Source organism: Amphiura filiformis, chromosome 16 (assembly GCF_039555335.1).
Source record: "Amphiura filiformis chromosome 16, Afil_fr2py, whole genome shotgun sequence".
Lineage (NCBI taxonomy): Eukaryota > Metazoa > Echinodermata > Ophiuroidea > Amphilepidida > Amphiuridae > Amphiura > Amphiura filiformis.
Genome location: NC_092643.1, coordinates 33,025,236 through 33,089,021, shown reverse-complemented (window position 1 = coordinate 33,089,021; position 63,786 = coordinate 33,025,236). Strand labels below are relative to the sequence as shown.

The window sequence follows — 63,786 nt, the reverse complement described above, 5'->3', positions numbered from 1 at the left end:
CAACCTTTTCTTACCAGAACTTTGAACCGCCACAGTTAACGGATTAACAATATAAGAAGGTGCAAATGACTCGCTAATCAAATTCTTTGATAAAAGATCTAAAATAGCTTCAGCGACAAAGTCTGAATTCTTCAAAGCAGACTGATTATCCTTAAAAAATGCTGTAGGCGGAGTATCCACACAAGGTAGCTTATAACCAAATTTACTAACACTTAACACTTCAGGATATGCATGAATGGTGTCTTCCCAAAAGTTACTAGACGCTTTAAGCCGACCTCTTCCAATTGGTTCCGCTGATCATTGCTCATATTCATAAAAGTTCTGATAGTAAAATTCAGTATCGCACCCTGTCTCTTCTTGTCCCAAACAACTTCTGAATCTGTGAATGCACCTTGACCATCTGCTCCTGCATCAAGGAAAACAATTATGGGAGCATTGCCAATAACACCATGCCATGATATAATAAGGCCGGAAAAAACTAATTCAATATACCAATTTGTCAATGTCAATAAACAAGAACACCTTCCTGACAGAATAATAACTCTGAGCATTGTTCGCAAAACGTGCAAACTACACATCATTACAAACATGTCATGTGATGTATACAAAAATACTGCACTGTGAAAGTGATGTCGTGTAAAGAACTTCGCTGAAGAACCACCTCAGTCGATGAACGCTGAATCAACAAAACCCGCTTTCTACTCAAAATAATATCTGACAGCTCCAGATCATATAATCAAAACAATATTTGCACAACATTTTTATAATATCATACAATTCATCGATTTACCTTTACCACTGCTGGTGCTGGGAAACGCCATGTGCGCCGCCATCTTTGACACTGGACGCTTGTTTGTACCTCCACACTCTCTCCTCCAGTGCCCCACTCCTCCGCACCTAAAACACATGTCAGAGGGCTTCGGACCTGAGCTGGCATATCCTCCTGCTCTAGCATAACCAGATCTAACTGCCGGTCTATAGCTTGAATTGTAGTAGCCACGAAAAGAAGACTGATTACCAAAACCACTAGCATTTGAATCAGAATACGGCTTAGAATATGGCTTAGACCTGGGCAAGCTTGATTTCTTCTTCTTATTCTTAGCCGCTGCCCTAGATTGAGCCATCCTGATGCGTTTCTCATCATCACTGTTTTCAGCTAGATCGTCCTGCAGATATTCATCCACCACGGACCAACCTACCAATAAACAACCAATTATAATCAAATACCAAAATTCTTATAATTGTGCGCTTGAAAACCCTTATATACCTACCCGTAGGCCTCCTCCTCGATGAGTCTCAATAAAGCTGTAAACCTTCAGTTGTATCGCACCCAAGTTCCTTTTTTAAACTAAAATTTAATTGATTTCTTATCTTCATCCTATCTAGGGCCTACTGACCATAGATAAATCGATCTCATGATCCAAGCGGACAGGCTACAATAATGTAATACTAATCATGCTATGTTAAATCATTCGTAACACCTATTAAAATCAATTCTGAAACTAAAACGAACCATTCTATATGCTATCTTTGCATTATATCTATGACCTAAATATAAAAAACTCACCTCCTTCCGACTTATCCGCTATATACGGACCAACTTATTCCTCTTGGTAAGTTCGTTGAACACCGAATTTACACTTTCACTAGCTGTTGTTAGCGAACCTTCCACAATATTCTCTTGGGCTTCTCCGACTAACTTTAAAAGAGATTCGTTAAACTGAATTGCGCTTTATTGCCCTTGAATCTAAATTGTAATCCTGCTGATTTCTTTAATGATTCAACCTGCAATAAAGCCTTCTCACTCTCCTTCTTCTGGGCGCTTATAGCCTTGTCAAAATTCACCTGAAAAGAACCCAACGCTTCAGAAACCCCAGCTTTTACAATCTCCGCCACTTGTTTGGCTGATAAAGCAGGATTAGGCCTATTAATTGAAGATGCTCCTGCAACACCTTGGTCTTGATCCTCTACACTCATCGCTGTAAATTTCCAATCTCCTCAAACGAACTCCCGACAACAAAATTTACTGTCCGCACTGGCCGGCTGGCAACGATCACTGACCAGACCAACGCCCAGCTAGACCAATTTGAGCTTCAAGCGCCAAATTGCTAAAAGATCGATATAAATCGATACCATCATCCGGCTCCAAAAGGAAATGTAATTATGATCAGCAGGGGATGTCAGACATTTTGAGAGTTTCAATTTTGATTATTTCCATTTCAATTTTCAGATCATTGACTTTTTTATGAAAATAATGAAAGTTTTTGTCAAATTGAAAAAGTGATGCGGGCGGTCAATAGGAAACTAACAATCGAGTTCCATTAGGCTAATGAAAGTTGACCCCCAGTTTCCCGTTACATAGTTTTTCATGACTGGGTAGGTGACTGTTTCATTATTCATTATTCATTATTTTCAAACTTTCATTATAGGTGCAAAGTTAATTACGGAATGCTATGTTTTGAGGCCCAAATAAAATAATAAAGTATAGTAATGACCATGCTTCACTCAAATATTTTACCAACTTAGTCTTCAAAACAAGTTTTAATTAAGCACATCTTCTTTGGAATCTTCAAATTAACCTATAGGTTGTGCAACATATGAAAGCACCAGAAGTCCATGATAGTCTTTGGAGAACCACTTTTCCATATAAATACACTGTGTCTGTGTGTTCTATTGCACACTACTTTTTACAAACCAAACTTACTCTCCACTAGCACATCTTTGGAAGCAATATTTATACGGAAATTAGTTTGTCTACTTGCACAAACTGTTTTTGATCATTTAGGTTGCACAATAAAATATTGTAGCTGTTCTGTCAAAACTTTAATACTTGACACAGGTCCTAAAGCAGATCTTTGAAAGTAAACTTTTATACATGGAAATTGTATTGTTTTCCAATTTAGGTTGCACAACAAATGAAAGTTCGAACGTTCACATGGAGGTTGCTGGTAAAAATCATCACAGGGTACATGTGTTAATAATAAAACAACCATGCAAGAAATTGACAAATAAATCATTTTATTTATAAGTTTATTTTATTAAATACATTATTTGTAAGAAAAGCAGAATAAATTTGACTTCAAACTTTATTTATTTTATTTATTTTGATGTTGTCTATATATAGCGCTACATAGTGCACGTAGAAATGCTTTCATATTTGTTCATACGCTGGTTCCTCATAAAACTTGGCTGCCTCTCTTTGTGTTCGGTCTATCCATTTAGTGGTAGGAGAAACTTAGATGCAGGGAATTTTTAGTCTCCAGTAAATGCGCCTCTACGATATTGCCATTTTACCACGTAGTTTAACCCAGCGCCACAAAGACTATTCGGGCCGGTCAGGGTCGGCGTAAAAGTGCTTAAAATACGTGTCGGACGTGAAAGATGACATTAAAACTATCCTTTTTTTCTTAAAACTTGAAAATGTGAAATAATGAAATAATGGAAAATAATGAAATATTTGATCGGCATTTTTTTCTGACCGGAGTCGGGTAACGGAAACTGGGAGTCAACTTTCATTAGCCTTAGCCTTAACCCCAATACATTATTCATTAAATAACTTTGGGTTCAAAAACTCATACTCTGCAACTTAGGTCAAATTTTGCACTATGATTGTTTAATTGAGGTTATTGGACTATATGTAAGCCCCGGCAAAAAACGCAATCTCGGTTTTCTCGCCGCAATTCTCGCTATTGAGTAATTATCTCGCTTTTACAAACAATAAAACAAGGTGTTTAATGCCGTAAAAACTTCCGAAAATCATTGAGTTCCATGCCGTATTGACAATTCATGTCATCAAGTAAGCTTAAAATGCACTCACCAGTGTGTAGTTTCAGTGCTTAATTGGTCTCTAAAATGTCATGTCAAGGTAATTGAATACCAAATTATAGTAGTTTATAGTTAAATTTATTAAACTGAGAAAGGATTTATTATGTACCCGGTAAACAACATATTGAGGTGGAAAAACTTGAACTTCTGTTTACATTTTTCATCCTTCGATCGGTGAATCGGCACATGTTTACATACATTGGACTGATTGGAATTCCAGAGGGCAGTATTTTGTTTTTCATATTCAGGGATTTTTCTGTTTTTGGCGGCGATTTTCCGGTTTATAAATCTCGGTTTTTAAAGCATATTTGGGGTAAATCTCGCTTTTTATTTTTTTATTATTTTATATCTTGTTTTTTGCCTTTAAAAATTGTGTTTTTTGCCGGGGCCTAACTATATGCCATTGAGATTAGGGCTAGTGTTGGTCACCGTCTATCAGGTTGTAAGAGGCGGTAAACTGGTTTTTAAACCAGTTTAAAAGCCTTACAAAGGTACAAAGGTCACGGTTTATTTGGTGTTTTTATAAGTCCATTAATTCTGTATTTTAAACAAAGAATATACGCACAACATTTTATCCCGTGCATATCAGAAAACAATAATAAAATAAAATCCAAGCAAATTGTGGTTTTATTTCTGAGCTGGGCATAATTTTAGCAAAACAATTGCGAAGTAAATCTAGCAGTAGCAAGAGTGAAATTAGAAGCTTTTCACAAAGTCATGCCTATATGGTGCACCCTCTGTAGGGGGGCCTTGAAAATTTGGAGGTCTGAAAAATTTTCACGATGATTTTTTTTTGCATCAGGCCACCCAAGTGTTTGTGAACGGCCCTAACTATCGTGTATAAATTCGAAGGTAGGCCTACCCTAAGATAGTAGAGATCTCGAGTTAAAATGCCAAAATCATGAAAATGGACGTGATGAAGTAAGCTTAAAACTTGTTGCATGCTTTGGAACATCAACAAGCCTTAGCAAAGTGTTAATCTGAAAGGGTTTACTTCAAATAATACTTTACCAGGTCGCTTGGTTCACTAGTTGTCCATTCTAAGCCTCTAACTGTCTATTTAAATCAGTTGTACCGAAGGTAAAACAATATTACTAGCTGGGGGCTCATTCACCATGCTTCTTTACCCAGAGTGACCTACTGACAGCTACTGACCTTATATCCAGCTCGTATGCAACTTGATCAATTAAGGGATAAGGGCGCACAACACTATAAACTTACAAACTCATGCCCCGGGAATGCCACACCCTAGACTATGCCATAGTCGAATTTTGATAAATGAAAAATATGTTATTGTTAATCATGATTAACGCATTCCGTTGAACTCAAAATTGATGTTTATCAAAATTAAAGTGTTCAATAGTAAAATGGTCATTAGGCTTATATTTAGTAACAGTAAAAGTAAAGTATACATATGCCTATGTTATTGAATGGAACATTACCCCCGGGACATTACCTTGCATAATTATATTGGCTCACATCAATACTGAACGATTCTGGTTTTGGAATCTACAAAAAAAAATTCCAAAAAAAAAAAATTCCAAAAAAAAAAAAATAAAAAAAAAATAAAAAAAAAAAAAATAAAACAAAAAAAAAAAACAAAACAAAATCGAATTAAAAAAGAAATAATGTCAAAAAAAATGTAATGAGATACACAAACTTTATAGGTCAAATTAAAAAAAAAAAAAAAAAATTCAAGAAAAACAATAAATTCTCAAAAAAAATAAAAAAAATATAAAAAATAAAATTTTCAAAAAAAAAAATAACAAATTCTACGGAAGCATAGTCGTGCCAGTTTCGATCCAAATGTCGCCAAATTCATACGGGAGATCAAGGAATATACCGAGATGGTAATGCACTTTATTTGGTTGCAAACGGTCAAGAATTTACGGAGCCTCATGGGTGACATGTAACAAATATTTTTTTTTTAATTATCCTGAGATAATCAGGTTATCTCGGATAATTATCCTGAGATAATCAGGTTATCCCGGATAATCAGGTTATCCTGGAACATTAATATAGCTATCTTTTATAGATAGTGAATGAATATAACAATCTTCAGTAGATAGCAGATCAATATAGCTGTCGTCAGTAAATAGCAGATCAATATAACTATCGTCAGTAGATAGCAGATTAATATAGTTATCTTCAGTAGATAGCAGGTTAATATATAGCTATCTGCAGTAGATAGCAGATCAATATAATTATCGTCAGTAGATAGCAGATTAATATAGTTATCTTCAGTAGATAGCAGGTTAATAATATAGCTATCTTCAGTAGATAGCAGATCAATGTAGCTATCGCCAGTAGATTGCAGGTGAATATAAATATCTTCAGTAGATAGCAGATCAATATAGCTATTTTCAGTAGATAGCAGATCGATAAAGTAATCTTCTGAAGATAACTATATTAATCTGCTATCTACTGAAGACTACTATATCGATCTGCTATCTACCGACAATGGTTATATTGATCTATCTACTGCCAACAGCTATATTGACCTGCTATCTACTGAAGATAGCAATATTGATCTACTGAAGATTGCTATATATTAACCTGCTTTCTAATGAAGATAGCGATATTAATCGGCTATCTACTGAAAATAGCTATATATTGATCTGCAATCTACTGGCAATTTCTTGAACTTTGAAGGCCTCTGAGGAATAATCTTAGCGCGACTTGCATCTAAAACGCATTAAATATATTCACTAACATGTAAACCATCTATTTAAATCGAAAAACTGCAATTTAATCAACAGCCATTTCAATTTGGGCTGAATCTCTGAAAAGCACGGTTTTACTCCTAGGCCCTTCGAAGGGCGCACACCACTAAATAATCGTCCCATTGAAATACGTGTAAAAACACCAGTTTTATTTATTCGTTTTGAGGCCTTTTCGGCGCTTTCTGAGAATTTTAATGATAACCAGTCGATTACAAATCGATGAAAGTTTAACATATGTTTCAATGTATGGGTAGTCTTCCACCTCGTTTTCCCGGTAGGAGCCGCTAAACAGCGCCCTCACTGTTTTTGACATGCTCTCAAGACTGAAAACCTGTTTCTGCCCATTTTCTCGATAATTGTAAAAATGCGACTTTTTGGTGATTCAAATTCATGCGCAGGCTTTACACTTTCATTTAAGCTACAATTCGCTACTCTTTCTGATCATTAGTCCAAAGAGCAGCCCATAATACCTCAAAACTTTCTGAATTTTACCGGAACTCAGTAGGGTTGCACAAATGGCGCATTGATTTAGTGGTGTGCTCCCTTTACAGGCAAACTTTGAAATGCCTACCAACAGCCCGTCGCCTCTTTGGATGGTTGGATGGCTCCTAAATGTAATGTTGGTTCCCGGTATTTTATATAGCGAAAAGTTTTATCGTATCGTCCTCGAAAAGTTTGATGGTGTAATCGTCCCATCGATGCCAAAAAAAAAAAAAATCAACCCAAAAAAAAAAAAAAAAAATTCCAAAAAAAAAAAATTATTTTCCCCCAAAAAAAAAAAATTCCAAATACCAAAAAAAAATTCCAAAATAAAAAAAAAATTCCAAACTAATAAAAAATTAATAAATTAAAAAAAATAAAATTTTTTCCTTTAGGCCTAATATTTTTTTTTTAAATTTTTTTTTTTTTAATGGTTCTTGTTGTTAAATTTTTTTTTTTTTTTTTTTTTTATTTTTGTTTTTTTAATTTTTTTTTTTTTTTTTTAATGTTTTTTTTTTTTTTTTTTTTTTTTTTTTTTTTTTTTTTTTTTTTTTTTTTTTTTTTTTTTATTTTTTTTTTTTTTTTGTTAATTTTTTTTTTTTTTAATTTTTTTTTTTTTAATTTTTTTTTTTTAATTTTTTTTTTTGAAATTTTTTTTTTTTTTTTTTTTTTTTTGAAATTTTTTTTTTTTTTTGGTAAATTTTTTTTTTTTTTTGTAAATTTTTTTTTTTTTTGGATTTTTTTTTTTTGGCATCGATGGGACACCGTACTAAGCATGGTAGTACGCTAAATGTATGTCAAAAATGAGGATTAAAACTTTTTGATCCAATAGATAAAAATTAGCTAATTTGAATTAGATTACCATTTTTTAATCTAATAGATTGAAATTCAAATCCATTGTATTGAATTTTTAATCTTAATTTGGATTACTATTTAAATCCAAGATTAAAAAGTCAATCTTATGGATTTGAATTTAATTGAAGATAAAAAAATGGTAATCTAAATTATTGTGTGACCCTTAAGGGTATCCGTAGGGAGAACACTTTGTTTTACGGCCAGGTCTGGCCAGGTGCATGTTTGTTCGCAGTCTACAGGTGTAACTAGGTTGTTGTATATTCTATAATTTTCCTGGTGTGTTAACTGTGATTACATCTAGACACCAGTTTATTTTTTATTTGAACGGGACCCTAATTTAATGAGAACAAGAAATGTCTTTAAAAAAGACAATGCCTCTAAGATACCAGTGGGCACCTTTTGTTATTAGTTAAGGAGACACTTATAATGCTAGCTTTAAGGTAACGCTATTGGATATAGATTTTTGTCTGATTGAAATATGTGAGTCCATTCTCTCCTGATTACAAGACTGAAAATTTTATTTTAATCGGATATTCGGTTACCAAAATATATGGCCTGTCAAAATGGCGCGAAACCAAGAAGTTGGCAACAAATTTCTTTTATTTTTGATATGCAATGATGTCAGGTAGGCCTTATTTTCTAATTATATATGCAAGAATTGTACAAAGTAGAATGTTCAGATCGGCTACAAAATAAGATATAAAACCCATGAATGCCTTTTTTTTTTTTTTTTTCCATTTGCATAATTAATTAGGGCCCTAATCAACTTTTCTAATAAGTGGCCCAAATTAATTATGCAAATTGAAATTTGCCAAAACGCAACCGTAATTTTGTAGTAGGTCTACAGTGTGTGTTCTACCCATGTACCATGCCTCAGTAGGCCTACTATAGCTCTTTTAATTGTATCTGAAATCTTTACTTTGCATAATTCATACATGTAATTAGAAAATCATCTGGCAACTGGACTTGTCAAAAATATAGAAAATAAAAAGAAAGTTGTTGCCAATTTTTTGTTTTGGGTTCGCACCATTTTGACAGGCCATATCTCAAGAACCGAATGTAATCTACAGGGCATAAGCTTTAACATATTATTTAAATAGAAAGAAAATCTAAATTTGTGCATTAGCCAATAGGGCCGGCCACGGTCACCTAAAGCCATCTTGCAATCTTGCAGATAATTCTGATGTATGAAATAAGACCTTCAAACTTTCAGATATGAAGAGTTCCAGATGCAGGCAGCCGTTTCTGTTTTTTAAATGCATAATATGCCTATAGTTGTATCAAGAGTCATTTCTCGTGGATTTTTTGACTGAAAATTACGATTGTAACGTTTCAGATTTTTTTAATGCTTGTTTATTATATTTTGTATTCAGGACTAAAATAATATTAATATTATTATATTTAGGGGGTCTTTTTATAGGTCATTACTCTTTTGTATGTGTAATTGAATAAAAATCAAAAACATTATTGTTTTGTTTTGTTTCCTTCATTTGTGCTTTGTCTTGCATCGAAAGGGCCAATATCAACACCTTGTTTGTAAGAAGTATTGTGTGGGGAAAGATGATTCTTGCATTTTATTTTTATTTTTATCTTAACAAACAAAAAGCAAATTTCTCAGTCAAAGTCTTGAAACGGTCATGGGTATGCATGCAAAATATTGCAACAGTACTCAGTAGAACATAAAACACAACCACGCATGGGAATTGGGGAAGCAAATACTTTAAAACGAATTATTCCGAATTATATCAACGCAATAAAATTGCAATACTTTAGTAGGCTACATGTATTTGAACAGCAATGCCCGGGCAGCAATGAAGCCGGCCATAGGCGCGGCTAGGCGTATCATACCATACATTGCAGTTCAAATGCATCGGATCATGATTGTGGCCTAGTCGAGCCTAGCATGCATGCCAGTCGGTCTGCTGACTCGCCGTGGCACAAAAATACCTCCAATTTTGCACAAAACAATCCATGATGTCAAATTATTACATCCAAAGTGTCGCCATGAACGTCAGCTTCAACTTCTCCAGCCAAAGTTTTTGCATTAATAATCAGGTTTCATGTAATCATGAAATTAAACCTTGTTTGAGGTGTATTCCCATTGCCACAGCATAAAGGTTTTCCAACTTGTCTTCAACGATAAAGCTGCTGATCACACCGAAGGCATTGAGGTGGTGTGGCTGCTGATGAGCGCTGAGGCTACAACCTATAATTAAAGACCGAATTAAAAAAAGACTAGTTTGCGTCTGACGTCATGACAAAGGCACGCCGTGATTGGTTGCTGACCTGCGCAGTATGGCATTTTTGGTCTGGTTTACAGGACGGCATACGCAAGCTAGTCTTTTTTAATTCGGTCTTCAATTATACAACATATGAGTTTGAAAATATTCTAATGCATAATTCATTAACTTGATAGACCCACGCCATTGGTGCCACGTGCTAGGCGTTTCTAGAATCCCTATAGAATAAGATTAATTTTAATGCTAATTTATTGCACATGCTGAGGAAGCGTGATTACCTTTTTGAACATTCGGAAATGGCGATAGGCGAATTTATGTATGGCGCAAAGAGGTGGGGGATATATATTGGGCTCTCGGGCGGAAATTAGAGTACTTGTCAGAATATAAATTTGTACAATCGGCCTACATGCCGCGCAATGTGCGGCATTTTAGGTGTACATTTCAAAGCATACTACCTCCTGCGGAGGCAGAAAAACGCCGAAAAAGAGAGGCCCGGCAAAAGCCGATTTGCAGACAATTTTGTAGCTACAGACAGCTCGTATTCCATATAACAACTACGGAAACCAATCAGTGCCAGAAGTGTTGATTTATATTTCATCCACTTAGGTTTGGCTAACTTTAAGGCTGATCATTTTAATTATAAATGTAGTGTGTGTGTAAAAGTATATTTCTCAAAATGGAGGAGAGCGCCTATGACTATTGTCCGTTCTGTCTACATGGTCTATGATAATTATTTTCTTACCGAAATATATTCACTTAACACAGACCACGGTTGCCAAACAAATGAGGGCAAACCGCGGGTCAAATCATTGAAAAGTCGCCCAATATTTTTTTTATCACCCGTTGGTTTCTATGAGATAAAAAACTACCAGAAGTCGCGTAAGCCAATGTTGAGAAGTCATGCAATATTTTTCTTAACCATCAATTGGTGTCTATAGGACAGGAAATTGTCGCGAGGAAAATCTTCAAAACTCATCCTATTGACCTAGGCCTATTACATCGCGGGTTTGGCAACCCTACAATATATACAGTTATATAACATCGCACCGCATTGTGAGGTGAACGAACTGAATGTTGACATTGTATTCAGGATTTAAAACAAGAACTGTCTTTAACCAGACAATGCGGTTGGTATATATAAAACATAGCGTGTGATATCATGATATCAACTTCAAAATCTAAAAACAAAAGTAAAGAAATAATTTAGGGCGAAATAAATAAACAGCGTACAGCAGGTGCTATCTTGTCAATAATGATAAGAGGAACATGAAAAAAAACCAGCAGAGAGCATGCACCCCAGTAAAGAGTTAAATAAAGCAAGGAAAAATCATAATGTGCAGAAGGCCTACTTTTCGGATGATATTCACAGAAACAAAAATAAAGAACTAAAGATCTAAAAACAAAAGTAAAGAAAATGAGGGCGAAATAAATAAACAGCGTACAGCATGTGATGATAATTATACACTTCGACCAAAAATTAAAAAAATACTTAACACGCGACATAAATAAACAGCCATCTATCAAGAATGACAAGAGGAACATGAAAAAAAACCACCTAATATATGAGAGCATGCACCCCAATAAAGAATTGCTTTAAAATAAAACAATGAAAAATCATGACATGTGAAATGTATGTTGATACACTTATAAATAATACTAAAGGGTGAAATAAAAAACACCTTATCTACCGATATTTCCACAGTTAAACATACTCAGTGATCACTTGTACTAAAACAAAAATAAAGAAATACTTCACAAATGATACGAGGAACACATAAAAAATAAATAAGCGAGCATGTCCCAAAAAAAATTAGTAAAAGATAAAATAATGATAAAACGTACAAGAAGGGGCAAAATATTTGTCGCAAAAACTTATTAAATGCTCATTTGCTCTAAGATATTTAATGTTTGCAATTTACTCCTAGTTTATCATTTATTTATTATTTATCTAGGCTTATATATCTTTTATTTATTTATCTATTAATTTATCTATTTATCAATTTATTTCAATATCATTATTATTAAGTGCCTATTTATAATGACATTTAAATCTATCAACATTATGCTTACGTCATCCAGGAGTTATTATCCCACTTGAAATCGCCATATAAATACAAATTAATAAAGAAATACCCAATGGGTGAAATAAAAAGCATGATCTATCTTTTCAAGAATGAAAAGAGGATATAAAAATATAACAGAGCATGTCCTATAAACATGATAAAGAATTATTTAAAATCGTACAAATGTGAAACATGTAATATGACATATACTTAAGGGATCTGGAATGAGCGTATTGAGCGTTTCGACAGTATTTTTTGTGGGAAATGAGAGCACATCAGACATATCGAATTGCATTCTGAATACGAAGAATGTCTTTCTCATATCAAATAATTTTCATTTTTTGAAATTCACGATATAATGCAAATTTTATGACAAATTATTAAAATTTGATATTTTTCAAATTTTTGATATATAACAGTCCTCGAAGTAAATTTTATAAATCTAATGACATATTCTTAAAGTGTATGTAGCTGGGAGGAAAAGCCGACGATCAATTGAAAATATTGACCTTTCATATTGAAGATATGGATTTTATTTCCCAAAAAGACCTATTTTTTTGGGGGGGGGAAATCCATATCTTCAATACGAAAGGTCAAAATTTTCAATTGATCGTCGGCCTTTCCTCCCAGCTACATATACTTAAAGAATGTATCATTAAATTTATAAAATTTACTTCGAGGACTGTTATATATCAAAATATCAATTTTAATGATTTGTCATAAAATGTGTATTACATTGCGAATTTCAAAAAATCAAAATTATTTGATATCAGGACATTCTTAGTATTCAGAATGCAATTCGATATGTCTGATGTGCTCTAATGTCCCACAATAAATACTGTCCAAACGTTCATACCCCAGCCCTTCACATAAAACAAAATAAAACGGTCATGATAATATGACATTAAGGGCGAACACCACTAATGAAGCGTCTTGGTTGAAATGCACGTGAAAATTAATGTCTTTCTTTGCTCAATTTGAGGCCTTTTTGGCTCTCATAGTTGCCTGATGTACCCTGTTACATTTTATTAAGAAACAAGGTAGTATAGTTTCTCTCCATTGATTTTGCAATAGCGTCTCCAGGAGGGGGGCTCAGAGGAGCTTTCAGATTTATGCGGTGGGGGGGGGCTTAATGGCTAAAATCGCCAAAACCGCCTGATTTTACATATCCTCTAGCGTTGGTTGTCAGTAGATTGCAGTCACTCCTCATCAAGTGTTGACAAAGACAACAGTGGTTGTTGAAACGTACACAGTAAGTGCATTTTCTTGGATCAGATACTACGAACTCTGGTTTACTAGTTTACTCTACCGATCCTGATGAATTTGTTCAATCAATAACGATATCTGGGGACCAATCACAAGCCAGATTCATTTAAAGATGCATTACATCATGACCAATTTTAGTTAGGCCAGAAATTGGCCTAACTCTCCATAGAATCCCGTGTTAAAAAGTTATCCGCAATCCAAAGTCAGTAGTCCACTTGGGAAGCTAACAAACAGAGGGCGTACGGTGACTGAAAAGATTAGATGTGAAAATCTATCAATTGTGCACAAATAATAATCAGAGTTTTAAGCTTAAATGCAATAGCCAGAAGCACAATTGGCAAGTGGAGTACGGAGAAGTCTAGCTACACCCTGGAAGGAAAAAAACAGTATTTGAAACGAGGAAATGTGCAATATGACTTAATGTAATACATTAGAAAAGGCTTAAAAGGCAACTATTAGGCCCTGATTCATATTTAATCATCATTTAGGCCTGTAAATTAGATTGTCTGTGTAAATTTAGCAGGATCCGACTTTTTATGACAACTTTCAAAATGTGTTACATTTCAGAAACACCAAGCTGTTTGTGAGGTGGCGTTAGCTGTATGGGTTATAGGTTGAACTTTTTACAATATTTCTGGAAAAAAAATCCTGAAATCCATATATTAATTTTTACAATGGATGTCGTCATCTGACCTTCTGCTTGCAGAAAGGGGAAGTTTTGAAGAACTGAGTTGTTTTCCCGGCCCCTGTCTGTACAGAAAGTCAGTGGGGGTTATTTACTGGTGTGCACCCTAAAAGGCCCTTGTCATAACCAATGGTGGCGGCATGATTTTTCCCGTGCATGAGGGTTTAGGGAAAATTAAATTATATGTCTAAACTTGAGGTTGCATGTGTAAAACATGGTCTTTTTTAACGCATGTTTGGGGTATTGAAATGATATTTTTTTTTCTTGCACAATCATGGTAAAGATCCATGTCATACATAAGAGATTATAGGACATACAATACTTGGTAGGCCTAATGATAATGCGTAAACTTTGTACCTGTTAGGGAACTGAAATCAGACTGAAAACACAAACGTCATTCGAGGCTCTGTCTCACCAGTTGCATTTACAAGGCCCTTGTTATAACCAGTGGTGGCGGATGATTTTTTTCTGGGGGAAGGGTCACACAAGGTTCTGAACAGAAACGTCACATACGGACCAACCCACACTACCGAGAACCGCGAATGCCGAGAACCGCGAAAGCCGAGAACCGCTCTAGTTTAGATAAGTTCAAGTTTAATCTATCAGATTAAGAATTTTTAATCTAAGCTTGGATTTGTCCCTCATTACAATAGAATCTTAGGAATTTAGAGAGTAGGTAACTGAAGGTCCGTAACCAGAATTTGTTTTTTTGGGGGGGCTGATTTTGAAAAAGTGGACGGGGGAGGGGGAGATTTTGAAAAAGTGGACCGTGGGGCGGATTTTGAAAATGTGAACTTTTATTCAAAATATGGACCTTTTGATCACAAAGGCTACGCTCACAAATGGGACTTTTTGGGTACAAAAAAGGTGACTTTTTTTGGCCTCTGGCAGTGGGGGATGGGGTGGAACAGGCTGGCATGGGTAACTGACTTCAAATTAAATGGGTGGATTGTTTGAATTCTCAATAGGGGACTGATGCAGAAATTACAAAATGACAATTCTGGAAGGTTATAGAAATTGACAAGAAAATCACAATAGGTTTAATTATCCTCAACTTGAATTTTATTCAAAAAATATGTAAGTACTAACAGATATGCAGTGTTTCTGGGTTTTAAATTGTGAACCACAAGTTCCACACTCCCCACCATCAAATAATATAAATTCTAATTAAATTGAACAAACCCAATTAATGTTGAAATGTTTTACCAACTGAATTGTCAAGCTCATTATGCATGGCCACGGTGTCCCAGAATGGGTGGTGTCAGTTGAAATCCATACATTCCCTATGGAATACATGACCTTAATCTTCCACACAAGGAATCTAAATTTCAAATGGGGTTATCTGAATGGGTGACTGGGTTGGGTGACTCCATTTGAAATCTACACCCCCTGTGTGAAAGATTAAGGTCATCTGTCCCATTGCTGGTGTTTGTTTTTCCCCGGAGGGGCCACTGCCATTACAAGGTGGACACCATGCTCGTGTACAAAAACGCGTAAAAAGGGTAGTTTTTCACGGACGGGCGATGTACACGCGTACAGTGCAAAGGGTGTCAAACTTGCCAAAATCGGGGGAAAAGGGTATACTTTTACAACAGCTTAGTTGCATGTAAAGGGTATATAAAGCATTTATTGATGTGTACAGTTAGATATCTTAACCATTACAGTGAAATAAAATGCATGATAGTGATAGATAGCAAATGTGTTGTTAAAGGACAGCAGGGCCTATATAATTGCTAAGAACATCTTATGCAAAACATTAATGAAGGCTTACTTGAAAAGGGTATAATTTCAGACTTGATTTGAAAATACTTATATTTATCTGAACTCCTTTTACATTATGTTCCCACCCGTACGCTTCGATCTGGAAACATGCAACTTCTTCAAGAAAGAAAATCCAACCGCACATGGGGTGACAGATCATTTGCAATCGCAGCTCCACGTCTATGGAATGAACTGCCTATTTATATCAGAACTGTTAAAAATGTAACTGTGTTTACAAAGTTGTTAAAAACTCATCTTATGTCAGAGACATTCTGTAATTCTTAAGTTATGTTTCTTAATTTAGTTCCAGTTTTCTTTGTCTTGTTAGTTTTTGTTTGTTTGTTTGTTTTGTTTTAGTGCCTTGAGCGCTCTTAATTGAGTGGATATGTGCCTTGTCGCTATTATTATTATTACTTGTTTAGGGTGTGGAAAACATGACAAAATACTTGTTTAGGGTATTCTGAGATCGAAGGATAATTACTTGTTTAGGGTCCATTTTGAAAGTCCATACATGAGCATGGTGTCAACCTTGTAATGGCAGTGGCCCCCCGGGTGTTTTAGCTTGTTTTTCCAATTGTAATAAGACTAATGATTAGTACCATTCATGTGACCAGTTTCAATCACACCAGCAACAATGACTAAGATAACAAAGACAACAGTATCTTTTCCATAACATACAGTTCCCCAACATCCATCTTTATTACAAATTTCAGACTGCAAAATTTCACATTTTCGGTAAATCCCATAAGCCTTTGTAGACCCGAGATGTCATCATTTGACGTCACACCAATGTGCACATCGTTTTGCAAATACTGTTACTACGCATTTCAAAGCTGTGAAGTGCGCAGTAACAATGTTTGCAGCAGCGTGATGACATCACCTGTCTATACCCACAGAGGCTTATGGGATTTACCGAAAAGGTCTCAAAATTTCTCAAAAGAGGGGGAAATTTAGGGACGTGTGGTTGGCATTTTGAAAACATACCCAAAACATATACCATCCAATTTTAAGGAGACACAAAAATATATGTATTTTCTATTATTTCTGTAGAACACAGATCATTTGCCCAATTTTAGAAAATTTCTGCAAATTTTGTTAAAAAGCAATGCAAAATCTGCACATTTTTCATATTTTTGGAGACAATTTTGAAAAATACCCCATCTATGTAAACAAGTTTTTTGAAAATTGTGACCCAAATCTGTACCCACTTTTCTGCTATGAACACAAAAAAAACATGGGTTGCCTTTCACAAAGGTTACGATTGATCATAAGGCCAAAAAAAGTCAAAGTCACTCAATGGAAAATGGATACAAATCCAATGTATTTTGAAATTCCTAACAGACATGAATACAAATTATAACTTTGCCAAATTATAATTTTGCATAATGAAGATACAAAATGTTTTTGTTTGTTTTGTTTTTTACAGTTAACTATGTATGACCCTAGCATTTAGCTCCAGGTGCAGGGATACTCCAAATCTAGAAAAAAAACCATTATTAAAAACAAATATTTTAATCTCTTTTTATTTTTTTTTTAAATTTTCAAAATGTTTGATAAAAAACTATTGGTGCGGTCTAGATCTGACGAGCGGGCGGTCGAGGACAAACAAACAATTTTTTGGCCTAGGTTTAATTTATCAACCGTAAAACCTCTTGATCAAGCGTAACTTACGATTTTTTGAAATATTAAAATCAAACAAAGCGTAAGTGTGATTTTGTGAAACAGAACTTTAAGCTTAATCTTAGCTTACGATCAATAATTGTAGAACTAGAATTTCACAGTTCTCGACCTGCGCCTCCACCTTGATGCCCATTATTTTAACCAGTGCAATTTCACTTGGCCCCAAAATGACCTTCACATTACTTGCCTCACTATTCCCACCAAATTTCATGAACCTGCAGCAGTCTGGCGATTTGACCCCAGATGACCCCAAAATGACCTTGACATTTTTGCTTTGTTTCAGTGGTCGTCCCCACAAAATTTCATGAACCTGCGACAATCTATGGCAATTTGACCCCAGATGACCCTGAATGACCCCAAAATGACCTTGACATTTTTTGTCTCGCTAGGGTGGTCGTTCCACCAAATTTCATGAACCTGCAACAATGGCGATTTGACCTCAGATGACCCCAAAATGACCTTGACATTTTTGTCTTCCTACAGTGGTCGTTCCCACCAAATATCATGAACCTGCAACAATATATGGCGATTTGACCCCGGATGACCCCAAATGACCTTGCCATCATGCATATTTTGCACTGAAAATCAAATCAGGTCAAGAACCTCTGGCTGTGCTACTTCCGCCAAGTTTCATCACTGTAATTCGAACAGATCTCCAGATAATCTGTGCACAAGGTTATTTTGCTTGATATGCATAAATTATGCAAATTAGGTACTTATTTACCATATTTTGTGACAAAAACCTGCTATAATTTGTAGACTGCCACTTGCCACCCCTACACCAAATTGCATCACTATACGCCTTACCAGTTCCGAGAAATTGCACTCGCAAGCTCAGACGGACAGATGGACGGACAACCAGGAAACATAATACCTCCGGTGGAGGCATAAAAATCAAGCGTAAGATTGAACTTATGATCAACCATTAAGTAAGTCTTTGTGAAACAGTCCCCTGGGCAATAAACTGCATTGGGTCATAAGTACACTATTCAACTGTTTGCTACTTGGGTCACACAAATTTATCATGGCGATTACAGAAATGTTAGAAGACCGGTCCTTGTCTTAATCTAACTCGGCGTGACAGCAGCGTGGCCCCATGGTTAAGGAGGACCCCAGTTCAATCTCCGACGGTTCATCTACATCTACAAAATTATCCGTTCTCTTCATTACCGCATTTGAATTGTGGAGCAGATGCAGTGGATAACAATGACCTCATAGCCAGTTCCGATCAGGGTAACGCCTCACTGTTTGTACACCCTATCATTGCTCCTGGGCATCACTGGAAAGCAGTGTTTCAACACTGAATGACCTACCTAGATTAAAAAATGTTAATAAAGTAATCTAGTCAAGGATGCTTGCTCAGCTCTAGAACAGTTTGTCTATATGATCTTTTCTTTATAATTTCCTATACTTTGTTCCCATTTTGAAGTAGTGTTAGGAATTCAAACCAGCCTGAATAGTCTAAAGTGTTTTGGCGCATCAGGAAATTTCACGACGCGCCATATGGCCAGTCTGCTACTACAGATACTGTTTGCACATCGCTCTCAGAAACTGTCGATTTCTTTTTTGTATAGCAACTTGGAGGATTTCATCTGGATTACTGGTGTTGAGTTCTGGTGTGTTCATTGCTTGGATCTGAAAGAAAAACCACCACATAGGAACGATATTAAAGTTGAACTGTATTGTATACTAAATGATATGCACACAACTTGACGTAGTCAAGGTTCTATTTGATCAATTTTGGACAGTTTAGTGGGTTTTTTAATCAAATTTCTAAATATATTCACATTAGGTATTATGTGTAATTATTATTTTTGCAGGGTTAAAAATTCATGACTGCCTGCTCGACCGCAAAGATGAGGTTTTGCTTGTTTGATGGGACCGACCAAATACCACTTTCTGCTACCTCTAGTTTATGAAGAGGAAGATACAATGATGTAACTGAAGTATTTCATGTATGGGATGACAGTGATGTATGAGGGATCATCAATTGTCAAGGGAGGCAAAGGTAAAAAGTTTACCAGAGTGCATAATTTTGGCCTGATATGATTGGTGGTGCATATTTGTATAGTACCGGGCCGGGTTAATAACTGCGCAGCGGTTATTTGGAGGGCATTGTGAAAAATCTAAACATTTTGCCTTTGGAGCCAAGGAATATTCCGAGGTCCAAAGCAAAATGTTTAGATTTTTCACAATGCCTGACATATTACCGATGCGAAGTTATTACCATCATTTTCATCTCTTCACTTCACAAAATAACACACAATTTTCCTCAAAAATAAACAAGTTTTACGTTTTGCCCTTCCAAATATCGATCAGGCTAAAACAGGACGACCAATAACAGAAGTGCGAATCACAATCTGTGCAAATATGGTAGTTTACACTGACGGCGCAGAGGTCCACTGTTGAATATTAGCAACCGCGTTCAGCGTTTGCGTTTTGGCAAATAAACAAAATGATTGGATCGCATGTATCTCGTATATTAAAGGAGTATTTCGTGATCCTAGCATCTTCTTTTTATGACATTTTTCAGTAGATATCCACGAAAAAATCTTATTTCCAAAATTTCAGTTGATTCCGATTTTGCGTTTGCGAGTTATGCATGATTATGTGTATTGCACTGCTCCATAGGCAATGTGTTGTAATTTCGTTCTGGTATACCAGAACGAAATTCAAATTTCACAATATCTTTGCTAAACGAATTAATCTGCAAGAAATATTTTGAACATAAACATTATGCAGCCAGAGATTTCCAGTGATAGAAAAGTGGGGGGATGATGCTGTGGATCACGAAATGCCCTTTTAATGAGATTATATGAATGAAAGTTAATTTTAGTTAATTTTCTGTCCAGTTGATGAAGCTAACCTGCCCGATAAGGGTTGTCTATACCATGGGTAGATACCATCTCCAATTCTCCATAGACATATCAATGTGAATGGTAAAAACTCAAGTATGACAAAAGTGCAGTTATGCCCTTTTGTTTTGCATAGACAGGATTATACTTACTGCTTTCTGCTTCTTGTCAAGCTCATTAAGTTTATTGTGGTTGACTGTAAAATTGACAAGTTAAGGAAGTGATCTGTATCTAGCTGAATATCATCAAATACTGTAGAATATGTAAACCAACAAAAGTTTTTATTTTCTGATTCAATTTAATTAAATGCCTTTGGGGAACGCCTTCAAAACCCAAGCAACGGTTGATCCAACCATTGGGTCCGGTTGCTATTCTTCGGAACAATAGAACGCAGGCTAAACCATCGGTTCTGCTATGGCAACAGCGGGCGACTGGTGTTTGAGTTTCTGATGACATCCCTTACTATGCTTACCATCAGGGTTTTCTTTAAGCATTTTGCTGAAAGGGTATTTTCAAATTTTTTTGACCCTTTCAATTGTGAATTTTTCCTCTGAAGGAGTCAAAAACATTGCCCAATAAGGGGTATTTTTATAATACTATTTTTGAAGACATTTTTAACAATATGTGTGTTTTTGGAGCCATAGATGTATATTTTTTGCCAGGGGGATGGTCCATACAACCATCCCCCCAATGTTGACGCCTGTATGTGGGTTTCTGACCAAATTAACCTCATATTTGGTCATTTTAGTCCCAAAAGTGCAAATTGTTGCGCGCTTAGTGCGAATTTATTCCACTTTTGAACCATATTTCAACAGTTTAGCTTCAAAGTGGTAAAATTTGTTGTACCATAAACTTATTCTTTCGCCAAAAGGTGCTGGATTCACTATACTTCAAGACATTTTTTCATCCCCCCAAGTCAATAAGAAATATACGCCACTTTTTGGAGCAGTGGCGGATCTAGAGCAGTCAGAAGGGGGTGGGGGCAATTTTAAAAGAAAATAAGAACATTAAAAATAATAATAAAAGAAGTAAAAAACTTGTGCAAAATGAAGACCTAATTGAAGCAATTTGGTGGATCATTTTGGCACTATTAATTTTTTAGTTTAAAAAGCCGAACATTTGTGAAATGAGCAGTCCATGGAGCCTTTCGTGGACGGCAACTTTTCCCTATTATGGTAGGCCTACAAATTGTGTTAAACATAAATTGGCAAATGTCGAAAGCAGAAGTGAAAGTGGCTGTTTGTTTATCAACTACGCAAGTTGATGTTCCCCCCTCAGAACTTGAAAAATTTGCAAAATGAAGACCTAATTGAAGTGATTTGGTGGACCATTTTGGCACTATTACTGTGTAAAAGTTAAGTTGAAAGCCGAAAATTGTGAAATGACGGTCCATAAAGCCTTCGTTGTCACGTTTTCCCTTATTAGGCCTATAAATTGTGTTAAACATAGGGCCTAAATTGTCAAATGTCGAAAGCCGATGCGAAAATGGTCACTTGTTTATCCACTAGGCATGGGATTTAAAGTCCAATTGAAGGCATTTGGTGCATCAGTTAAACAGAAAAAAGGACCCGAACCCAATTTGCAAGATTTCAAACTGACCCTCTACAATTTTACTAATCACTAAAACATGCATGGATTGATGCTGACAAAATGTGATGGGCCCTACATATCGGGAGTAGGTCCTAAATGCCAAAAGCCGAGAATAAATGCACAATATCGGGTGTTTCTCTATTCAAATCTTGCAATATCTGAACGCGTACGTTTTCAAGATTTTGTAAGCATTGGACATTGGGACTTGGATTTGAAGGAGTCAGCAAAGTGCCTGAACGCGTAAATACACGTTTTGTGCGTTAAAGAAAACCCTGCTTACCATGTACCATTTTGGAAACCATTGTTGCCTTTTTCACATTTTGATGTGATGTGTCTGCTATTGGGCTACTCCAGTTGAAATGGAGCCACCCATTCAGGTAAGGCCTAAAAAAAATTGTTTGATTAGCGTAACATAAAAAAAATTAGGGTAGGTCGGTCGGCAATTTTTTTTTACACACATTCTCAGCTGTAAATAGCGTAAATTGGAACTTTTAAAAAAAAAATTTTAAATTTCAATTTTGGCAAAAATATAAGAAAAAAAGTCTAGGGTCAAGCCTATTTTTAGGGTCGGTCGGGTTACACAAATCAAACAAAAATTTTTTTTATGGGGGCAAAGTTTGCCCCAAAAATTTGAAAGCCACAGTCCTTGTGTATGGGTTTCAACTGGAATAGCCCATTAGCTATTGACAGTTGCTCATCCTGATGCAAGATAGTTTTCCAATGATGAACTTGGATTCAGTGGCAGCGCCACAGGGTGGAATGGGGGGGGGGGCAAATGTCCCCCAGTCAGAACTCTTTCCCCCATAATGCCCCGAAAAAAATTCCTGGCGCCGCCACTGCTTGGATTGTCTTGATCCAGGTTGCAGTAATTTAAAGTACATTGGCACTAATGCCTTTCTTACAGAGCTCCTGATTGGCTGATTATGTAATATATTCATCTGAGTGACCAATTAAAATTCAGCTTCTGAATAGTTCAGCTCAATACTCTTCAGCTCTACCACCATTCTTACCATGCTGCTGATTGGCTCAATAAGTCATAATAGTCTTCTGGTAACCAATCAGCAGGTAGTACTCATGGGATTAAAGCCTCTTTAGCCCTACCACTAATCTTACCATGTTACATATTCGCTCAATAAATCATAATAGTCTTCTTGTCACCAATCAGCAGGTAGTACTCAATATTACTCATGGGTTAAGCCTCTTCTGCCCTACCAACAATCTTACCATCTTGCTGATTGGCTCAATAAGTCATAATAATCTTCTTGTAGCCAATCAGCAGCTGGCACTCATGGGGTTCATATAAAACGTAAAGGATACAGACTAAGAATTCCAAGATAGCAACGTCCCAAATGCAGTCATACAGTGCATCCATGGCATCATAGCTGTAAAGAGAAGAACAAGAGAAAATTTGATATTAATTTATATCAATCAGGAAATGAGTGTTTCCTAGTAACATAGAGGCATGAAATGTTGGTTAAGAGTATTTTGAATTCTGCATGCTAATTACCTAATCCCACAGAAGGTACAACAGGGGTATGCCTGTACACAGGTGGCGCAACGGCAGTTAAAAGCAGTTACGCCACTACCAAACTCCAGCAAAATAGGCTATTCTAGTTAAAGTCCATACACCCCCTATGGAAGACATGCCATAGGGGTGTACGGATTTCAATTGGAATAGCCCAAAGCCCTCATCAAGAAAAAGTGCACTGGCACTACATTGTACGTATGCTATTTTAAAACAAATTATGCCTGGCTATATCATTAACTGCACAGATGGGATAGCAGAATGTTCATTAAAAGAACATTTAGCTGAGATTATCTGAAAAGGCTCAAACAGCCACAATTCCTGTGATATTTTAATGTATTGAGATGTGTATTATGTGAAAGTATTATAACATTAAAATGAATAAATGACCTATATAATATTGCCTTGTAATGGCTGTAGGATACAAGTGGATGCATGACCGTCCTAGGGGAGTTATCTAATATGAGAGTTAAGGATCAAATAAACAAGAATAATGTGTTAACCCTTCTTGTGATATTCACAGGATATTCACATCTATAAAAACAAAAGCCGTTAGAAAATTGCCCGATTCAAGAGAATGTCCCTGGTACTTATTTTGACACAAGAACACATCATTCCAACTATATAAATTTCATGTTTTACCTGGCCTTTACATGATCAAGATAAACAACATCTGTTTCATAAATAAGCAACAAGGTATGAACGGGTGCGATATCGGATTGAAAAGGTATTTGAGCTTTCATCATGTGTGACTCTGACTTCTTCAGCTCGACGATCCCTTCCATAATTTCAGATACCTTCACAAGATCATTATTTGGTATACATTTTCATTGCACAAAATGTATACTTCACATTCATCAAAGATATACTGGCATATACCAGTACTAAAAATCATTTTGGATCACCCTGTATCTCAGATAGTCCCACAAATAGAGAATACAATACTCACCAAGTCTTCTCCTGTAATGACTTGAAAGCTGTAGCATAGTCAACTGGCTCCAGAAATTGACAGAGAATAGCCACCTGAGTATAACACTTGAGATTGGTGCAGCATTTGATCATTCTTTTATACACTTGTTCATTCCAGATCTCTTTCGGGACTGGAACCTCGAAGAATTTGGTGACCACCAGGGCTGCTTGAAGGTAGTACTGTAAGGCTGCTGCATACTGGTTGTTGGCTGAAGAGAACAAGGCAATTAGTTGTATAATAATTAGTGAGACGAAAAAAGATTTAAATGTCGGGTTATATAAAAGATATAAAACATTTTAATAACATTCACAAACAATTTTGAAAGCTTGCTGCAAAACATTCTAACTTCTAACATTCTAAGTTTTGACAAAATATGTTTGCAAAACATATTTTACAATAACATGTTGTCAACATTGTTAAAGTATTATTATTGCATTTTATCATATAAAATGCTTTTATGACCTTTATATACCTGATATTTAAATGTTTTTAAAACATTTTGACCAAAAACAAAGTGGGTTTATGCAGTGCTGTACGGTGCAAAACCTGATTGAGGAGCCAATGGCTCCTAACTTTATAAATTTAGGTGCCCAAATTTTGCTCCCAGGTAAAAAATATGTGGTGCCAACTGAACAGCCATGTGCGGTGAATGTTCATAGCTGCTGTACTCAATCTACATATTCCCATTGAACTCTACATACTTCTTACACAGCATGTACAGTGTAGGCCTATATGTTTTCCAGGAAGTCCCCATTGAGACATGATAAATGCATATATTCATAGCATACATTCATACTCTTGAATGCTACATTACATACATGTTTTGCATTTGCTGGCGATTAAAAGCTTCAATAGTTGGTCGCCATTGGCGCCAGGGATTGAATATTTAGTCGCCATCAGAAAAAATGTAGTCGCCAATGCGCCTAAAATGGTCGCACCGTACAGTACTGGGTTCATGATGGCTATTCTGAAGGTTTAAATGAGTTAAATATCAGAGCAGAATAAAATTCAGAACAAAATCATGTACCAGCATTGCAACATACACATATATAAGCAGATATGGATTTAGATAGATTGTTAATATTGGAAGCTGAGGTCAAAGGCCTCCTTGAAACATGTAGCGCAACAATGGGGAAGAGTGTAAGAGGGGGTTCTTAACCAGGCATGAAGCATGGAAAATTTGGAATTTCATATTTGTATGTCAGATCATGAATGCCAATGGACACCATCAAGTAGTAAAACTGTACAACTTTTAAAAGTTTCGATAACACGCTTTATCAAATTCTACATTGTGTGAAGGGGGGGGGCTAACGGGCACTTCAACAACAGAAAATTAGCATCTGAATTATTTCATGACCATAATTAAGTTAAAAGGAGCAATTAAATCTTCTTACCATAATGACTGTCTGCCTGTGTTTTTAACCAAGATGGCTGACACGGATCCACTGATAGCACATGACGAAGCATGTGACTTGTTGTCATGGTTACAGCATCGATGCTAACAGAGCTCACGCTACAAAAATGAAAAGATCAAAAAGCTTAATTACTTATTATCAGTGACCCCAGCAAAAAGAGTTCATAGGCAGATATTAAAGCCAGAGAAAAACTCCGGACATACCTGACTGTGCTGTGACCGTCGGATAAGCTACACAGACTGTCCCTGCAGGGTTGCCAAAAAAATGTCAGCTTGAATAATGGCGCATCAAATAATCGAAAAGTCGCCCAGTTCTTCTCTTTACCATTGGTTTCTATGGGGCACGAAACTAGCGGAAGTCGCGGGAGCCAATGTTGAAAAGTTGCCCAATTTTTTTCTTAACCATTGGTTTCTATGGGACAGGAAATTTTCAAAAGTCGCGGGGAAAATCTTTAAAAGTCGCCCAAAATTGGGCTACCAAATCGCCGGTTTGGCAGAAATCCTGGCTTTAGCATAATCAGTACAAACAAAAACATTAGCAAAAACATACAATATAAGGTTGGTTTGACATATCTCAAGTGTTAAAAATCAATAACTTACTTAGTGATCGTTGATGGCCATAATACAACATAGTCATGTGATAGCTCCACAGCGGCATCATCTTTGAGTAGGTTATGAAGCCGTACGATGCAGGAGAGTAAGATTGATAGACACAAAGGTTCCTGGATCTGATCGACCAGTCTCAGAAATACAGATCTGAGAAAACAACAGAACATAAAATGTAGCACTGTGGCATCATCTATGAATAGGTTATGAAGCAAGGTAGTTAAATATTCAAAAATTGTATTTAGCCTCTTATGTACATTGTCAAATTACTGCGTAAAGACACAAATTGGTCCAACACTTTAGTATAGCTGCACTTTTTCTGTCTAAAATAGCAGTATTAATGGGGTGCACTTTTTTACAAGCTTATGGCACAATCAAGCTGGATGATAACACATCTAAATTTGATATTTGAAATGCTGACAATGTGACAATGTAATTCTCATCAATATGCCTGGCTTCACCACTCTCCATACCCCCAGGTAGGCATGCTCGTGTGTGAACTTTGAAAACAACCAGTTTTGCATCTTATATTACTTGCAAAATTACCCCTTGTTTTGAACGCTTTTTTGAAAATTTTGGCTCCTCAACACCACCCTTATTTGCTACGACATGAATGATATTTCAAAGATATGCATAAACATTTTATGCATCATATTATTGTGGTGATGATTTCTGCAGTGATGAACTGTGATGAACATATACATACATATTGAGCATTTATAAAGCGCTGCTACATGAAGAGCGTAGCGCTACAAACAATATTGAAGGTGGCCAAAGGCCAAAATATATACACAAGCAAAATATATACAGAGCAAAATTATAGTTAATTATACAATGTGTCTTAAGAGACTTCTTAAAAACAGAAAGTGATGCAGATTCACGGATATTAACAGGTAAACAATTCCACATTCTGGGAGCATTATAGTAGAAGGCCCTGCGCTCAGCAGACTTCAGCAGGTTAGATGTATTGTGCTCTGTCAGTCGTGTGGTGTCAGATGCTGAGCGCAGTCCAGCTCTACCAGGTTGATTGAGAGTGATACAAGAGGAGATGTAATTGGGAGCCATATGATTCAGGCATTTGTAGACAAATAAAAGTACTTTAAACACAATTCTTTTTTCACAGGCAACCAATGCAGTTCTTCCAAACATGGAGTTGCATGATCTTGTTTACGGACTTGACATATCATCTTCGCAGCCCAGTTCTGGATGCGTTGAATACGCTGGATGTCAGTTTTGTTTGACCCTAGGAGCAGACCATTGCCATAGTCGATTTTAGACAACATGAGGGCACGGATGACAAGATGGCGAGCATCACGATCAAGATACCTACGAATCCTAGAAAGGTTTCGAAGATGATATGTCAAGCTACAGCAAAGGTTTGTAATATGAGCAGACAATGACATGGAAGAATCAAATATAATACCTAAATTGCGGATGTTATCAGATGGATTGATTAACATATCACCAACACACAATGACACAGGACCCACAAAATGTAGGCATACATTTGATTTGTAAAACAATTCTTTTTCAATTTCCCAAGCATGTGTTTTGAATTGCCCCTTTTTGTGTTCTGCAAATCAATTTGCTTCATCTAAAAACACCCCTTATTTTACAAAATTTCACATGAGTATACCTAGAAAGGGATACACAGAGTGACGGGCCAGGTCATTGTGTATTATTCAGTCTGTACAGGAACAATATCTTCTTCCCTTGATTGGAACACATATTCAGTGTATGCTACAATAACTTAAAATTCACCCTACCTTGGAGACAAGCCTTTTGCTGAATCTCTATGTATATTAGCCACTGGCCTTCCACTGATATTCCTCTTTACTTGAGCAGCACCAGCACTAAATATCTGTGTCAATGTATCCCATAATTCCCTTGCTGGTCGTCTGCTTTCATTGAGGTCTGGTAGGTCTTTGCATGCTTTGGCTATCAACTGGCATAACTGTGAACATTAAAAGTTAGGATTAGTGGCTATAGAATGTAATGTAACGTAGTGGAGCATCCAACTTAAAAACAATATATAAACTTTGGTTCACCTCAAATTCGGTAGTGACATAGGTGGGGATTTCCTTGGTTGCAGTATCAAATCATGTGTGTCAAGTTAAAATTATGCAGAGCGGATCAGAGCAGATGTACACAAAGTATGCATACAAGGGCAGTTTATTGGCACACTTGGGGCGCAACTGCGAAAAATCATTATCGTCCCTACTGAGCTTACAGTGAACCAAAGTATGGTTATGAAATTAACATCTAATACATGCAAACTTTCTTGTTTACCAAATACATGGATTATTTTTGTACAACTACCATGGTATTAAAAATTACATTCTTTATCTGGTCTCAATCCAAGAAATGAAGATCTTAAAAAAAAACAAAGGTGAGTGACTTGGCGCCATTAGCAAACACCTCGAACTGAGCACATCTGTTTTGACTACAAATTTGAAGTTCATCAAAACATTGTGTTTTGTTGAGGTTTAAATACTAAATTATGATATCTCTGCCAACATATGCGATCTTTCCATTCCAAATTTTAAAACAAATTTTCCATAACATATGTTGGATTTACAGCCACACCATCTTGCCAACAAGATCCGCCGCCACAATGTACCATATCGTTTGTAACACACACTCCAGGGGCATGTAATTTTTGAAAGTGAAAGCTTAAAAATCAGCGAAATACCACACACATCTACATCTACATCTACAACAATACTTAGTAAAGTTGCCATAAAGGCAATATCTGACTAAGAACATGATTGCCGACACCGGTCGTCAAAAGACACGGATCAGAAAAGGTAATTAAACAACAAGTTTAAATGTAATATTATAGAGTCCTTCTTTGAAGAGGCTCAACTTTGTGCAATCAAGTAATGAAGAGGGCAGATCATTCCATTCCGGTATTGTGCGAGGGAAAAAGCTGAATTTGTAGGTGTTAGAGGATGGACCCATGACACGAAATTTAGCAGGATGAAACTGACGAGTGTGAGTGGCAGATTGTCTTTGTATGTAGTCTGGGATTGGAACAGATATTTCTTGGTGCTGAATCTTGTGCATTGTGATGAGTCGTGACGTTTTTCTTCTGTGCTGTAGTGTTGGCCAGTTCAATTTGTTGAGAATATCTGTGACAGTGCCGGGGTGTTCCTGTAGTTGTTGGTGCAAAACCGCGCTGCTCTTCTTTGTATCATTTCCAGTTTCTGTATATCTGTTGCGGTATGGGGATCCCACACTACGCTACTATAGTCTAGGATAGGTCTGACAAGTGCGAAATACATTTGTTGCTTGATTGATGAAGGGCATCGCCAGAGGTTACGTCTAACAAACCAGATAGCTTTGTTGGCCTTAGTTGCAATATTATTAATGTGTTCAGCCCATTTGAGATTATGAGTCAGTTCGATTCCAAGATATGGGTGGTGTTTTACGGTTTCAAGGTAATCTGTAGCCATCGAATATGTATGAATTACCGGGTTTCTTTTGGTGGTGATGCGAAGTGTTTTGCATTTATTAGTGTTAAATGACATTTGCCAGTTTGATGCCCAGTCCACAAGGGATGAAAGATCTTTTTGCAGAGTGTCTTCACTAGCCTTGGAGAAAAAATAAGAACGAGCCTACCTCAACCTTCTGTTGTTTTCGTGCTTTACGTGGTTCTAGTTGTCACAGCAACGGTAGTATACAATGTATGCTTCTTGGTGCCGGTATGCACGCCGTGCAGACCACGCAGTAAATCCCCCGCCACCGCCCTATTACGTTCAGGGTCAGTGTGGTTGAAAATATCCAGTCAGGTTTTTTTCTCAAAATACAGCCAACTTTGCCAGTAATAGTGTTATTACGGCATACTATTCTCGCATAAAAGATATGTAGTTGTGATTTTTCCAGTAAATGATGCTTGATAATGTCATAAATAATGAAAATTATCCATAAAAGTCCATTCAAAATCGGAACACCGATCTGATGCTTGTTGTCAGACGGGTGTCAGCAATCTTTAATTTCATATTTGGGAAATGGGACTGGGCGAATTTATATATCCAGTTCACTTCCTGGATCCAGCAATGGTCAAGGTTCGATGCAAACAAAATTTGCGGTGATATTAACAGTACTAATACCAATAATAATCACTACAAATTACAGAAGTGTATTTTCTTGCAAAAATATTTACTCAAATGATCATATGTGACACGTTCAAGGGGAATGCGTCGGATGTCGCTAATATTGATTTTGAGATATTGGCAAAGAAAGTGTTAAAATTCTTTTGTTTTATATTGTTTTCAGCGATTGATAAGTTGACCTAACATGGGGTTTTCAGTTTCTGAAAGCTCTAAATGTCCTCTTTAGAAACAAATGTAAAACTCATTTTCGACCAGGGTCGACATGTGACTCATTCCCCTTGATCATGTCACATATCATTAAGATTTGGCAATGAACTTGATGAACGTTAAAGTTTACAATAAGTTGAGACCATTCAATTTTGTGATTTCGGACATTCAGCCAATGCCAGTTTTAAGCTTTCTCACATGATATGCCACGACAATTTCTGCATTTCTCACTTTTCATGAAAAAAATAATGATCTAATAGAGGGGGACTAGGCAATAGGATATTCAGTTTCTTACCTGGACATATGATTCTTTGCTGTCCACATTTAACACAGCCATCCAGTCCTTGGAATTCAGCAGATGAAGTATACACTTTTCTACTATCTGGGCTCTTGGTGGAATATCTCGATCTAAGGATACAAATCAATGCAATCACAATATCTAGATGCTTTTTAAAATCTTCTGACACATGTGATACAATCAAAAGAAATGATTCTAATGTTGAAAATAATAAATTTCAAGTTTTTTACACTATTTATTTACTAGCCCTTCAAAAATGTTACGTTTTGATGTAAATTCCATGAAAACTGAACTTCTGGTAACCAAGTTACTGACAATTTATGCTGAAAACATTTAGAAACAAAAGGACAATTTTTGGCCAGTAACTCATACATCAATATTAGTGACACACGACTGGTTCTCCTTGATTTCTTCAAACAGAATTTTCGCAAAAAGGCTAAGATACCCACCACTTTTGGCACTTGACAGACACGCATGTATCCTCTGTGTGACATTGGCTATTGCTACATGACTCCCCGATATCCGCTGCCTGTCTGATGCCCTTAGTAGTTCTATGTAGAGAATCTCATGCTGTAGAGCTTTGGATAACTTGAAGGAAAAATCCTTGGTCGTGTTGTGAGCTGTTTCTAGGAGAGATTTGGCTGACTCATAATTCTGCGGATCAAATCAACATTGAAGATTGATCAATATAAGGTTAGTTTAGTTATTGTTGTGACACTTGACAAACATGGGCGTGGTTTTACTGCATTACCGTATTTCCTCGAATAGTCGCCCCCTTAAAAATAAACGCCTCCTACCACTTTTTTCAACCAAGATGTTTCAAAATGCCGATATTTCCATGCTATTTTGTGTAGTAAGCTTACCAAGTTGCTCACATGGTCGATGCAATAATTGGCGAAAATCTGCATCGGAAACCCGGAAGTGAGCCAAAAGTCAGTGTTTCTAGTTCATAAGTTCGTCATTTTAGCGTGACTTTTAAGCTTACCTAATGATTTTAACGGGAATTGTCGTGCTAAAAATGACTTCTAATAAATTCCCCCCGTTTGGAAAATGCAAGGAATACGGTATGTTATAGACCATGAAATATTCTGCCTAATAAGGAACTATAAATCAATAACCAAGACACCATGTTACAAGATATGGTCACATACTTCTCTATCTAGGAGAAAGTGTAAATATTATTTGCTGTTTTTATTTCCTCCCATACACTAGGAACCAATATAGTTAAGAAAAAGTTAAGAAACGGAAGTTTTGTTGATAAAAATGAACTAATATGGATTTTCTCTTGAGTTTTCCTAAATATACCTCTGTGATTTGAAAGGTTACTATAATTAGTTCAGATCCATTCCACAAAAGTTAAGATTCTTGGTCCCAATGGTATGTTTTCAACTGTAAATTGACCCAGAAAGTGGTTCACCTCAAAAGATGTTGGCAAACTTTGGTATGCTGTATGTGGGTGAAAAGGTCAAGCTGGGTTGAACTGTGCACTGCTGTGCAGTACTTTATGGTTTACACAAGTTTGTCTTTATAGATTTAGTAATAGTGATAAACAGCAATATAGGCCTACTATTAGGCAAAAAAAAAAAGTTTGTCTCAAAGCTCACGTCTTGCATTTGTAAATCGTTGAAAAAAAAAAAAAAAAAGTGCAGAATTTTTTTTTTATTTCATTTTTTTTATTTCATTTTTTTTTCAAAAATTCTGCGAAAAGCAAAAGTTGTGAATGAAAAAAAAATTGCATTTCGCATTTGTTTTCAAACCACTCATGAGACAAACCTTTTTGGCCTAACATGTGCATTGTGCAAACATCCATTCATTGCAACCGATGGATAAGTTAAATATTAATTCAGGTTAACTTTTTAATACAGATAGAACATACAAAGTAGATCATTTAAATTAGTATGATAATTATGGTGTTAACCAAAATGTTCTTTCAGTATTCTCACCTTTTTTCATAATTATTTTCTATTAAAGTTTCATTCCTATAATTTAGTAAACAGTTTTTTTTAAAGTTGTATATTTATTTTTACAAGTGAAGTCAAGTTGCATTTGCTGCATGTCAATCATTGTAAATGAAATAAAGTTAAACTAGCAAAGCTAACTAAATCAAATGTAAATTTTGGTGACATAATGAAAGTGATTTTCAGCCAGTTACGTTACAGGAACTTGTATAGTACTGTACTGACGCGAGTATAGTCCCACCTTTGAGTAAAGTCCCACCCCAAATTTTCAAAAATTTCCAAAATTGGAAAAAAATTCAAATTCAATGCATTTTGAAATCATTAATAGAGTATGACATGAAAACAAATTAACAATTTTCATATTAAAAATACATAACATCTTGAATTTTTTTTTTTTTAGGTCAACCATGAATGATCCTAGCATTTAGGTCTAGGTCCTGGGACACTCCAAAGCCGAAAAAATAAATAACTTTTTTGTTGAAATTCAAGTATAGTCCCACCCCCCAATTTTGAAAAATGTTCACCAAAAAACGGAGTGGGACTATACTCACGTCAGTACGGTATATGCATATTCTACTTTCACTTTCTGATGAGAATGTGCCCTTTACTTTTTTGACTTTGTACTTTTTTAAAAATATGCATTTTACTTTTCAAGCAGCATTAAATAAACAGGTAAACAAACAGACAAACAAGCAAATAAAAATACTCACAATTAAACAAACATAAATCTATAGTAAATATACAAGTACTTCATCCTACAAAGATCTGTATTATAAAAGTAAATATTGTGATATTTAATGTAAAATCTGATATGCCTGTGTAGTATGTGACCCAGTCATTGGGTCTACTGGGAGACATTTGGGGTATCATTGCTGGGTCATTACCAGTGCACTGTCACATTTTGTGGTTTTTCTAACCAGCCCTGTCAAGTACACTAATATGTCTTTGACAGGTTAATGTATTTACAACCATAATAATTTGTCAATGAATATTTCATAAAAGTTAAGAAATATGTTTGAGTTGACCCCTAGCAATTCCCATAGCAAGACTAGTGGTGATTAAGATTAGTTCATTTTTATCAAGATTTATCAAGATAAGTTCCGTTTCTTAACTTTTTCTGAACTATTTTGGTTCCTAGTGATATACAATCAGTGTGTTTCTACTGAGCAAATGGTTGCGGGTGAATTCGGGGTGATGCAAGGAATTTGCGGAAACGGCCCCAGCAGAAACAGATCGGGGGTAGGTGAATGCACAGTGATGCGATGAATCCATCAATGAGGTGGTTAATAGTGGTGAATATGTGCTAACGTTCACAGTAGAAACAGTTCAAGTAACGATTTTGCGGGTGACACCGGAAGTTTGCCTACTACAATACAGTGCGAGCATTCAAATTCTGACCTTGAAGATTCTAACCTTGATGGTCACAAAAACTATTTTCTGGACTTCCACCTTCCCCACTAAATATGCGGGAAGTGAATTGTTACCCTGCATTTACAGGGCAGTAGAAATGACCCGATGAAGGTGAGAGGATTAAAATGCGGGTGAAGGTGAAACCGCGGCAATGCAAGGTGCTCAATATAAACACACTGTTTGAGAGTATGTGTGCTTTACGCTCACCTTTATCTGTGCACAATGTTGAGCCTTCACAAGCAGCATGAATACAAAGTCTTTTGTTTTCTTGTTACCGACTCCATCCAGGATGAAAGCATAACTCTTGTCAATCTGCCACTGTGAATGAACAAAAAAACAGTCAATTTAATAATAAGCCTTCCACTTGACATTCTCTGAGCCTTTGTTTAGCATTCTGTTAGTCTGCCATTTAGTATTCTTCACCTTCCACTTAGCATTATCATATAGCCTTCCATTTAGCATTCTTCTTAGTCTTCCACTTAGCATTCTTAGCCTTCCACATCACATTCTCATAGCCTTCCATTTATTCTTAGCCTTCTACTTAGCATTCTCCTTAGTCTTCCACTTTGCATTAACATTCTACTTCACATTCTCATAGCCTTCCATTTCACATTCTCTTAGTCTTCCATTTAGTATTCTTAGCCTTCCACTTAGTATTCTGTAGGCTTCCATTTAGCATACTTAGCTTTCCCTTTAGTATTCTAGCCTTCTGCATAGTATATTCTTTTAGCATTCCACTTGGCATTCTCTTAGCCTTCCATATAGTATTCTGAGCCTTCCACTTAGTGCTCTTAGCCTTCCACTTAACCTTCACTTAGGTCTTCCACTTAGCATTCTCTTATCATTGTATTCAACATTCTCTTAGCCTCCACTTAGCATTCTCATAGACTTTACTTGACATTTTCATTGTCTTTGCTGAGCATTAACTTCTCACAACCTTCACATTCCATTCTCTGACTATGCTTATCATTTACTTATGATTCTCTTAGCATGTATTCATTTAGCAATCTCAAAGCCACCCCTTGGCATTCTCTTACCCTATTTACATTTTTAAATATTTCTATTGCAAATTTAGTCTTCACACAACATTTTAACCTTCAATGAGTATTCCTGTAGCCTGAGCATATCATTCTCTTAGCCTTCACTTAGCATTCTCTAATCCTTTGTTTAGCATTCTTTTAGCCTTTACTCGGCATTCTCTTAGTCTTTGCTTGGCTTTGCTTGACATTCTCTTAGCCTTTGCTTGCAATTCTCTTAGCCTTTATTTGGCATTCTCTTAGTCTTTGCTTGGCATTCTCTTGGCCTTTATTCAGCATTCTCTTAGCCTTTGCTTGGCATTCTCTTAGCCTTTATTCCTCATTCTCTTAGCCTTTGCTTGGCATTCTCTTAGCCTTTATTCAGCATTCTCTTAGCCTTTGCTTGGTATTCTCTTAGCCTTTATTCCGCATTCTCTTAGCCTTTGCTTGGCATTCTCTTAGCCTTTATTTGACATTCTCTTAGCCTTTGCTTGGCATTCTCTTAGCCTTTATTCCGCATTCTCTTAGCCTTTGCTTGGCATTCTCTTAGCCTTTATTCCGCATTCTCTTAGCCTTTGCTTGGCATTCTCTTAGCCTTTACTCGGCATTCTCTTAGTCTTTGCTTGGCATTCTCTTAGCCTTTGCTTGACATTCTCTTAGCCTTTGCTTGCAATTCTCTTAGCCTTTATTCGGCATTCTCTTAGCCTTTGCTTGGCATTCTCTTGGCCTTTATTCAGCATTCTCTTAGCCTTTGCTTGGCATTCTCTTAGCCTTTATTCGACATTCTCTTAGCCTTTGCTTGGCATTCTCTTAGCCTTTATTCCGCATTCTCTTAGCCCTTGCCATTCTCTTAGCCTTTGCTGGGCATTCTCTTAGCCTTCACTTAGGATTTCCTTAGGCTTTTCTTAGCATTCACTTAGCAATCTCATAGCATCACGTTTGATTTATTTTAGAATTTGCTTTGCATTCTCTTAGCCCTTTGCTTAGTATGCCATTTGCTTAGTATTCCTTTAGAAGTTAAAATGAATAGTCCACCCTATGTTAAATATAACAGATGTATACCACATGTTTATTATGTAGCATGACTTATTCATTCCAAGGACAACTATGCCTACCTTTTTACATATACTGTTACAGTTCCAAGCCGGTGCTATTTTACGTAATGTGGTTAGTAACTGGTCTATTTCATCTGCACAATTACTCTGTATCAGTCTCTGCTCTATCTGCCCCAGCTGAAGTGCAACATTACCTAAAAGCAAACCAAGTCAATTAAGTTTCATAAAATATGCAAATACAAGCATTTTATTCATAATTTGACACAAACCCAATGTGTTTCCCCAATTGAACTACTTGAATTATCTAATTATATTAATATCTACCGTATTTCGTCAAATAAACGCCCCCGGGGGCATTACATTTTCCCAAGGGGGGGGCGTTTATTCAAGGTCAATTTTAGAACGATAATTCCCATTAAAATCATTAGGTAAACTAAAAACACACGCTAAAATGACGAACTATGAACTAGAAACACTGACTTCTGGCTCACTTCCGGGTTTCTGATCCAGATTTTCGCCAATTATTGACGCTATTATGGACCATGTGAGCAACTTGGTAAGCTTAATACACAAGTTAGCATGGAAATATCAGCATTTTTGAAACATCTTGGTTGAAAAAAGTGGTGGGGGCGTTTATTTGAGGGGGGGGCGACTATTTGACTAAATACGGTAATTATATTAATAAGATGAATTCTTCACTTTTGAAACAGAAATCAGCCATTCTTTATTCTGTCTGTATTTTTGACCATGCAACTATTTGTCCTATTCAATACATATTTTAATGTGCAACGGTGTGTGTATATGTTCATGAAAGTTCATCCAGTAGTACAGCATCGGAGGTCTCAAACCACATTCACATTGAATCTCCGGGACATTTTGTGGACTTGGATAAAATCCACATACTTAACAGAGACAGCAGGTGGTTCTAACATGGAGTCAAAGAAGCAGTTCACATCAAGGCCAACCAACCATCTCTCAACAAAGACAGGGGGGCGGTTCAAATGTTCAGGAGTCTTACGAGTCTGTTATAAGGTCAAAAAGATCGCCATTTGATACAGTCACTCTGTATGGAGTACCATCTGAAAATTCTGAGGTAGGAATTATTTCTTTGTGTTTGGATCAAAAGTTTAAATCAAAATCAGTGTACATGTATCTATATATTGTAATTTCTGTCCGATATGTTCTGTACTGTTTTGTAGTTATAATGTAAGTGAGCTCTTCAAATTAGTTATATGAGTTTTCCTTCTGCACTTCAATTTTATGTAATAAATAAAATTAAAATTGATTGGTGATTTGAGAGTACTTTACCTACCCTGATGTGACACTGTTGACTCAGTTGATACACTGACTGTGGCTTGTAATGATGGTTTACCTACCCTGATGTGACACTGTTGACTCAGTTGATACACTGACTGTGGCTTGTAATGATGGTTTACCTACCCTGATGTGACACTGTTGACTCAGTTGATACACTGACTGTGGCTTGTAATGATGGTTTACCTACCCTGATGTGACACTGTTGACTCAGATGATACACTGACTGTGGCTTGTAATGATGGTTTACCTACCCTGATGTGACACTGTTGACTCAGTTGATACACTGACTGTGGCTTGTAATGATGGTTTACCTATCCTGATGTGACACTGTTGACTCAGATGATACACTGACTGTGGCTTGTAATGATGGTTTACCTACCCTGATGTGACACTGTTGACTCAGATGACACACTGACTGTGGCTTGTAATGATGGTTTACTTACCCTGATGTGACACTGTTGGCTCAGTTGATACACTGACTGTGGCTTGTAATGATGGTTTACCTACCCTGATGTGACACTGTTGACTCAGATGATACACTGACTGTGGCTTGTAATGATGGTTTACCTACCCTGATGTGACACTGTTGACTCAGATGATACACTGACTGTGGCTTGTAATGATGGTTTACCTACCCTGATGTGACACTGTTGACTCAGTTGATACACTGACTGTGGCTTGTAATGATGGTTTACCTACCCTGATGTGACACTGTTGACTCAGATGATACACTGACTGTGGCTTGTAATGATGGTTTACCTACCCTGATGTGACACTGTTGACTCGGATGATACACTGACTGTGGCTTGTAATGATGGTTTACCTACCCTGATGTGACACTGTTGACTCAGATGATACACTGACTGTGGCTTGTAATGATGGTTTACCTACCCTGATGTGACACTGTTGACTCGGATGATACACTGTCTGTGGCTTGTAATGATGGTTTACCTACCCTGATGTGACACTGTTGACTCAATTGATACACTGACTGTGGCTTGTAATGATGGTTTACCTACCCTGATGTGACACTGTTGACTCAGTTGATACACTGACTGTGGCTTGTAATGATGGTTTACTTACCCTGATGTGACACTGTTGACTCAGTTGATACACTGACTGTGGCTTGTAATGATGGTTTACTTACCCTGATGTGACACTGTTGGCTCAGTTGATACACTGACTGTGGCTTGTAATGATGGTTTACCTACCCTGATGTGACACTGTTGACTCAGTTGATACACTGACTGTGGCTTGTAATGATGGTTTACCTACCCTGATGTGACTCTGTTGACTCAGATGATACACTGACTGTGGCTTGTAATGATGGTTTACCTACCCTGATGTGACACTGTTGACTCAGTTCATACACTGACTGTGGCTTGTAATGATGGTTTACCTACCCTGATGTGACACTGTTGACTCAGATGATACACTGACTGTGGCTTGTAATGATGGTTTACCTACCCTGATGTGACTCTGTTGACTCAGATGATACACTGACTGTGGCTTGTAATGATGGTTTACTTACCCTGATGTGACTCTGTTGACTCAGATGATACACTGACTGTGGCTTGTAATGATGGTTTACCTACCCTGATGTGACACTGTTGACTCAGTTGATACACTGACTGTGGCTTGTAATGATGGTTTACCTACCCTGATGTGACACTGTTGACTCAGATGATACACTGACTGTGGCTTGTAATGATGGTTTACCTACCCTGATGTGACTCTGTTGACTCAGATGATACACTGACTGTGGCTTGTAATGATGGTTTACTTACCCTGATGTGACTCTGTTGACTCAGATGATACACTGACTGTGGCTTGTAATGATGGTTTACCTACCCTGATGTGACACTGTTGACTCAGTTGATACACTGACTGTGGCTTGTAATGATGGTTTACCTACCCTGATGTGACACTGTTGGCTCAGTTGATACACTGACTGTGGCTTGTAATGATGGTTTACCTACCCTGATGTGACACTGTTGACTCAGTTGATACACTGACTGTGGCTTGTAATGATGGTTTACTTACCCTGATGTGACACTGTTGAATCAGATGATACACTGACTGTGGCTTGTAATGATGGTTTACCTACCCTGATGTGACACTGTTGGCTCAGTTGATACACTGACTGTGGCTTGTAATGATGGTTTACCTACCCTGATGTGACACTGTTGACTCAGATGATACACTGACTGTGGCTTGTAATGATGGTTTACCTACCCTGATGTGACACTGTTGACTCAGTTGATACACTGACTGTGGCTTGTAATGATGGTTTACATTCTAGTACTTTGAGTTCTTCATCTGTAAATAGTTTCCTCACAGCACCTTGCAAAATAGTAGAACATGTCTTCTTGTCATCACACAGAAACCTGGTAATTAATTATTAAAAATATATATTTAAAAGGCAAATATTAATTGAGAACATCTTCCTTGTATAATCTATTAAGTAAAGGCTATATCAAAATGATAGGTACCCAACAGTTTCCACTGATTATTACCAAGACTGCTGTATCAAAATACAACATAAGATTCATCTACTTTGTAGGTAAATGTTATAAATGGTTATAAAACTATACATTGTAGCCATTTTAAGAGGATCCAATAACACTTGGGAGAAGTATGATTTTCAATTAACATTAAAACTGATGTGGAACCAATCATTTTGATAAGCCTGTGTAAGTACAATTTGATGACGTTGATAATGAATAAGGCCTGTTATCGACTGTCGGAAGTTTCGATAGTCGGAAAATTCACAGACTTCTGACATGTCGGTACACTCAATGGTAGTATCGATACACAAACGACATGCACGATGTACTGTCTCCCAACATCAAAAGCCACTAGCAGCTGATAGCTTAAACACTTGAAATATAAATAGCACAAGACCAAAACAAACTAGGAGTAGGAAACTACCATTCATGCAAGAAGGCAAATTTTTTGTACGGAAAATTACTAGGCCACACCCCCGGCATAGAGAGTTTAGCCACTTGTGCACTCATCCAGGGGCCAACTTGTGACACCCGACATGATTTAGTTTGTTGTTCTTAAGTTCACACGTTCAACAAAAATTATACACCAAGACATAGAATTGAATTCACAAATTACATAACATGCACAAGATATGTCATCACTGTGATGTGAATTTACCGTAATAAATGGACAAACACATTTATGTAAATATCATGTCAGTGACATGGGCACCTTCCAACCAATTACAGCTTTGGAATATCATGACATAATGGTCACTATTGTGCAGATCACGTGGGGGTAGAGCAGTAATGCCACACACACGATCTTTGTAGAGCATTTGTTTTGATGAATATTAGGTAAGCTTAATTGGAGGTTGGTGCAATGGGCAAGTTAAGATATTTCCCACGCTGTCAGGTTGTTGACTGTCGATACATGTCGATTGTCGGAAGTATTTTCTTCCGACATGGCGATACACAAAATCTCTATCGATAACACCCTTAATTATGATGGCGTAATGATGATGTTGATGGTGATGACAATGACAATAATTATGATGATGTTGAAGATGGGGATGATGATAATGACAATAATGATAATTATTATGAAGAATAAGAAAATGATGATAATAATAATAATAATGACGATGATGATGATGATGATGATGATGATGATGATGATGATGATGATGATGACAATGATGTTCATGGTGACAATGATGATGATGACAATAATGATGAAGTTGAGGATGATGAAGAAGAGGAAGATGGTGATGATGATGGCAATAATGATGATGATGACATGTTCATGATTAAGATAATGATGATGACAATAATGATGATATTATTGATGATGAAGATGATGGTGGTTATGATCATAATAATATTGATGGCAATGATGATGATGACATGTTCATGATGAAGATGACAATAACGATGATATTTATGATGATGAAGAAGATGGTGATGATGGTTATGATGATGATAGCGACAGTGGTGGTGATGATCATCATGATGCCAATTATTAAAAGTCAACATGAGACTTACCTTACAAGCAACTTCAGTTTATTTTTATTAGATGCTGAACATCTTAGTGCTGTCTGTGCAATTATCTGCAAATTTTAAGAAAAAACCATAACAGATTTTACTTTACTTACTGTAAGCAAATATGCAATTACTTGAGAGTCTGGAGAGAGAAATAAACAAGTCAATACATGTACCCTGAGATGTTGTTGTGTCTAAATGCGAAACTTATACAATAGCCCAGAGGAGGATTTTTAAATCAAATTTTTTAATCAAATTTTGGCAGCGTAATGGGAAGCACTTAAAAATACTTCCCATAGTGTTGCCAAAATTTGTTAGACACACGCAATCGAACGATTAGTCCTCATGACTGTGAGAATTCTCAGCATACAAAGCACAGGGACTTTACCTGTTGGTTAATGGTCTGTATATTTTTTGTATATGGTTTAAATCATCCTATGACATTAGTCCTATTCTCCTCTTAGTCCTATTCCCCTCTTAAAGAGGAAGTCCTGCCACAGCAGTTCTTCTGGGGTGAACCAAACCTGCCTGGTTATCAAATTAATCAGTGACATGGTTATCTCTGAATTTGACAGGTGCTAATTGATGCAATAATATTGAAAAATCAATTAGCACCTGTCAAATTCAGAGATAACCTTGTCACTGATTAATTTGATAACCAGGCAGGTTTGGATCACCCCTGAAGAACTGCTCTGGCAGGGCTTCCTCTTTAAGCCCCATACCCAGTAACCTCATCATGCCTACCTCTGCCAGCAACTTAACATCTTCAACAGATCCACCCTTCAGCAATCCCAACTGTTCGCAGTTGCCCGATGTATTCGTCAAATGTCTCCTGACCAGGTTGCACATCGCCACCTGTCGTCCCACTGCCCCGTGTTCACTGCCTTTTAACACATGCTGCAATGCTTCTCTGTAGAGAGCGGGCAGAGTCTGGATGGCGTTGTCTTCTACTAGAAGATCAACAATACCCTGGGTACAAATAGAATAAATTGGAAAGAAAAATAATTATTTAGTGATGAGCCAATCCCATTGGTATTTATTTATTTTATTTAAACTTTCTTTGCCCAGGGTAGCTCCTTCAAACACTGATTTCCAAGGAGGCCCTGCATTGAAGATTCTGAATTTGGCATTATTGATTCTAAATCAAAATCTTCATTCCAAAAGGACATACTTAAGCACCAAACACAGTATTCAAATACATGTGTACTGAGAGCAAGATTTGCTCATGATGCTCGTAAAACGCATTGGTGTAATATATAAAACCGGGGACTTGACAATAACAAGTGATATCATATTCATGAACATGGATACAATAAATAAATAGCACTGCACCAAAATTAAACCCTAAACAAGTAGGACAGGTATCATTTCTATACCTTAAACATGTATTGGCATTGTTTTCCTTCCTAATTAAATAAATTGCCAATTGAAACTCATTATACCAGAGATTTGAGACACGAAGATTAAGAACACTTTAAACAGGTCTGAATGCTTTCCTGATTTCAAATAACTTCTGTCTCTCTCTCAATGCACCCTTAATATGTATGATTTATTGAGCAAGGAATATACTTTTTTACAAATATGCTTGTTTTAGACACTCTTTTCTCGTTAGGTACATGTACATATAGTGCTTGAAAATGACTCTTTTTGTGTGAATCTTTGTTCACAGATTCCACATGGAATCAGTCACCTGTGTAAGATCACTTATATGATCCACTACACCAGTGTCCGAAATAATAAAAAAAATGAGGGCAACTAAGTATAAATTTTGCTTGTCCTCAAAACATTTCAGTTGTCCTCAAAATGTGTCATATTTTTGGAGGTAAAATATAGTGGTTGTCCGAGGGACAAGTACATAGCTCAATATGGTTATCCCCATTTTTGGACAAGAGGACACAAGGATAATTGCTGATTTCGAACACTGCACTACACTATGTATATAGAATGCCTTCCACAATCAAATCAGCAATACCTGATATCCTTGTGATGCACACTGCTCCACCTGTTGCACCATAGCGAGTCCAGATGGTTTGGTGATAGATGGTCTTCCACATGCAGCAAGGTAACCATCCAAGGCACTGGTATCTATGTCTTTGTAGATCAAGTCTCCTGAAAGCTGTCATAATAAACAACATACATTTGGATGTTGTGCATTTCACTTGGTACTGATTGTGATATTTTTCTCGATTACAGTCCCACTCTTTTATCCGGCCATTGATGGGAGCAAGCATTGGCTGGATAAGTGAAAAATTAGGATAAGTGAATTATGTGTAATTCTACATTGAATGTCGGAAGTGTTAAAATGAGACAAGATGTAACTTCACATGAGGGTAATAACACTAACAAGATGGCATTTCTGTACAACATAGTGCTGTATACAGCAAAGATATTTCCAATGCTTCAGAGCAGTAAAATAGGTGTTATGGCCTTGAAAAACCTGTTTCCCTTGAAGATCGTTTGGCTGTATAATGGAGAGATCCATATAAAGCAGTCCAGATAAGGGAGACTGAGCTGCAGTTGTTTAAAAACAAACTCTATATTATTATATTCATAATTTCCTTTTCAAACACTGTGGGTTAAAATGTTGGCATGCATATTATACATGGAAACTCGCAAAGAAACTTGCATGGAAACTCGCAAAGATTGTGGTCAACATGAATCAGAGTACAATTCTGGTAAATTTAGTTTCAGTTCACAAGGTATAAACATTTGACATAGTTAAGGAGTTTACGAGATCATAGGCTTATGGTAATGAAAAACCTGAGACATGCATCAAGTTTTTAACACTTATAACAGTAAATAAAAAACTGACCCAACACTTGCACTAACAAAATGGTTACATGCCAGATACAGAAGTAGATACTTTGAAATAGGCAAAGTTACCTGAAAGTGCCCTGGGATGCTAGCAATCATTGAGGAACAGTATTAAAGTTCAGGCACTACTTTACAATAACTGCCACACCCCAAAAGATTAGGATTTAGGGTCAGGAGTATGGTTAAAATTAAGTTAGATGAGGGTTAGGATTAAGATTACAATTAGGGTTAGGATTAAGAGACAAGGGTTAAGGTGAGGATTATGGTCATTGGTCAGGGTGGTTTCCTCCTTACCATTGGGAGAAGAGCAACAACTCTCTCAAACATGGCTCCAGCTTTGCCAAGCTCTCTCTGATGGAAATAGTAGCCACCCAAATCAAAGCAAAGCTGACACAGATACTCTTCTTTCTGGATCTGTACTCCTTTTGTGAAATCTATCATGTCCTTTGGTAGACACTCGTCTGTGGTTGGGTGAACGAAGGACCTGGTTGTCGGCAGAGAGATGTTGCGGTTTAGTGGCAGGCATCGTTCCAGGAAACTGACTGAGTCATGTAAAGTATCCCGTACCTGTGAACATGGTGAGTAAATGTTAAGTGTTTTCATTATAATTGCTACTATGCGTTTTACTTAAAGTCGTTTGACAAGAAGAGTCTGAGAAGATGCTGTATAGCCCTGTGTATAACGCTATGGAAAATCCCCAATGTTGGATTATAGTGCATGGGGACTTCAGGTAAAGTAATAATTCTTGGCCACACTCGAAACATACCTGTTGCATCCATGTAGTATACTAAGCGTGTACGCAATGTAAGGCGTGTGCATGCTTTCTTCTGTACTGTGCTATGTGCATGTGTGTTTATCGCGGAGTTACTAGTGTTCTTAGTGTTCGACCTTGGCCAAGAATTACCTAATTTACCTGTAAAATAGGGTACTTCTTGAATATTTTGGACCAAAGTCATACTTTGATTTGAAATTACTTGGTACTCTAGGTCGGTAAACAAGAGTAAGATTTAATCTTTTCCTTTTTCTCTGAAAAGGACTTCTCTAGGGAAAGATTAAATCTTACTCAAAGTCATACTTTGCTTGACTTATGAATGGCAAGTCTCAACTTATTCTTGTCTCGGTCCCAGCCGGTTTGTGTTCCTCCGTCACTAAACAAACCGTCTGGCGACAACCCCGAAATGGCGATCCGCTGATTGGTTAATGAATTTCCAAATATTTCCAAATAAAACTGTTTTCATTTGGCTATAGGACGTGACTTGTGTAAGTGACACTAACCAGCCTAGGCCCCTCACTGTTTGTAGATACCGCAAACGCAAAATATACGCTAGCTCATTGGCCACTGAGGCGCCAATCGCCTGATATCGCCTTTCATGTCAGCGACTCACAGCGCGCACTCCCGCTGCATACTCACATACGTTGTGTGGATTTATGTAACCGCATAGCTGTCACTCAACCGTTGCATTCATTGAAGCCCAGCACTGATTGACAGCAATTCTCAACCAGAAGATTTTCTTCTGACGATGATTGGCCAATCAGAAAAGACGTACTATAAGGTTGTCGCCAGACGGTTTGTTTAGTGACGAAGGAGCACAAACCGGCTGGGACCGAGACTAAACTTATTCTCACAAAGTGCACACCTGTTATGCAAAGTGTAAGTAGCGTAAGTGCTGGGCTCAAAGGTGTGCACGCCATTCAATCTCAATCCGCAATCTTATGAGTCTTTTCATTTGTAAGTCAAACAACGTATAGATTGCTTGTCTGATATATCATTGAATCAATTCAGTAATAAATTACTTACCGTTTTAATGACCATTTCATGTACTCCTGCTACATTCAAGTTAGCCCTGTAAAAAATTAGGAAATATTAGTTTTAAACCGCTACCACATTACTGTTTCATAGGCCTAGTGATTCAGATGCACATCTGATCTTATTTTAATTTCGGGCTTTTACTGAAATGGCAATACACAGAAAGTGTAGTTCAGTTCATGAGTAAATCCTGAAAGGATATAAACATTAGACAAATATTCATTGACAGTCATCGTAGACTCACACTTTCTTGGTTTGTGTGATTATGCAGAGATCGTATAGATCGCATTTATACAAAAAACAAAGCGCCAATCATAATAGGGTATTATTAGGGCCTATATCAGATTATTGACTAAGTAACATGAACATGACTATTTCACAGTCATGCTTTTCTCCAGCATGCGCCAAGCAGGATGATTCCTGGCTCTGTTTTGCCTGAAAGTGTGGTCAGGAGTTTCAATAATAAAAGCCCCTAAGTCCCCCCCCCCCCAAAAAAAAGGTTTGTCTCAAAGCTCACAAGTGGTTTGAAAACAAATGCAAAATGCACTTTTTTTTTAAATTCCTTACTTGGTATTTTTATGGTGTTTTCAAGGGAAAATTCAGATTTTCGCTGAATTTTTATGAAATAAAAAAAATTCTGCATAAATTTCTTTTTTTTTTTCAAATCATGTGATTTTACAAATGTGCACGCAAGCTTTGAGACAAACTTTTTTTTTTGCCTAATATTACTTATTATAAATTGTTGATTCTTTCAAAAAATTTTTGTTCAACCAAATGTGTGCATACTTACCCATTGGGAAGCAGACCTACAGTAGGTTTAGTCAACCTGGTTGGGAAGCCACTGTCCACAATAGTTTGGATACACCTAAAGATGGTGGTAGAGAATGCATGAATAAATGTTAGTACCCTTACCTAAAATGGATAGATGTACAAGCTACACAGCCCTTTTGTATTAACCCCTTGTGTATCCCCTGCTGATTGGTTACAAAAAGACTAGTATGACTTATTGAACCAATCAGCAAAATGGTAAGAATGGTGGTAGGACTGATTGAGCCTATATATTTAGAAGATGTATTGTAATTGGTCACTCAGATTAATATGTAACGTAACTAACCAATCGAATAATGCTGTAAGAAAGGTAGTGGTTCTCGGGGGAAAATCCACTGACAGAATACACTGACTGAAGTAGAATGCATTTCCAAAATATTGCTTATTTGTTCAATTCATTTTCCATGGGTGTGAAATTATTGCAACCAGATTTGTATATTCTGCACACTTTGCATATATTTTCACTAATTAATGTAATCTTATACAAAAAATTTTTTGCAGTGTATTTTCCACATGCAAATTCAATACCCTAGAAATGTGCCTGATATAAGGAAGCTGAACTATTAATCTCAATTACCAGGGCGTCAGATTCGACAAGAATCACTGAATCGATTCTAATAATGATTCTTGTAACATTTGTTGCAAGAATCACTTTCTTTCATTGAATCATGCAGTAAGTGAAGCGACTCAGATGGTTTTTGATTCCCGCAAACTGGCACAAAATCTAGGCCCCGATTACTAAGAAATCTACAACCATGGAAATCATCACCCTGTGAAAATGTTTACATCAAAATATTGGCATCTACAGCAACTTGCAAAGCAAACACAGAGAAGCCTTACCATCTATTATATATGGTGAGTGCAATGAGCACATAGTCCTCCAGGGCACACACATCATTGCCTGGTTGAATGTTTAAGTCTGTTGGCGATACAGTCTCAACAAAATCCTTCAGAACTTTGTGCACCATGTATAACGGTAAACTGAAAAGTGACAAAGAAAGATTAACATTAATTAATTTAAATTTGAAATGCTTTAGTCAAGAAAGATAAAATATTAACAGAGTACACATGTACATCACTTACAATGTAGCACTACTAAAACCTTAATTTGTTCAGTGATATAAAATTCTTTACGTAACTTGTGAAAATATATTTTCAAGGTTCTTTTTCTCTGGTCTGTGTTGGGGTATGCCTGCAGTGTCAAACCTTTGCCTATGTTGAGCTGTCAATGAGTTGGCAACAGCAAATTGAAAAGCAACCAACCATCTACAAGTGTTAAGTTAAGTATGTGTTGCACACTTCAAGCCCAGCGCCAGGAACCAAGAAATAATAATTTTTATTTTAGGGATGTAAAGGTGACATTTACACAAATGACATTAATTATAAATAAATAAATGTCTACAAATAAGAGGACAACCCAAAAGATCAATGAACCATGTGGGTCATAAACAACATCAACATCAGGGCGTAAAGCGGGGCAGGGTGGACAAAGTCCATGGGCCCCGAGCACAAAAGCGAAAATTAAATTAGGGCTGATAATGGAGAGCAGGGCCGGATTTACAATTGAGCCAGATGGGCCCGGGTCCAGGGCCCAAAAATTTAAAGATTTAGCATCGATAGGAAACTTACCTTTGCTTAAGGATCTTCAGATTCCAATTAAAATTAGCCGCAACTTGCAGTGCCAAGAGTTTGAGTGAGTGTGTCTTGCGCACATGAGCCTGTGTCTCTTCCACCCCCTGACTCTTAATGGATTGGTCTACAAACTGCACTAACAATTGACTTATTGGAGGATCTGAAGAAGAAAGATGATAGAGTTAGATGTTAGTGTGAGAGTGTCTTGCGGATGAGGGACTGTGTCTCTTCAACCCCTTCAGGACTAAAATCGCACATGGACCATCGGTTGACTTCATCACCAGTTTTGACTGGTCTTGATCAAATGAAATTCTTAATGTTATGGATAATAACATAAAAATAGGGGGTGCAGGCTTAAGATGACAAAATTTGGACCCTAAAAATATTTTGGGTTTTGGTGATACCACCCCCCTGAAGTGGTTCCAGCTTTGATTTTCGGCTATGTTTAGACCATCATATCTTCAATATGGTATACCCTATGAATGTCACTAAGTTGCATATTTGAGTTCTACACAAAATACTTTTGAAATTACGCCACCTTGAAAATCAAAGTAGACCTCATGCGATGCGTTATTTTTGCATGCCCCCCCTGAATTTCAAATTGCTGTAGTGCAGAAATGAAAGGGAGTTACAACCTCAAATTTTCACGTTTTTCATTTCTCAATAGTATCTAACAGTAGACAAAATAAGGAAAAAATCCATGAGTATGGGTTAACTTTCATGTTGAGTTGGCATGGAATGACTCTGCTGTCCGACCAAAAAACGATAGCAAAGCACTCTAGCATCGAATGCGTAACTATCGTGTGCAAATTCAAAGCTGGAGTTCTCAAGTGACCTTTGACAAGATGTAACTTTGCTACGGAAAGTACTATGACAAAACAGTTTTCAGTTTGGCTTTCTTTACCCAAGGGCTTTAATTTGTAAAATGATGTGGTTTGATGGCAAATTTGAATTCACCTGTCATACCTAATTTTTGGTAAGATTTTCCCTAGTCTCACGGAAAGACCCCCTTCTTGAGATTTTGAGAGCCTTCTCACAGAGAGACCTCATATTTTTGATGTCTTGGCTCTCACCAAAAGCCCTAGTTTCATCCCTAGTTTTGAACTCCTGTCTGCACAGCACGAACAAACTACCCATATTCACGCTGTATGGAGTTAGAAATAAAGGAGCCAGTTAGCACGCCAGGCACTACTAAGCATGCAAAGTGCATAACATCGGAATTTTGGTGATCCCTGTTATCTTATTTTACCGTGTGAAGCAACATCACGCTGCTTATTAAATACTAGTATTCATGAACCCAACACATCACATACACATGGTCTTATTCGGCCGATCGGAGTGATTGGAATTGACCCGATGTGCTTTTAAATTTATGAATAAATTTATGACCTTACATGGGTCGAACATATGCATATTCATGTTTTTTGGGACATTCAAGATGGCTGCTTGGCCCTGGCGAAAACAGCATCAAAATCTGTGGTTCTGTTCGTAAAATATTGCCATTTGAAAATGGACTTTTTTCTGGCGTCAAATGAACAAAAATTTTGATGACTGAAGATACACTTCATTTATCTGTAATTTTGGTTATTATTTTTGTTGGACATGGTATATTTTTTCTGACTTTCAAGTAGTCATGATGGATTTTACTTTGGAGGATCCAGTTTTCTTCTTGGCAAGGACATCCTCAAACACCTTTCCAATGGTTGAAGAATTGTTATCCCCCGATATTTGGTAGGGTCTTCTATGTGTCCTTTCTTCTTCCATATCGGTTTGATGTAGCTAGTTAGGAAAGTCTGGGGAACATATGTAAGCATCAAGATGTTGTTGAAGACTTTGGTAAGTATGGGTGTTAGGACTTCACTAGCATTCTTGATATGTTCGCTGCTGATCCCCTCACCATCTGGAGCTTTACCTGCTTTGAGGTTCTTGATTGTGTCAAACACTTCTTCCTCTGTTATGTTGGTAGGGTTGCTTTGACCTTCATGTTGTGCTGTGTCCTCAAGGATTGCTATGTCTGCTTCCACTTTTATTCGGTGGTTCTCTTTGAATTGCAGCATATCCTTTGGTTCCCCTAGATCTTTAAAGTACTCAGCAAACCCATCCCGGATGTCGTTGGCCCAGGGTCGTTCGGGTTATCTAGGCATTGTCCTTTGACCAATAGAGATGATGTTTCCTTCTCAGCTATGGATCTCTGCTTGTTGATAATGTTGTGGAAGAGTTTGGGATCAGCTTGAGAGGATGTCATCAGTACCTCCTGGATTTTTATCACCTTCTTTGCTTCTTCTGAGCGTTGCTGTCCACGTAGATTTCTCTTAGCCTTAAGCATCAGTATTCTAGTAGGATGATCAGCCCCTGGTCTGCCAGCAGCTTTCCATTTATAGAAGGCCAGTTTGCTTTCTTTGATTAAGCGTACGATGGTAGGTGATGCGTTGGACATTCCGCTCTTACTTACTCTAGAGGCTGGAATTGTTTCACTGGCAGCCAAGGAGAGCGCTTCAGTGATATTGCTGAGAGCGATTTCAATGCCAACTGGTGTTGTAGGCGACATCTCATCTTTTTGAATATTGGCTCTCACCATCTCTGCATACTTCTCTATGTTTTGGTTTGGCTAGTTTCCTTGTCTTTTGCATCTTTGTAGAAGTGACATTGACAGGTATGTTGATCTCTGTGACAACTGGTCGGATCCATTGATGGGAGCAATAGTGTCATCATTTGAGAGCACTTTGGTGTTGCACATCACAGATTCGTTACTTGCCAATGTAAGGAAGTAGTCAATTAGTGATTTATCTCTGCCATTTTCATGTTGGAATGTAGGAGTCAGAGGGTAGCCAGCGTGGATTTTCAGCTCATGTTCTGCACCAGGGTTCACAGTTTATCGTGTAAACTTTCGCCAGATTTGTTTTAAACAATAACAAGAGGAAGGAGAGTGTCACTAAAATGCTTTCTCAACTTGAATGGGAGCCTCTGGAACACTGTAGAGCAGCCCAGAGGCTAACACTTCTGTACTACAAGTCTGTCAACAAGTTAGTTGCCGTAGACACCAGTCATTACCAATCTAAAGTTCAAGGGGTCACCACAAGAAAACAAGCTTCCACTGCATTTGTCAAAATACCTGCGCTTAAAGGGACCATTGAAAGAAAATATGATTTGGTATCAAAATAAAGCCCATAAAATATTGAATCAATATCTGAAACAACTGAAGAACTAACTATTTTAGAAATAAAAATACAATAAAAACAACATACTCGATTTACCCCCTTCCGACACTACATCGCGCGTCATTTATCAAAAGTAGAAAATTGGGCGCTTTCCAGATGACGTCATTGTGGTTACGCGCGTTTAGAGTTGCGCTGACATTTTTGCGGGATAATTTAACAACAGCGATCGCGATCTAAATATCAGATGCAATAATCATGATAATACAACCACTTATATAATTATTTAAAGGTCAACAACATGGTCAAGTAAAAACAAAATACCAGTTGATTGTCCACATGTTATCAAAAAGAGGAAGTGGAGGGCCTTTTTATTTATCATTTTTTTTTTTTTACAATACAAATGGATTTAGGCCTATGTATTATTCCCGGACATTATTAGTTGTGTAACTAGATAGAGGAGGATGATAGGATCGAGGCTCTTGTTATTTGATGGTTCTCTGAGAGGATGATTAAAACAGAGCCTCTAAATTGAAATGCTTATTGGACAGAAGCAAATCTGAATAACTTTTGAAACATTGAAAAAAAGTTTTCCCTTATAATAAAGAAAATAGCATTAAACATTTCAGACTCCCTCAATGGCAATGCCATGCGAAAGAAAGCGGACCGGGCCGGGCGGGGACGATCAATTGTCATTTTTTTTCATCATCATCAAGCATGCAGCTTTCTATTTTACTTATTCATAAATTCAACCACCGGTCAACATGACCAAGATATGATTCCGATGACTTTATGTAGGCCCTACATGGCATGTATAAAACCATAGAACTAATTATGAGTAGGCCTAGGCCTATATAGTCCTATATATGGCCGTGTAAAATTAATATTTTGGTTCTCGTCCCCTCCCTCCTCAATTTCTGGGATTTGTCAGATTCTTTTTTTTTTTATAGATTTTTCAATTTTTTAGACTTTGGAATGATTTATGAAATCTTCATACATATAAATAAGTTTATTAGAGAACAAGCATCACTTCCAAGTCTTTTGTGGTACTCTAGGGGTTTATCCTCAGAATCTCACATTTGAAAAAAAAAGGACCTCATCGTTTCCTCGAGCACTGTTAGAGAAGACCGAAAACTACTGACAATGCTAATTTTACATTGAAAAAAAAAAAAACAAAAACAAAAAAACACCTCCCTCCCTCATCAATTCATGAAAATCCTCTGGGCGAGAACCAAAACATTAATTTTACACGGCCTATAGTGACGATGACGAAGGGAATATCGCCAAGATTTGCCGCAACACATAAATTGCTGATGATGTGCCGGCGCGAACACCTCCCATGGGTATTATTATTTTAGGCCTATGTATTTTTTCCGTAGGGCCTACCTTAAAATATTCAAGAGATGACAATTAGTTTAAAAAGCCTTTTCATCCATAAGTTAACTTTCAAAAGTGCTTATTTTCATACCCCAAACATGCCAAAGTAGGCCTAGGCCCTTTTATTTTGCAAATTAATGCTATGTGTTATACGGGACACTTGCCAATATTAGGCCTATTTGAGCCGTTGGCACTGGGGCAGTAGCTGAACGGCAGATGAAGAACATGACATGCAAGCTGTTCTTGAAATAAATTACGAGGAGCGCCTACAAACATACATAGGCCTTCAAAAAGCCTATATATGCTACAAACATCAAATGGGAACTAGTATAGGCCTACACTTATTTTAATCCATGGATGGTAAGGCCCGGGGTAGGCCTAGGCTATGCGAAATTGATATCAGTCATTTCTAAAAACGAAATATCCAGCCAGGCGCGCTGTATTTTACAAGATTTACCCAATCAACATAAACTTTGTAACTGTAGGCCTACCTTTGATAAAACGCTTGGACTTTGCACTTTCAAGTTTCAGTGGGAGTTGAGATTGGATTAGGCCTATAAGCATTTCCGAAAACGCAAACTAAAGGCTGACAGTTAATATTGTTCATAAGATTGTTTGGAGTGGCCTTTATATGTTCCTCTCGTGGTTCTTTATCTTCGAATTTGTTTCTCGTTTTTCATAGGCCTTTAAAAATAAATAAAAATAAATTTCGGCTTTTATATAGCGCCTTTTTTTAGATCTCGGAGGGTTCAAAGCGCTGTTATTTCGCTGCCATGGTACTGCCACAATCAGATCGCATCGTTTAGGGTGGATGCTGCCGAACCTGTCGCAAATCTAGCCGCACTTGGATTGTAACATCCACCAATTATCTTTTCAGCTCCCCAAATTTCATTGGGTGAAGGAAGTTTCTGATAACCAAACAACTAATCACCGATTTTTGAGAAGCAGGAGGAAACTGGAGATCCCGGAGAAAATCTGCGAGCATGGATCCGGGATCGGGATAAACCAAGTTCACATGAGTCTTTTGGCGCTGCGGGCTTGAAGTTGAACCCGGGACCTCGGTGTGGTGCAAGGCGAGAACCGCGCCAACTCGCTCTCCCGAGCCTGACTTTTGTTTTGAACCTGGTCCCGTCCCATAAGTGTGTCTCAACACGGAGCGACCGTTTTGAAACAAACAAACACACTTTAATCACACGCAATTCAGCTTCCAAACTTGAGTCAGGATCGGCTTGCTGCTTTTACGCCCGGCGGTTAACCTAGGCCGCACGCCCGGGAGGTAGGCTAGGCCTGAAGAAATTATGTCATTAACCCGAAAAATCATTGCCTTCTCTTTCCTATCCTCCCCAGATATTTCAGAGGAAATAAGTAAAGAGTTGCCTCAGTACAAACAAATGATACTCTGAGTCTCTTGTAAAAGCCGAGCAGCTAGCACTGACTGACAGCTTTGTACTTTGTACTTACCGGGTATGTTTCCCCGTTGTTGGCCAATTTTGTAGGCCTAGCTAGAATTTATATATAGGCCTATCATAGAAGTCATTGTAGCTTTGTAATTTATATTATAATATCCTTTTTAATATACTTGTTAAGCCTAAAAGGCACAGAAAAGTTCATGCGTTGGTTTAGGACCAAGTCTGGACTATATGCAGTGTTGCCATGCAGCGGAAAGGATAACCACTTTGACGTCACAGGGGTTGCCACGTGTCTCTGCACATATGAATTGGGCGGAGCGACGCGACATTGGGCGCTTTGTCTTTATTTGCTGATTTGGGGGTAAAATAAATGAAAATTATGTTTATCATTTTAGAAATGGATTCTATATGTTATTAGCTTTATTTTGATACCAAATATGTTTTTCTTTCAATGGTCCCTTTAAAGACTGTTACAAATATTCACTATTCCCAAGAACATTTGCTGAATGGAATAGATTATCACCCGATGTTCGGGAGGCACTAGTGCCGTACTATTACGCTGTCTTTCGTATTCGTAGAGGAGGATAATTTCGACCTCCTCGTTTGTTTATAAACAGAGAGGTAGACAAAGGGCCTGTCAAAACTGTTCCGCTTGTCCAAATACTCAAGTATCAAAAGGATGGTCCACAATACAGTGATTCACGCAACATGAATAGGGGATTAAAAAACCGTGAAGTAGGACCATGTGCTTCTTTTGTCCAATTTAGCATCAAGATTTCATATGGAAACAGTTCAGACCCAGAACACGATCATGTCAGAAATTAATATTTTGTTCTGGGTCTGATTTTCGGACTAGGGAGGCGCCATCTTTCATTGTCGACTTTAGGAACTTTCAAGACAAAACAGTGGCATACCGTGGCCGCCCCTTCCCCGTGGGGCTGAAGAAATCCAATTTTGCCGCCCCTTCCTCAACAGCCCAAAAAGGTTGCCCCAATTTTTTTTACGGTCGTTTGAAAAAGTGAAGAGCAAAAAAAAAAAAAAATGGAATTATAGGCGCTACCGCCCCAAAAGCAACACATTTTGATGTATAGTAGTTAGTACAATTTTTTTCGCATTATCCGTCCTTTTTTCTTTACTAATTCTTTTTGCCGCCCTTCTTTTCCGCCGCCCTCTTTTTGCCGCCTTCTTCTTTCCGCCGCCCTTCGATTTGGCCGCCTGCTTTGACCCGAGGGGCTGGCGCTAAAGCCCCCAAAATATGCGCATGCAAAACTTCAGGCAGTAAATATTGGGGACGTCATCAAGGGGGCACATTTCAAAAACTAATCGTTGTCTGCTCAGTCGCGCCTGCATTAATACGTCATCCCACGATTGAGGAGATTATGCAGTAACCACCAGAAGCAGAAACACCCTAGACTCGCTTGCCAGTCCTACATGTATACGCCGTACCTATGTATATTTAGGACTGGCTTACGCCATTTTTGATGTCAATGGGAAATATTTAAAATTTCATCAATGTATATAAAAGTGGTACCAACCTTATTGTGCTTGCTAATTTAAGACTCGGTTGAAACAAAATTAAGGATCGAATGCATTTTAGTGTCCAAAAAGGCAAAATTATCGTCAACGTTCTGCCGAATTCTGCACCCTTGCGAAGGGTTCAGAATTTGAATCGGGAATAAAAATATCAGATCTTTGCGATCAAAAAAACGAAATTACAACTTTAAACATATTAGGCAAAATAAAAATTTAACATGTTTCACGTCCCCTCCCGCTTCCTTTTTTGAGGTTTCCTCAAATATATTTTTATTTTTTGAAATTCAGTTATAACTTTTCAAAAAAAATATGTCTAGCAAGTTGGAATGCTTTCTATAGCCTTGTTAAGATACAAGAAACATTTTAGGAAGGTTTTGTGATCATTGGAGGGGATGTAACCCTCAGAACAACAAATAAAAAAGGGCCTCCTTCTTTTTCCAGGCATTATTGTATACGCTAAAACAGCTCTAAGTATGGGTATTTACACCAAATTTGCGATAAAAAATAGAAAATAAAAAGCCCCCTCCTCCTCCTTTTTTTCGAAAACCCGGACGTGAAACATGTTTTATTTTTTACTTGGCCTTATTGGCAAAAGACATTATTTATTTATTACCAAACAATATAGAATAGAAAATTCGACGTCAACTTCTCAAAATCAAAATGTTGGAGAAATATGCTCACTATTAACATTTAGAAAGTGCGCAATCCAATTCCCATTCAAATGCGTGGGAAACGGAAAGTGCACAATCCCCACTAAAACACCCGCATGCCCGGGGCCAATCTTACTATAAATAGGGGAATGTTGTATCTATGTATGTATGTATGTATCACTATAAAGGCTCCGTCAGTTTCGATCCAAATGTCGCCAAATTCATATGGGAGATCGATGAATATACAGGAACGTGTTTAAACTTTAATTATTTGGTTGAAAACGGTCAAGAATTGGCTGCAAAAACAGTGAAAATATGGGTAAAAACTGTTTTTTTGTTATGAAAATCGGTTGTCAGCCTATGCGTCACTGCAGCTGGCCGGCGGCGCCTCGTGCGTAATGCGCACTACGCCAATGGGCGCGTAAACGGCGCAGAGCCACGTGACTGCGAGCCAGAGACCAGTGGACATGATAATACGGAAAGAAGACAAAAAGGTACATGGACGGGTCACATGATTATGATAACGGGTGAACACGTCCGCAGACACGCTATGAGAGGACGTAACTAATAAATACAGGAAAAAGATGTTTGTTGCACAAACAACATGAAGCGGTACTATAAAGAAAAAGAAAAATAAAAAAAAAAAAAAAAATACGAGTAATAGGCCAACGGGTTAAAGTAACTAAATGAAACGGAACGAAACAAAGAAGGAAAGAAACTAATCAGGAAATGTAAGAAAAAAGAAGCTAAAATAATGAGAACAGAATTAAATAAAAAACATGGAAACCGGAAATCACAAGCAGCAAATAAACAGAGAAGCTAAAGGGAAATGTAAGAAAGAACATATATATTTAGAAAATAATGGGAACGAGGTTAAATAAATAAATAACATGGAAATTAGGGGTTCATTCATAGGATTGAGGGCATGATCGCTGTTTATGCCCGAGGCGAAAGCCGAGGGCATAAACAGCGATCATGCCCGAAATCCTATGAATGAACCCCGTTCATACATACCCAACATTCTTAGCAAGGCAATACAGATGAAAATAATAAGGGTTTACAAGTTTAAATAACATTTCCATACCGTTTTCCTTCATAAATTGGAAGAAAATGAGTAGGCCTACTTGCAGGAAGCAGCTCGGCTCATGAGGTCAATGGCCGGGAGTCAACGCGTGATACGCGTCATCTTTTGCGCTCCGCGTGAGATGGGCGCGGTGACATGCGGCGTGTCACGCAACACTAGCAAATCGTGGATCGTGTTAATTGGGTTCTAACGCTGCGTGACGCAGCTTGTTTATGCCCTGCGTACTGGTCATAAACGGTATTTATGACCAGCAAAAGAGAGCGAAAATCCAATCAGAAACGTCGTTATATCGTGAGTATGTATGAACGGAAAATCACAAGCTAAAGCAAAAGAAACTAAAAAAGAAAGTGTAAGAAGAGACAGGTTTAAAAAAATAAAATGTACCTTTTCAATGATTCTACCTATTCAGTAATTATTCCTGTTATGGTGAACGCTCCCATCTAGCGGGTATCCCGCTAGTCAATAATAATATAGGTAACCCAGGCAAACCTTAGTTAACACATTTGCTAGTCAGCCAAATTCGCCGACAATGTCAATGCATTTTTACATAGAAATTTAAAACAAGGGCCCGAAGAAAGAAACCTACATAAATATATGTTTTCTATACTTCACTTGACCCAAATATGTGATTTTTTATGGTGATAAGTCACCCGCACATGGAATTTTAGAGGGATTTGGATAGCAGTTCCATTAAAAAAAAGCTGCTATCATAATGAGACTTAAGATCTAGAAACACCCCCGAAATGCCGTTTTGGGGAATTTTGCTAGCTGAAACTTTTTGATGAAAGTCAATCTTTGACAAGATGTAACTTTGCTACGGAAAGTGCTATGAAAAAATGGTTTTCAGTTTTGGCTTTGTTTACTCAAGGGCTTTAATTTGATATATGAAATGATGCAGTTTGATGGCAAATTTGAATTCACCTAGCATACCTAAATAATAATCAAAATTTACCAACGAACCTGGATTTTCAGAAGCAAAATGCTTATCAAGGAGGCTTGGTTCAAGAAGAAACTCGAACCACAGAGTTGAGACTGGTGTTCTTGGCCTGTCTGATTGTTCTTCCATTTCTAGGCCATTCATCTTGGGAAAAAACAGACAAAACACGAAGAAACAGGTAAGCTTACAAGCATACGCTCGCACGGCTGTTGAATTTTGCTCTTTGTTGTGTTTCTAGTACTAGATCACTTGAGTTTGAAATAATAAAGTATTGACAACATAAATTGTTTCAAATTTCATATATAAGAATGTAATTAAAAAAAACTAGAAAATTAAATTAAATTTAATGTTGTTTTTGTGAATAAAGATAATTATTTAATCATAAAAGAATTAAATTTCTAAAAACACTTCAAAACAGGAAGTAGTTCAATTAACCTTTACCCTCTAGCCTGAAAAGGTAAACAAGGAATCTGCTGTTTTCGCGAAACAACATTAAATTGCGGTTGTATGTTCATACAGGAAGTCCTATTACAGCATACATCCTTCATAGATTTCTTTGTTTAACAATGGCGACTGGAAGCAGTGCCGACGACGAAGCGTTTAAATGCTCTATTTGCCTCGAGATCTACTTGAAACCTATCAAAATATCTTGTGAACACATGTGAGTAAGCTTACATTTTTTCTATTAAAAAAAATTGAAATTATAAACTTTAACTATACTGCTTAGTTGTTTAGTATGCCCACATTGCTTACTAGAGAGCCTCCTCCAACTACAGCTTGAAATGGTTTTTGTGTAATCCCCAAATGTTGGGAAATAATGTGAAATTTTATTAGGTAGTAAACAAGAAATAATAATTGACTTGTGTTAGTGTGGCATTTTATGTGTAACAGTATTAGTTCCAATAATTGGAACTCACGGCTTCAACTGTGAGCTCTAGTAAAGAGCTACATGTATGTGTCGCCGCGATAAAGTGTGCACTGTGCATTCATCACCATATTCACATGTACATAGTCGTGGATGGAGTGGACTTTTCGCTGCTCATAAAAATCAATCAAAAATCATCTTTTTAAATATTTCTTTGGACAAAAGCTGATGCGTAGAATAAGTTGAGCAATTACAGATGATACACATCAGTGACACAGGTTTCTAAAGTGAGTATTTAATTAGATAAACTTGCCCAAAATAAAACCCTGGATGTGAAGAGTACAACTTGAGAACAAGTCCTCAAATGTTCGAAATTTGTAGTTACCGTAATACAACTATGCAAATATACTTTTAATATTTCAGATTTTGTGAAGAATGTCTTGGTCCATACTTGGATGTAGCGTCTCCAAATTGTCCACTATGCAGAAAAGTGTTTGATCCAAAGCTGAGATCCAAAGCTAAAGATGTAGAGAAACAAATAGCATCTGTTAAAGTGTCCTGTCAAGGATGTAAAAAGAAGGTAGGATTGTAAAGAGAGTATAAAGCACAATGAGAAAATGTTGTACTTTTAAAATTTTTGTAGATTGCTCTTGCTTTTGGCATTTGATGATGGTTGCTTTTGAAAAAATGCAAACATAATTTTAAATACTGCAGTGAACCTGAAATGCAGATGTGTGGAATATGCATTACTTTAATCTCTTCTGGCAGGACTAAATAAGATATTGTTCTCTTTGTTTCCTTTTATAGATGGCACTTTCAAAACTACGAGCACACAATGCAACATGCAAAATAGATGCAGAACCAAGAACCAAGTTTAAACCAATAGCACCCACAACTCAGAAACCAGACAGGTATGTACAAAACATTTTTTACAATGAAAAACCAAGAACCAAATTTAAACCAATAGCACCTACCCACAACCCAGAAACAGGTAGGTATTATATGGAAAACATTAATCACAATTTATTTACATTGTAGCTGTACTGATTATTTTTGCTTCTCATGGAAGGTTTTTTGTATGAGTATTGAAAAAAAGAAAGAAAGTGCAGTAATTTATAGTGCGCTACGCACAGGCACAACGCCTAGACGTTGATCCACAAGCCTCAGCACACTTTACAGGTTGTTGCTGACCACAACGGCCCACATCATTCCACAAACCATTTAACAGCATTTCAGGGACTTTGCTGCTTCAAGAGCGCACACCCTAGACATTCCACAAATAACCTTCATAACCAGGATCAGCTCCCGAGTTTCAGACGGGTTACAACGAGACAAATTAGCAGTGAGTTCCTTGTCCAGGGGGAATTCAAGCTAACTCAATTTTTCCACGAGAGCGTACTAGGCACCACCAGGGTTCGAACCCGCAACCTCTCGCACCATAGTCGAATGCCTTATCGATTGAGCTAACTTGACTGCTGAGGATGTGGCAATGACATTTTCAATATACATTTGACTGACTGAAGATTTTGACCACTAAATCATTGTGTCAGATCCAAATTAGTCTTTAGTTTTTTTTATTCAAGAAAAAATATGCAAGAACAAATTTAGCAATCAAGCAATATCACACAATAAACACACGACCAAGTTATTGAGCCAGGATAACCCATAAAGTTGGCTAAATATACCAACTTATTTCTAATGTGGTCCATGTGACTTTTTTGATCTGAAGGGGAACCATGCCTACCTGTGTTGCACTCACTCAAGTAGTAACATTATTCATTTTTTCTACAGTGGACCAAACAGATCCACCTTCACTTGTCCATACTGTGCCATGAGGAACCTGGATCCAGCAGAACTGAGGCGGCATTGCAACAAGGACCATGCTGATGATACCGCTGCTGTTGTATGTCCTGTGTGTGCCTGTATGCCATGGGGTGATCCAAACTATAAGAGTGCAAATTTCCTCCAACATCTAAATCTTAGACACAAATTTGAGTATGAAACATATGTGGTAAGTGTGCTAGGTAAATTTACTTTGTTATTAGGGACATGGATGTAACATGTGTGAGACTTTATTTGTCAATCGTCTCCAAGGAGAGCCATCCTAAGTTAAACGGTTCCAAAAAATCCACCCCCTCATAAATTTGGGCATAACTAAAAAGCATTAGGTCCCTTAAGTTGATTTAAAGTGTGAAATGTCGCCTGATAGGTTACACATTACATATGCAGTACTTTTTTTTCCAACATTTATCCTTCACCCGAAAATACAGCAATTTATGAAATTTGAGGCCAAAAAAATTGCATTTTTTTGCATTGGGACTTAAAATAGGCCTATTCACATCTATGCATTTCTCTGAAACAACATGTAATGTGTAACTTATCAGGCTACATTTCACACTTCCAAGTCGACTTAAGGGCCTAGCAGTTTTTTAGATAGGCTCAAGTTTATGAGAGGGGACTTACTTTTTTGGAACCGTTTATATAAAAAAGCTAACAACCATGAGCTTCTGGGGTGGTTCCACTTGGACCCCCACGAGGGAGTTGCCCATGGACCCCACAGGCCATAAAGTGAGCCCATGTGAATCCACTCCACTCTCATGGATAGTGACACTTTAGAATGCTCTACATTTTAAAGTGGCTCAGGCATTTAGTTGAGGACCCTTGCATATAAAGTGACACAGAATGATATTTTGTTTTTGTATAGGCCCGGTATATAGGTTGGTATCAACAATTTTGCATATTAATGAATATTAATGAACTCATTTACATATATTGTCAAGAATATGACTAAATTGCTCTTCTACCTACACTTACGATATATTTGCTGTTTGTTTTTTTACATTCAGGATTATCACCAAGAAGAAGATGAAACATTGGAGGCAGTATTACAAGCTTCACTCAATGACAAATGAACATTGAATGTGTGGGTGGGTTTGGAAAAATGAAATTACGGTAAATGACATCTACGGTAGGCCTGGGCGGGGGCCTGGGTGGCCAAGCTTTGTGGATTTGAGGATCATATTGCGAAGTTCATCAAACAGTTTGACAGGCCATATATGGTGTTATTACTAATTGTTGTTTTATATATATCCATAATGTAATTTTTTGTAAAAAAAAGAAAGGCTTCGTGGGATGCATTGGATATTGGCAACTGCTACCCTTGTTTCTACTGCAGATTGTGTATGTCTACTACAAACCTCTTCAGGAAGTGATTATCAGTTTGCCGTTTAAAAAAGTTCATAAGTGCATAGAAGTAACCAAACAATTATGACCTTGCATTTTAGTGAAGTTAAGGTTGGTCTGAACCCTGGAATTATGGAAACTTTCGGGCCTCATAACTGCTAAATTGTTGGTCTAAAGTATATAAAAGTATACATATTTAGAATGGCAAGACTAAATATTTTTCAAATTTCAACCAACTTCGAAAAATTTGCACCAAAAATGGTCAAAAAATGCTGAATTTTCAAAAAAATCATAAAAAAGCCTGATTGGTCAAAATTCAAAAAAATAAAAAAACCCTCCTAGATATTTTTATCTAGTTTTTAAAAATTAATAAAAAAAAATTTTGGCCCAAGAATTTTTTTGTTACGTTGCAATGAAAAAAGAAGTGGGCCAAAAATGTTATTTTGGGGATTTTGGGCCAAAAATGGCATTTTGGGCCAAATTTGACCTCACAGATGAACTTAACAAGTCTTTACCATTCTAAATATGTATACTTTTATATACTTTACACCAACAATTTAGCAGTTATGA

General features: G+C 37.1%; 4 protein-coding genes across 6 annotated transcripts in view; 1 reads left to right on the top strand and 3 right to left on the bottom strand.

The window, feature by feature from the left end:
- The window catches only part of LOC140135887 (uncharacterized), a 16,577-nt gene extending 11,614 nt beyond the window's left edge, over nucleotides 1-4,963 (bottom strand). Inside the window, exon 1 of one of the 2 annotated variants that reach the window (XM_072157550.1) lies at nucleotides 4,837-4,963. The gene's annotated coding sequence lies outside the window, so the exon portion shown is untranslated. The remainder of the gene's footprint in view (nucleotides 1-4,836) is intronic. The other variant, XM_072157551.1, reaches the window with a different exon arrangement.
- On the bottom strand, nucleotides 861-2,007 carry LOC140172575 (uncharacterized; the record flags this gene model as incomplete). Its single annotated transcript, XM_072195717.1, is given in 4 exon segments — nucleotides 861-1,195; nucleotides 1,568-1,589; nucleotides 1,592-1,722; nucleotides 1,725-2,007. Coding segments are annotated over 4 exon segments (741 nt in total), but the record flags the coding sequence as incomplete, so codon positions are not given.
- Nucleotides 4,964-17,774: 12,811 nt separating the features above from the next.
- On the bottom strand, nucleotides 17,775-59,388 carry LOC140135886 (integrator complex subunit 8-like). Of its 2 annotated transcripts, XM_072157549.1 has the most exons (22): nucleotides 59,192-59,388; nucleotides 49,021-49,183; nucleotides 48,232-48,372; nucleotides 47,354-47,428; nucleotides 46,555-46,600; nucleotides 45,051-45,323; nucleotides 43,915-44,058; nucleotides 42,687-42,911; nucleotides 41,946-42,010; nucleotides 40,210-40,301; nucleotides 38,422-38,481; nucleotides 36,658-36,791; nucleotides 34,734-34,844; nucleotides 31,608-31,812; nucleotides 31,156-31,268; nucleotides 28,305-28,492; nucleotides 26,533-26,688; nucleotides 25,913-26,031; nucleotides 24,498-24,726; nucleotides 23,341-23,405; nucleotides 20,586-20,629; nucleotides 17,775-19,213 (listed from the first exon to the last, which is right to left on the bottom strand). In XM_072157549.1, the coding sequence occupies exons 1-22, from the start codon at nucleotides 59,310-59,312 to the stop codon at nucleotides 19,097-19,099; spliced, it is 2,886 nt and encodes a 961-aa protein (XP_072013650.1). In that variant the 5' UTR covers nucleotides 59,313-59,388; the 3' UTR covers nucleotides 17,775-19,096. The 2 variants fall into 2 exon arrangements, with proteins under 2 accessions (XP_072013650.1, XP_072013649.1); XM_072157548.1 differs by lacking the exon at nucleotides 38,422-38,481 and having other exon boundaries at nucleotides 40,150-40,301.
- Nucleotides 59,389-59,617: 229 nt separating this feature from the next.
- Nucleotides 59,618-63,420, top strand: LOC140136570 (E3 ubiquitin-protein ligase RNF166-like). The gene is made up of 5 exons (XM_072158265.1): nucleotides 59,618-59,829; nucleotides 60,457-60,613; nucleotides 60,841-60,944; nucleotides 61,825-62,044; nucleotides 62,880-63,420. The coding sequence occupies exons 1-5, from the start codon at nucleotides 59,735-59,737 to the stop codon at nucleotides 62,943-62,945; spliced, it is 642 nt and encodes a 213-aa protein (XP_072014366.1). The 5' UTR covers nucleotides 59,618-59,734; the 3' UTR covers nucleotides 62,946-63,420.
- The last annotated feature ends 366 nt before the right edge of the window (nucleotides 63,421-63,786 follow it).

What these genes read in the sequence shown, in the direction of transcription:
- LOC140135886 (XM_072157548.1), bottom strand. Translation starts at nt 59,312, where the DNA reads ATGAATGGCCTAGAAATGGAAGAACAATCAGACAGGCCAAGAACACCA. An exon ending in GTAGGTCTGCTTCCCAATGG is followed by an intron (nt 46,601 to 47,353) that starts GTAAGTATGCAC and finishes AATTTTTTACAG; the next exon opens with GGCTAACTTGAATGTAGCAG. An exon ending in TTGACAAGAAGCAGAAAGCA is followed by an intron (nt 19,214 to 20,585) that starts GTAAGTATAATC and finishes TTTTTCTTTCAG; the next exon opens with ATCCAAGCAATGAACACACC.
- LOC140136570 (XM_072158265.1), top strand. Translation starts at nt 59,735, where the DNA reads ATGGCGACTGGAAGCAGTGCCGACGACGAAGCGTTTAAATGCTCTATT. An exon ending in ACAACTCAGAAACCAGACAG is followed by an intron (nt 60,945 to 61,824) that starts GTATGTACAAAA and finishes TTTTTTCTACAG; the next exon opens with TGGACCAAACAGATCCACCT. An exon ending in TTGAGTATGAAACATATGTG is followed by an intron (nt 62,045 to 62,879) that starts GTAAGTGTGCTA and finishes TTTTACATTCAG; the next exon opens with GATTATCACCAAGAAGAAGA.